This window comes from Centroberyx affinis, unplaced genomic scaffold (genome assembly GCF_046629955.1).
Source record: "Centroberyx affinis isolate AG114_WGS23_722 - 3 ecotype Tasmania unplaced genomic scaffold, CSIRO-AGI_Caff_v1 ptg004263l_1, whole genome shotgun sequence".
NCBI classification, from domain to species: domain Eukaryota; kingdom Metazoa; phylum Chordata; class Actinopteri; order Beryciformes; family Berycidae; genus Centroberyx; species Centroberyx affinis.
Genome location: NW_027281991.1, coordinates 149,289 through 221,377, shown reverse-complemented (window position 1 = coordinate 221,377; position 72,089 = coordinate 149,289). Strand labels below are relative to the sequence as shown.

At 40.9% G+C, this 72,089-nt stretch overlaps 2 protein-coding genes across 3 annotated transcripts in view; both read left to right on the top strand.

Annotated features, from left to right (window-relative positions):
- Positions 1 to 8,965, top strand: part of commd2 (COMM domain containing 2) — a 23,103-nt gene extending 14,138 nt beyond the window's left edge. Inside the window, exons 3-6 of the mRNA XM_071543193.1 lie at positions 1,400 to 1,482; positions 1,803 to 1,877; positions 2,732 to 2,830; positions 6,295 to 8,965. Of these exons, the coding sequence (XP_071399294.1) occupies positions 1,400 to 1,482; positions 1,803 to 1,877; positions 2,732 to 2,830; positions 6,295 to 6,504 (467 nt within the window). The 3' untranslated portion in view covers positions 6,505 to 8,965. The remainder of the gene's footprint in view (positions 1 to 1,399; positions 1,483 to 1,802; positions 1,878 to 2,731; positions 2,831 to 6,294) is intronic.
- Positions 8,966 to 20,239: 11,274 nt separating this feature from the next.
- On the top strand, positions 20,240 to 64,625 carry wwtr1 (WW domain containing transcription regulator 1). Of its 2 annotated transcripts, XM_071543201.1 has the most exons (8): positions 20,240 to 20,908; positions 46,594 to 46,772; positions 48,055 to 48,156; positions 53,602 to 53,802; positions 54,454 to 54,548; positions 54,927 to 55,054; positions 60,459 to 60,574; positions 60,659 to 64,625. In XM_071543201.1, the coding sequence occupies exons 1-8, from the start codon at positions 20,505 to 20,507 to the stop codon at positions 60,844 to 60,846; spliced, it is 1,413 nt and encodes a 470-aa protein (XP_071399302.1). In that variant the 5' UTR covers positions 20,240 to 20,504; the 3' UTR covers positions 60,847 to 64,625. The 2 variants fall into 2 exon arrangements, with proteins under 2 accessions (XP_071399302.1, XP_071399303.1); XM_071543202.1 differs by lacking the exon at positions 48,055 to 48,156.
- The last annotated feature ends 7,464 nt before the right edge of the window (positions 64,626 to 72,089 follow it).

Below are 72,089 nucleotides of genomic sequence, written 5' to 3'. Positions count from 1 at the left end.
CTCCTAGCAGCTGCTTCCACAATGGAGGTTTTGAACAGGGTCCATTGGGACTCCACATCCCCAACCTCTCCCGGGACACAGGAAAAGCTCTTTTGGTGGTGGGAGTTGAAATACAACCAGGCAGGATCCTCAGCTAAACGTTCCCGGTGGCGACTCTTCTCATCCCTGGCACCACAATGGTGGAACGAGCTCCCCCCTTCCGTCAGAATGGCCGAATTATTGCCCATCTTTTGGCGAAGACACATCTCTTCAGGTTACACCTGGACCCCTCTTGAACTAACCTATCTTCTTCTCCTTCTTAAAAAATAACAAACAAAAAAACAAACAAATTCAACGAATGCTACTTATTCCTATTAAAAGGCTTAGCTGATGAAGACTGTGATGTACAGTTGGTTTCACTACTTTTGGCAAAATGCACTTATAAGTCGCTTTGGACAAAAGCGTCTGCTAAATGACATAATGTAATGTTCCCAACGCATCCACACTACCTCTTTGGGCTTCATAAGTCAGTTTAGCAGCTGACCCCGCCATCTGATCCAACTCACCACCAGGTAGTGATCGGTTGACAGTTCTGTACCTCTCTTCACCCAAGTGCCTCAGGTACAATGAAATTACTCCAAACTCTATCATCGACCTCTGGCCAAGGACACTTTGGTATCATGTACACTTATGAGCCATCCTATGTTATGGCCAGTCCATGACTTGCACAGAAGTCCAACAACAAAGCACCACTTGGGTTCAGAGCAGGCATGCCGTTCCTCCCAATCACACCCCTCCAGGCGTCCCCATTGTTGCCCACATGGGTGTTGAAGTCCCCTAGTAGAACTATGAGTCTGTAGATGGGGCCTTTTCCAATACCCCACCCACACCCTCCAAGAAGGTCGGGTACTCTGAGCTATTGTTAGGCACGTATGTGCCTAACAATCAAAGTCCTCCCCACTGCAACTCAAACCCCTCATTCACCGTGGTAAGCTCCAACTGTGTGTCTCACCAACCTGGCCCAACCCCAGACACCCCTCCTCTCCCCTGCTCTTCACGCCCACTGTCTTGCATTTTTAGCCCCGCCACAGCAGGGGCTCTATGGATGGCATTGTCGGTCGGTCGGTGGCTCGCTCTGTTCACCAATTTATGGGTCACGTGGCCCACAGGGAGTTAGACTGCAGACTCTCAAGTGGGAGACCCGAGTTTGAGTCCTGGCAGAGATGCCTCCACAAAATTCAACATCGCGGGGCTGTTAGACTCTTAGTCTTGTTTTAAATTACGCAGTAGGCGGACAGAAGCTCACACTGGGTGCAAAATTACTCTTTAAAAAATACACATAGCCTACTACCTAGTAAATATTATGTGGTGGGAATACACAACTACCAGCAAATTTAAGTGAATGCAACGCTGTATGCAGGGAAGCTGAGTTTTCCTGTGGAGACGGTGCAGCATGGAGTCGAGGGCCTGATGTTCCTAATGACAGAGAGCTCCAAACTCATGGTAATCAAACGCACTCTAACCCTGGGTCTCTCTCCTTCTCTCTCTCTCTCTCTCTACTCAATGCTTTGTGCCAGTGCTTTGCATACAGAGATATGCTGGATGTTTCACGATGCTAAATATCATATTGTTCAAATCTAATTTCTCTTGTTTCATTGTTTGTGAAAGACATAGGTAACAGATAAAATAATATTGATACTGATTAGATTGGAGGGATAGGCAAAGTGATGATTACGAAGTCACTATTAAAATATTGCAGATGTCAGCTGTTCCCAGTGTCACGGTGTATGTGTCTGTGTGTGCGCGTGCGTGTGTGTCTGTAGGTCTCAGAAGTAGATTTCCAGGACTCTGTGTTGGTTTTGGGTTTCAGTGAAGAGCTCAACGAGGTCCTCTTACAGGTGACTTTTAAGCTGTTTTTTGTGAGGGGAATGTTTGAGCACATTACAAATATTTTTTACATGTAGTCAGATGTTAAATACATTAACATTAATGATGTAACACTGTCAGTCACTTCATTTGGGAGGTGACCATTAGTTGGTAGCTGTGGTGAGAAAGAGAACAGAGCTGTATGAGAACTGAATGACGCAAACTTCTCCAAACTAAACTACTGATATTGTAGCTGAAATGCAAAATAATTACACTTGTTAATCTGATACTGTTTTTTGTAGTCACCATGATTCATTTCTCTTAATGGAATATGAATGCAAAAAAATAAGATCTAGACTGATAAAAGCTCTGTTATTGGATGTTTCATTAGTTTTGCAGCAAAATGCCAGTAAATAAAATAAATAAACCTCTATTGGTGACCAAGGAACTGCAGCATCGACAGGTCTCTGGCACAGTTGGGAGTATTGAAACTCTAGTGGTAGTGGGGGTGAGGGGGTTTGTTCCAAAACCAAGAGCATGGGATGGAAAGTGAGTTTTTAGAGACAGAAATTGTCGCAGCTGACCAAATGATCGTTGAGTCATTCGTATTGATCAACAACCCTATCGACCTCCCACAGAAATATTATGTTCATTTTGTGATATAGGACAATAGAAATCTTACTGTATCTTTACAATCATTTTCTAACAAAATGTGACAGTAATTAAAACAACTGCTGTTTGTAGTATAAACATTATCATGCATGGGAAATAAACGCTTGACTGAACAGGTGACTAAACAAAAACATTATTTTACCAATTTGTAGCTCATTTCACCTTACTGAGCCAATGTCCATTCCAACTGAGTCTGTCAGGGTTGTTGTTGCAGCTCTACCTGCAGCACCGCAGCCAGATCCGTAGCATCCTGAGCCTGCTGCCCCCCCACCCACCTGCCTACCACAACTTGGAATGGAGACTGGACGTGCAGGTGTGTGTACTGGAATTTAAATTCTAGAACCTTAAGAACTATGGTGCCACTGCTATGGGATAAAATGGACTTTTACAATATTCTAGACATGCTTCTAAGTTTTCTGATATGTTTTTTGTGTTTAATCATCCACTGTTAATTTTGTAGTTTTAAATTTACCCATCCATAAGGCATTGTCTCATCTGCAGGGCATGAAATTAAGCTTGCCTGCTCGTCCCAGGCGAGTGATTTTAGAGGCATGTGGAAAAGGGAGCACTAGCCCAGTTGGCGAGTGAGATTGGAGGTGATGGCATCATACACAGGCAGGCAGCTATTTAACTCACTGACAGAAATAGCTAACTAACGTAACCAACACCACCAGTAGCACTACAAATGAACCTCATCCAAAAATCAAATGTACTATCACCGCCACCACCTCTGGAAAAGAAACTGTCCTCCAAAAATGACAAAGAAAAAAAGACTAAGGATGTTTGTGGAGAGCCTGAAGATCGGTATAGGGACTTGAACTCTATATTACACAGTAGGCGGACAGAAGCTCACACTGGGTGAACTCTACTCTCTCTCCCCGAGAGTACGGGAAACCTATGAGTACCGGCTCACCGGCTGGACAAGTGCCCTGGCATTACGCCGTGGTTTCTCTCTGTTAAATAATTTGTATTTGCCCTATACATAATGACACATCATTTTCAGCCCAATTTTTGTACAGCTACACTGTCACACATTATTATATATCTATACAGTATATAACACATTATATATGCTCATCATATAATAATGATATACATATCATTATTACATATTATAATTTATTATACATTGACATAATTTCATTGTTTAAATCCTATATCATACATGTTCTGATCAATATTAAACATCTTAACTGTTAATGGTTTTTATTTTTATTTTATTTTTTACATTTAAACACATAAATAATAAATCTTAATTGCTTTAAGTCATAAATACAAAGACCAATTATTGTTACAAGAATATTTTATTGAATTAATAATAGTTAATAAATTAATAACAGCACAAAAACTGTGGAGAAAATAGGAGCTCAGGGTGTCCGCGGGGTCTTAAAAAGTATTAAAAGGTGATAAATCAATAGTGAAAATTAAGGCCCTTAAAAAGTATTAAAAAGTCTTAATCGCCATTTTATGAGGTATTAAATTTTGTAGCAATTTTTTCAATGTGAATAGCCTATTTGTCCAAAGAGTTTGTGTGCTAAAAGTTTGAGTGAATTTATTTATTTTGCTCCTCACAACTACTACAACAAACTACAACCGAAAACAGTAATGCATAACCCGGAAGTTAAGAGACGCCCTCTTGTGCACCGGGCAGCCTATCTGAATTCTGCTGTATTGATACAGTGGTCGATAGAAGTTATCGCAAACTAAGACTGTTTAGTTTTGCAATCTCAAACTCAATGTATAGTAAATGTAAGTTAAAGGTGTGTTGCTGATGTAACCGGTTATAGCTCTTACAAGGTATTGAATTTAACTTCAGGATTCCTGCATATACCCTGGAGCTCAAAGTGGCTACTATAGCAATAAAGGAAAAAAAGAGACCTTTGCATATGAAGTAAAATTTTATTGAAGTCCACCAGTAAGTGGTACATAAGGTACAGAGCTAAATGATATAGTTTCAGGGTCACAAAGCATGCAGCACCTTTCAACCTAAATAGGTTTTCTTTGTTTTGGTTAAAACATGCTGCATGCTTTGTGTACCTGAAACTATGACTTCACTCTGTATTTACTTGTACCACTTACTGGTGGACTTCAATAAAATGTAACTTCATATGCAAAGGTCTCTTTTTTTCTTTATTAAATTAATAACAACAGCAGTTTGTTAAATAAACATAATAGAAAGAGTGTGGTATCATCCCTCTGTCCTCTTTCCTTGTCTCTCTCTGCCTCCCTGGCTTCCTTCCTCTTCGGGTACTCCTCTAGCATGTCAGTATTCCTCTTGGCCTTTGTTGGTCTTGGAACCACACCAGCACACTCTCCCTCACTCTCAGCTTCATCACACAGCTCCCCTTCTGACACTGCCTCAATCCCCTGCTCTTCCTCACCCTGCCGTCCAGATTGTTGTTGGTGCTATTCAAATGCACCTACTTAGTTAGCAAGTACGATGTGCGTTGTTAATTGTAAGCAAAATGTCAGTGGAGAATTGTCTATATAGATGATTAAACTGAGTGATTTAAACAGCTGTAAATAAAGGCTGGATTCTATGCCATAAACTAATCGCTGACAATTACCCTGAAGTAGTAGTAGTACAGGGGCAACACTTCATTTATATTGCATTGTAACAGCACTTTCACGTACAATCGGCCGGGCATCCCTTACTTGATTGCTCTTGAGTACAAGCCCTGATGAATGTTCTCTCCACAATAGGCTGAAAGATGTCAGCATGGTTTTAACCAAACGAAAAATGGCTACAATACAAATAAGTATTAGTATTAGTAAAATTAAGAATTGAGGTGATTCTTTTTGGCTGGACTGCAACAGCGGGGCCAGCCCTATAAACGCGAATGTCTGTCACTCACTGACTGACTGACTGACTGACTGACTGAGTGATGAAGTTACACCATTGGTCGGCCGTGGCACGTGGCACACCCATACACGGTCCAGCCATATACTAGGTTTTGACCTAGTCTTGTTGAGGTGAGTCTTTTTACTGCTGGACTCCCAATCTAGCAATCTCTTCTTTCAGACAATTGATAGATAAGAGGTAAGTTAAGAAGACTAATACAAAATATACCTCCTGAATGAAGTGGACTGGTCTAAGAAAGACATCACATCCATATATTTCCACTTCTTCTGCTTGCCACCTGCCTGGCCACTCTTTACCTCCCCCTCCCCCCTCTTCTTTCTCACATATGTGTCCCCCAAATTCTTCCACAACTTCTTCTCCTCTTCAACTATAAGATAGCTGTGCTATAGCTGTTAAACCCACAACACCACCTGATAAGCAAGCACCGCCTGATATAGCAACATAGTTGCTGTTGAAAAGGGTAACAAAAAGGGTTACATGTGGAGTAACACATTTATTGTCTGATTGACTGGCGTTACAGATGTATTTGGATGATAAACGTCCACAAGGGAACAAACTAATTGTGCAGAATTGCTGCAGGACTTACTTATGAGAGTTCAAATTGTTCATATGCATAGATTCCCAAACTAAAGAGTTCAGAATTTCACATTGAATTTTGTGACGCTGTAACAGAGAACGTATGTTTTTCTCATGTTTCCTGACTCGCTAACTAAATATATTAGTTTTTATATTGATATTCATATTGATATCCAGTGATCTTAAGTTTGGGATTTTGTCAACTTAGATAGTAAAAGCAGACCAAGCTTCTTAATATTATGACATTAACTTGTTTTCTGTCTTTTTCATATTTGTCCTCTTTGTTTCTGTCTCTATTACTTCTCTTTATTTCTTTTTCCCTCATTCCTTCCTGCCAGGTGGCGACTCGTTCCATCCGTCAGCAGGTAGTTCCCATGGTGACGATGAGGTTGCTCTTGGCAACAGGTGGTGGTATCCATGGTAACCATAGTGCCAGGGTTGTCCAGACAGACCCCTCCACCCTCCTGCACCTCATCACTACGTTGGAGGCCGCCCTCGCCGCCATGAAAACCAACCATGCCCGTCGCATCCTGCGCAACATCAAATAGCCTCCCCTCGTCTCTTCCTGCACAACATGAAATAGCCTCTCCACCTCTCTTCCTGCACAACATCAAATAGCCTCTCCACCTGCATAACGTGAAATAGCCTCTCCACCTGCACAATATCAAATAGCCTCCCCACCTCTTCCTGTGCAACACCAAATAGCCTCTCCACCTCTTTTCCTGCACAACATCAAATACTGTCCCCACATCCTCTAGTGCAATGTTGAATATTTTCTTTTGGCTTAATCCCTGGGTAACGTCAAACAGGGTTTTCTTCATCAGAGCATTGACAAATCAGCTTCTCCTAAAGGTAATTTCCCCTGGTTCATGGTATGTACCTCATATGGTATTGACTATGTTAATGTGTGCATCGTTTGTAAAGCACAGGCTCCCTGGAAGATTTAGCACTGTGAAGAAAAGAGCGAACAGGAAATATCAATATTGTGATAGTTTGTCTAACCAATGATGTAAAGAGACAGGAGGGCTCCGACTCCATGGCATTATAGCACATCTGTGTTAAAATTTAACTGAACAGAGGTTTACTTGCATGGTAATAATGATGCTGTCCTTTTTAAGCAAAGCTGGAGATAGACAACTTCTCCATAGCTGTTTTCAGTGAAAACTATTTGACATTCATTGATGCTATGTTTGTATGCTACACTTAACACATACTGACTGACTTTATGTCATGTTTCAGTGGAACTTAAGTAACAAAGCAAGCAGGCCAGGTGGAGGCACCAGAAGGCACGCCAGTGCTACTACTACTGCTCTTGTATCCACTGACAAGTGAAAAAGGCCAACGTCAGTGCATTTAAGTTACTGTAGGGCCACAGTCTTATTTCATAGCCTGACCTAATTTTTATCTATGGCAGTGGACACAGCCAGAGGACCAGCTGAAAGTTCTGCACTGAAACAGGAACTGAATTTTATTGCCTTTAATACTTAATTAATTTACTATTTCATTGCTTTAATGTCAACTCTGTCTTAATATCACAGACAGTTCCTCTCTGGTGTAAACCAGGAGTTGTTCAGCTTTACCCCCTGGTATCCAGGTAAAACATACTAGTGCTCTAGTTATGTGGGGACCCAAACTGAGTAAATTTAGTCTCTTGCCCTAGGACTCAAGCTCATTAAGACATACTTGCCACCGATTCTTGTTACGTGGGAACCTAGACTGAGTGAATTAATTCAGTTTGGGTCCCAAAATACAAAAGAATTTGAAGAGCAAGTGCAGTAAATGTGCCATTATTATGAAGAAATAACATCATGAACTTGAAGGCATAGAATAGGTATTCCCATTCAAATCAACATTGTGGGTTGATTGTTGGTCTGGTACGCTGAAGATGGGTGATACAGGCAGTGTTGGGGTTGTTACTGGAAAAAAGTAACATATTACACATTGCTTGTTACTTTTCTTAAAAGTAATGGATTACTTATTATTCCCAAGAAAAGGAATTTGTTACAGTACTTTTGAGTTGCACCCTAAGGGGGTGATCACACCGAGAACCACCAAAACCATTGTTTTCCTATGGTAAGTGCGTCGCGTTTTTCTGGCGTTTTTTAGGTGCGCATAAAAATTCAAATAATCTCAACTTTTCAGCGCAAGGCGCAGAGTCAGGCAGCCAATCAAATCAAGCAGAAGGCGGGCTTTTCTTCCTGATTTGATGCGGTTTGATGTGGTGGGAACAGTGGGACAGAGGAAAACACAGATGAAAAGATGATATTAGCGGTCTTTAACCCGGTTGCACACGCAGCCCTGCTCTACAGGCGCACCAAGCTGTTTTGCCCGACGCGGTCTGCCTAGGCGTTTTTGAAGTGGATGCGCCTGTAGCAACGCTTCTCGTGTGATCACCCCTTAAAACAATTGTGCCACTTGCATTAATTGGGCCAATAAATATTGTAGACCTAAGCCCACATTACTAATAATAAATTAATTAATAAATTAATAATGACACACAAAATCGTTCTTTTAAAGTTTTTAATAAAGATAACCTACAGCATTAAATTCCGACTTTGAGTTGTATTTACCACTTTTTTGGCTTGTTCATGTGCATTCTACTGGTAATTCCAATATTTCCGACATGACTTGAAGGTAGGATAAGTAATGACCTAACTGTTAGATCAGTAACTGTAATGTGATAACTGAAATTGGAACAGTAATGTGATTACAGTAACGCATCACTTTGTAACACGTTACCCCCAACACTGGTTAAATGGTGTTTGACCATGATGTCATGGAAATGAGTATTGGTTTGGTGCATAAAACTTGGGAAGCTGATTTATTGCCATGGTGTACTGAAGCATCTTAGGTGTTACCAGAAGAGATTGAACTGTCCTTTCTATCCATTCTAGTTCTGTGAATGGCAGTGATGCTCCATCCTAATGCATACTAACTGGGAAGGGGAGGAATGGGAGGGAGGGATGGAATCAGTATGATTTTGTATTCTACTTTTGTAGAATATTTCCACATGAGAAAATGAATGAGTGAATGTTGCCTATAAATGTAATAAATGCATGGAAGAATTAATCTGGATTTTTTTTTCTCACCTCACCTCTTCAGTAAGTCAGACATTTTTGTGTCTCCAACAGAATGAGCTAAATACATGGAAGGAACCACCCAAAAGATCACTGCAAAATGGCTGTAAATGGGAGCTAAGACACTGTCACTTCCTCATTTCATTGCAGCTGGCTAGAGAAGGGAACCTAAAGACCATATGTTGTGCATGTGAGTGACTGACACAGGTGTTTCCTCTGTCATCTTCTTTCTTAGCTGCTTCCTGTTGCCAGCTGCTTTTGTCTGAAGTCACCTCCTGTGAGACAGGTATAACTTTATTGGTTGTCCTAGCTGCAAAGTCATCAGGGCCTTCAGAGTAAAACACAATGGTAGTACAGAAAAACACTAGGATTACATTACTGGTCATGTTCAGAGACATCAGCAGTGCAAGGTTTGGGGTTAAGTGGCTAGCTCAAGCGCATACATACCCTCCTTTTGATGCCGGGGATTGAACCAGTAACATACAGTATGGGTGGTTTTTAGCCTTGCTACATCAAGACCAATTTTAACCAGCCTCACAAAAACTACAGAGAGTAATAACAGGAATAAGTATTATCATTACAGTCTGAAGTGTTGGTACGTTAATGACCTAATGCCAATGCCGATGCTTTAACATGAGACATTTTTGTCCTCAGCTGACTGCACTGGTGTCATGCCAGCCAGAATAAAAAAAATAGAACTTCCTGTAGTAATAAAAAATATTATGCAACTTTTTTGGGGGGGTAATACAAAGTACCAAAGTGAAAATTAAGAATATATTTAAGGCTGAATTTATACTAATGTCAAACGTCCAAAATCTCTGCATATAATCATGTTGGTCTATGCAAGATGCCATACATGTAGGGCTGCCAAAAATAACAACAGCTCAATCACAAAACATATACACCACTTTGGCAGATACCTAATTTGTTTTTTGTTTTTTTGTTAAGATTTATTTTAGGCATGTGTGTGAGAGAAACAGGAAGGTATGGGAGAGAGAGAGGGGAGGACATGTAGTAAATGACCGCGGGCCGGATTCGAACCCGAGCCGCTGCGGGAAGTGCGCACGGATGGCTCTAGGAGGGTCTCTACCAGGGACTTGCTAGCCACTCTGTCTACATAGCACACAAACAGCTGCTGTGTGCGCCTCACCTTGGTTGTGTGTTCCACATAACATGCCAATGCGCACGGCATAACTGATGCAACTACTCCTCCCTCTCCTCTCCATGAGGAGGGGGATAGAAAGCATCCAGTTGAATTGTCCTTGACAGGAAAGAATTATTCATGTTCTTAGGTGCGAAGGACTGATTCTGTCTGAGTGTGGCACCACTCATGTCCCCACTTATCATCAGACAACGTGGGTGGACTGACAGGGCGCAACAGTCACTCACTCTCTTAGCCGAAGTCAGAACAAGCAGCAAAGCTGTCTTAAATGGTAGCTTTAGAGAAACCTGCCGAATCTGTTCAAAATGCTCCTTAGAAAGAGCCTCGAAGACCAATGGCAGCTCCCACTAGGGGGCAATGGAACGTATCTCAGGGCACTTCCTCCTAGCCCCTTCCAGCAAACGTTTCAAGAGAGAGTGGCCAAAAACCGACCTCTCTCAAATCCTCATGAGAGGAAGAGATTGCCGACGCATACATTTTAATAGTAGAATGCGCCAATCCCCTCTCCAGCAGGTGCTGGAGAAAAGAGCAAACAGATCCAATTGAGCAATTTAAAGGATCAGTGTTCTGCTCTCCACACCACTTCGGGAAGCCCGACCATTTAGCCTTGTAGCTATCATGGTGGACTGATCCCCGCACCCTGGATGGTCTGTACCACATTGGCAGCCAATCCAGTGTGCATCAGTCCCCCTTGAGAGGCTGATCCATACTGGACATGGTGTCATATATCGCTCCGTGCACCTGAGACAGTGCTCCCCAAAAACTTAGGAACTGCCCAGGGTGGGTCCACCACCAGCTGCATAATTTCTGCATACAACGGCGCTGTTGAGCGGTCTGGGGCTACCAGAAGAACTGACAGCCTCTCCAACCTCGTGTGAAGTGCTGCAGGACCAGCATGACCACGGTCAGTTCCAGTAGGTTGATGTGACGGTTTTTCCCTGAAGGCTGCACCTACTGCCTGCCCCAGGCAGGTCCCCCTGGGACCTGGTCCCCATGGCCCCTTCTTTCGAATGGGCCATGAAAATCAGGTCTTCTAGGTAAAAGAAGACCTGTAATCCCTGTCTGCGCAAAGGTTCCGGCGCAACAGGGAGCCAGAGAGTAGCCGAACGGTAGCCCGTTGTACTCATAGCTGTCATCTCGAATACAGCTGCCGTTCCAGCCAGGAAGGAGGCCGCTCTGCCGCCGAAGACCCTCGGCTCACAGTGATGTAATTTGAAACTTGCGTGCTCCCACTGTGTAGATTGCAACCTGCTTCTCAGAGAAATCAAGGCCACCTGGGAGACAAAGCGGCGGGCATCAATCTCTGTCAGGCCGGCTGGCTAAACATCAAGGCAGATATCTCTTCGCCTCTCCTGGAGGAACTGTCGTCTCGAACACAGCCACTGGCTGAGCCGGGAAGGAAGATGTGCTAACCCCTGGCACACCGAGCCCGGGTCTCCATGGCTGAGTGAGGCGGCACTCTGTGACAGAGCGCCATCCTGATGCTTCCCCACCGTTTAATGAAAACAGGGTGGTTTATGTTACCGAGACCAGACACACCCTACAGATCCAGGTTGTTGGCCATGGACTGAGCTGCCAAGTGGAAAAAATTCTAATAAACAATTCCACCATCTCCTATCCTCCAGCTATGGGGGAGTAGGGGGAGTGGCTCCAGTGACGTTCGTAACATTGGGAGAACCCAGCACTGCCGGCACCTCGCCATAGACAGTAATCTGCAGTTAATGTAGTCCGATGGATCGCTGATGCCGTAGCGGTGTGGTTGGGACCGGGGCGCTCGAAGCAAGTCTCGTGCAGGTCCACCACGGCGATCAGGCCGGGCAGGTCGACAGTACTTCATGATTGCTGAATCTGACAACATCATCCTTGGCAGAGTTGTTCTGTAGATTATATGGAATCAGTCTCCACAAATGCTCTGTGACACCAGGCAGCATTATATCGCCATTAGGAATAATTGTGCCACAGCTATAGTTTAAAACAAATGTTTTTAGATAGTAGTAAGACTTTTATGGTGTTTTTTCTCATCAATTTGTTTTTGGATTTTTAGCCTCACATTTACTATACACTGAAATGCCAAATGCTTTTATTTTGAAGGCAAAATGGTCAAATTCTGGCTATCCCTGATTGAAGGTTGAAGGTTAATTATGCAAATGACCTGCTGTAGTGATTAGTTGGTATCAAAACCTGCAGCCTGTTGGACCTCCATGGACAATGATGGAGAACTAACCTGTCTGGATTTTTGTTTCAATAATTCTGTTCAATTGCTGCTGAATGTACAGTAATGTAATTTATTCCTATAATATCTTCAGTATTTCTATTTTTGTTGTATTTTGCAGAGAGGGAGAGAGAGGATGAGGAGCTAGGGAGGTGAGAGTGTGGAGGGAGGTAGACATGGGTTCCTCGTTGTGTGTGTGAGGCAGGGTAGACTGGGTATCATATGTCTGTATGTCAGCTGAGCTTTTGGTGGAGTCAGTTGGCACAGACAGATGGAGATAGAGTGTGTGATAGATGATACTACTAGTAGTACTGTTATTACTACCACTACTACTGTAATGGTTTGCTGATACAATTTGGTTGCTGAACTGCTGAGCAGGCCATTCTAAGCCAGCAGTGTCAGCTGTCACATTAGCCTGTTGCTGATTATTTTCGTGCTACCTGTCTGATGGTCCTGTAGATTTATGACAGCCTAGCCTGATGACGCCTATAGTCAATTCAAGTTTATTTATATGTCCCTTCATCACAAGCATGTCCCAAAGGACTTTGCAGAGAACAAGCCTATCTAGATTTTCAACAATCAATCACAAAACAAAAATATAGTCACAAGTGGCAGTTGACAGGTCCAAGCACAGTATGCTAATTTGTCCAAAGAAACCTAAGACATGATTAGTGTACCATACTATTGAGCTTGCAGAGAATAGTGCCCTCATGTGACTAACTAAGCGTCTTGAGACTTGGCAGGTCTCCTATCCTTGGCAATAAGGCTGACTTGGACACAGTGATATTCATTTCTTACAAAGATAAGCACCTTTATATACTCCTACAATGAAATATAACTCATTTGGATGTAAATTCTCAACCATTCCGTGTTCACTCTGCAACTGTCTGCAAAACTAGATCACTATTTAAAATTATTTCAGTGATTTCATGAATAGTGAAAGTGTGCATAATGGCAGAATTGTGTCATGAAATCATAGCTAATTTTAATGTATGAACTTTGCAACTTTTAAGTCTACTCTCAACTCCCAAGGTACAATGGAAGTGAATAACACCAATGTAATTGGCCTATTCATGAAGTAATTGATGATGTGGATGGATGGAAAGGAGAAATTATTGGTTATTCTTGTTAAAATTGTTTGAATAGCAGTAATATATGAAGGCACTTCTACAGTCCTTGTAAAAGGCATTGTACTTCCTACACAGTATGGACCTGCTGGCTTTCCCAGTGTTCTGGTGGACCCTGGTCTTCAAAGTTAGTGTTGTTAAAGGAACTGTTGTACCGTCCCATCTCAAACCTGCCTTTTTTAGCAAAGGTCCTGGAAAAAAGGCTGTCACCCTCCAGCTACATGAGCATCCCACCAGACCACTCCCACCAGTTCTATGAAACCTTCCAGTCTGGTTTCAGACCTTCCCACAGTACTGAAACTGCTCTGGTGAGGGTTGTAAATTACCTCCTAATGACCGCAGACTCCGGCTCCCCCAGCTTACTAATTTTGCTGGACTTAAGTGCAGCCTTCGACACGGTGCACCATGGCATCCTGTGTCAGTGCCTCCTGGAGTTGGGAATCACAGGCACTGCCCTCGACTTCTTCCATTCCTACCTCACAGGAAGACAGGAATATGTTGTCCTTGGCAATTTCACCTCCAGCATCAGCTGTGTTATCTCTAGCGTCCCCCAGGGGTCAGTCCTGGGGCCCTTGCTCTTTTTAATCTATATGCTGCCCCTGGGAAATACTAAGGAGCCACAACATCAAATTCCACTCCTACGCAGACACACAAACCTCCCCTGACAAACACTTGCACTATCCTGGGCTACCAAATGCCTGGACGACATCCATCACTGGATGAGCAACAGCTCCCTGCAGCTAAATGGCAGCAAGTCAGAAGCCATTCTCATTGGTAACCCCCATCAGACAAAAAGGCCGGTATCACCCACATTACCATCAATGGTCACCCCATCCCTCTCTCCTCACTTGGCACAAACCTGGGTGTCAAGCTGGACTCATCACTGTCCTTTGATGCACACATTAAATCTGTCTGTCAAACCTCATTCTTCCACCTGAGGAACATCTCAAGATTAAGACCCTCCCTGAACAAACGTGATGCAGAAAAACTGGTCCATGCCTTCATCGGCCCCCGCATTGACTACTGCAATTCTCTGCTTGCAGGCCTAACAACCAAAACTATCCAGAGGGTTCAATACGTCCAAAACAGTGCCGCCCGGGTTCTCACCAAAACATGGAAATCACAGCACATCACCCCAGTCCTCCACTCCCTTCAGTGGCTCCCAATAAACCAACATAATCTTCAAGTTACTCCTGCCGGTGTTCAAGGCCATAAATTGCACCGACCAAGTCCAACCTACCTTCAGGAGCTCCTCACCCCTCAATCCTCACCCTGGACACTCAGGTCTGGCAGCTCAAACCTCCTTGCTGTGCCACAGACAAAGCTGACAAGCATGGGAGATTGTGTCTTTTTATCGCTGGGGCCACGCTTGTGGAATCAGCAAGGCCTCAGACCCACTCACTGTTTTTAAATCAAATCTTCAGTCTCTACTTTCCCCTAGGGTCCTGGTTCATATGTGCTTTTCCTTTTAAACTTGGGTCTCTAGTTTTAGTCTCTAATTTTATTCATCTTATTTCAACCCTTATCTTGGTTTATGCCTGTGATCGCATGGTTTTTGTGTTATTGATCAGTTTTAACGTTGTATTATGATTGCTCTTTCAGTGAAGCACCCTGAGATTTTGTTGTATTTTAAAGTGTGCTATATAAATAAAATTCATTATTATTATTATTATAGAAGTGGTGCGGCAGTACGGGTGAGAGAGCAGGCAAAAGAAAAAAAAGAGAGAGGCAGGCTAAGTGTGTTAGTTAGCGAGTGCTTTAGCTAGCGTTAGCAGCAGCACGGCAACAGTATGGAGGATGACAACGCAAGGACATTGGCCTCGGTGCCGCCCCAGCTAACTCCAGTTGCACCCCCAAACGCCACCTTCACGATCCAACCACCTGAGGCATTCAACTTTTCAAGACTGCAGGAGTGGGAAAAGTGGATCAGGAGATTTGAAAGATTTCAACTGGCTAGCAACCTAGACGTCAGCTCACAGGCTAAACACTTTGGTCTTCTGCATGGGCGACGAAGCTGATGACATATTAAGCAAGCTCTGTCGGACGCAGACAGACAACTATATAATACAGTAAAGGACTCTTGACAGATACTTCGTACCCAGCAAAACTTTATATACAAAAGGGCCAGATTTTATCTAAGAGTGCAACAAGCTAATGAGTCAGTGGATTTGTTCATTACTGCACTGTATCACCTCGTAGTAGGGCTGAGAGACACTGTTCTATCAGAAAGGAGGCAGCTGGACAAAGACTTGACACTGGAGAAGGCTGTTAACATGGCATGGCAGTCGGAACTCGTGAAGAAGCAGCAAACAGACCTTAGACGTGAGACTAAAAACAGTGATGTTGACGCTGTCTCTGTGAAAGCAAGGAAACCAAAACTGTTTAACCCAAAACCTAAAAGTCAGTTAAAACATGTTTCTACAACACAACAGTCTCAGTCTGGACACAGGCAATGTCAGATGTGGAAAGTTCCCCACCCATGGGAAATGGCAGTGCCCTGCCAGTGAAGTGACATGTCATGCATGCAGAAAAAAGGGTCACCTCAGTAAAGTGTGCATGTCAGTCAAAGCAGCACATGCTGTGGACGCAGGACATAATAATAACACACCATTTTTTCTCGGCACAGGTGCAGATATCACTGTCATCCCAGAACACACATACAAAGACATTGCTGAAGGCCACTGCACACTAGCTAAATTGGACAGACCATTGTTTGGCCCAGGAGGCAATCCACTTCACGTACTAGGCAGGTATCAAGAGTCACTGTGTAAGGGAGAACACTCTATACAAAAAAATGTATACGTAGTTAGAGACTTACACACTGCCTTAATAAGTAGGCCCGCCAGTGTCAAACTCAAGCTGGTATCCAGAACGGATAGTATTGACAAAGCAACATTGGAAGAGTCATACCCAAAGCTGTGTCACAGGCTCTGTCTGCTGCAGCAACCGTACTCCATCAAACTCAAGCCAGGCGCTATTCCTTTAGCCCTCGCAACACCAAGAAGGGTCCCGATTCCCTTGCTAAACAAGGTCAAGGAGGAGCTAGGGCGTATGGAGATATGGCAACTATTATTTTAATAGACTACCCTTTGGGATCGCTTCTGCCCCAGAATATTTTCAGCGGAGAATGTCGGAGGTTCTACATACGTAATAGAACTAAGAGAACAGCTAAAAGCGGACAGTGCTCTGCGGTCATGACTCTGTGCCAAGAGGGTTGGCCAGACCAGAACCAGCTGAAAGGAGTAACAAAAACCTACTGGCCAGATAGAGCAGTTCTTAGTGTTCACGGCAGGTTACTCAGAGGCACTAGACTAGTAATCCCCTCAGCCATGCAAATCAGTCCTAGAAAAACTGCACAAAGGGCACCAGGGCATAATAAAATGTAAGGAGCGGGCTAGAGAATCAGTCTGGTGGCCAGGAATGAGTAGTCAGCTAAGCCAACTCATACTTCACTGCAGAACAAGCATTAAGGAACGAGCCAATCCAGTAGAGAGATAAAGTATTTGTAGTGGGGGCAAGTTTCATTATACGAAGAATTTGTATAATGAAACTTCAGCCATGCAAATCAGTCCTAGAAAAACTGCACAAAGGGCACCAGGGCATAATAAAATGTAAGGAGCGGGCTAGAGAATCAGTCTGGTGGCCAGGAATGAGTAGTCAGCTAAGCGAACTCATACTTCACTGCAGAACAAGCATTAAGGAACGAGCCAATCCAGTAGAGAGATAAAGTATTTGTAGTGGGGGCAAGTTTCATTATACGAAGAATTTGTGAGATTTAAACATTTACTTTTTACGTTTTTTCTTTGAAAGAAAGGGAGATGTGGTGTATTGCAATTGGTGCAGTTGTGACAGTGCGCCACCAGATGGCACTGGGGATCGGTTATAGAGTTCCGGTGTTAACAGTATCAGAAAAAGACTTACCTAATGTTACCGGAGTTGTGTATATGCAAGATCTGTCAATAAAGCAGCCTTTGGTGACATCTCTACTGCCGTTGTGAACCTCTGTTAATAAAACGACAGTAAAAAAACGTAAAAAAGAACAGCGAGGCGAAACAGCAAGCAGACAAGGTACGTTCCAAAACAAGAGAATCTGGGGTTGGCTTTCACCCACTGGCGAGTATTGAAGGAGAGGATGGGATGAAGAGTGACGGTGCTGGTGCTGGTGCTGGTGCTGGTTAGCTTAGCTATCAGCTTTTCTACTACAAAGAAGCTACACTAACAACTGCCAGCTCACAACATGCACTAGCTCTGACCAGAACTCCAGTTACTCTGTATTAAGAGTTCGGGACTGCTACCGTAGCCAGCGTGGCTTTTACATATAAAATGATTCAGCAGTGGTTTTGGTTGCAGGCGTATACACCCACTACCAAAAGGTTGACTCCAGAAACATCCCAAACATTCAGAAATAAGAAAATAAATGCAGAAGGCAGGGTCTCTGCAGACACAGATGCTGTCACAGACTACCAATAAGTAATGATTGAGTAGGATCATTTTTGGATGAGTTTATGCTATTTCAAGGAGGAAAATTCTGCTCAGTATGCCTTTAATTTAATTCAATTTAATTAATTTTAACTTTTGTGTTTACTCTAAACTCCCCTTTGGAGCCTACAAATGGCTATTTTAGAGATATTTTGACAAACCCTGTTTGGACTCATTGTTAGCAGCAAGAGTCTAGCCGGAGCTCACCATTTCAACCGACAACTGACTTGGGAGCAAATATTCTCTGCGGGTCCAAGTAGGCTACTACAGGTATGTAAGAAACAAATTATAGATCCAAAATCAGCGAACATATCCTTTAATGTCTTTTGCCACTGTTATCATGGAATCTCCTTGAACAAAGGTGAAAAAACGTTATAATTACTAACCTAATTTTGTCAAAATGGTAGCCTGCAATATACTTTAAAAGCGGACAGTGCTCTGTGGTCATGACTCTGTGCCAAGAGGGTTGGCCAGACCAGAACCAGCTGAAAGGAATTCTTAGTGTTCACGGCGGGTTACTAGAGCCACTAGACTAGTAATCCCCTCAACCATGCGCAACTCAAACAAACAAAATGGTAGCCTGCAATATACTGTAATTCTCTGCTCACTATTTTACATCTATCTACTGCATATTAGTCAAAAATTATTTATTTTTTCTCTGAGATAACCTGGATGATATGTCTTAATGAAAATCTAGTTGGATGTCAAGTTTTGCATATTTATTGCCGCAGTTTATAAAATCATGCACACATGAAACATTCTGTGCCATAACTTTTATTGTTCAACATTTTAGACATATTTTCATTGAACTTGCTTCCTTTTTTGGATATGGAATAGAACTGTTTTTTTCCCTCCATATTATTATTTGATGCAAAATTAAATATAGGCATGTTTCAAATGGTTAGGGTTATATTCTAACACTATATTTTAATATATATATTCTATTTAAATATATCTATAATGTATTGTTGAATATATTTTGGATCTCGTGTTCTACTATAGACAAAGAAAACACATTTAGACAAGGTGAAAAATGTATTCATGCTAATTTATATTCAAATATATAGGCCTATCAATTATATAAACTGCAATTATATTGTCAATATATGAAAAGTGCATTTGGTAAATCCAACTCTCTACCTGCAACAAAGTTTTTAAAGGTGTGCAAATATCCTGGCCACTAATATCTTTAATATAGCCTATTTATTGGTCTAAATCCACAATATTTCTTTTCATTATTAATCAATGTTGGTCATTGAAGCATAGAAGTATACATTATTAAATACTTGTAATTAAAAAGCAAGTGAACTCAAAAATTGAAAAATTCAATATTGATAGAACATATAGAAAATTATATTTTTGTTGCGTAAGGACTAGCCCACTAATTAATAAGATGTGAAAATGCCTTGATTGTCCAGAACAATAGAGGGTCAGACAGGCAGATCTCTCTCTCTCGGGTTTCACTGGATTATTCACACCCACACTATAGGACGAAGCAGGCACTAATACTAGCCTGATAAATTCCGTTCTTGCGTGTGGAGAAAAAGCCACGCCAAACTCTATTCAGAACATCTGACAATTTATTATTTCCCTATTTATCGACAAACGTAGGCTACATAGCTGGAAGAACATCAAGACCCTATCTAAATCGATAGAAGCCACTCTTCAATTCGGCATCCATCCAGCGTTTGCCGATAAGTAGGCTGTCATATTTTAGAGTTTGGCGTAACGTCCTGTTGTACTGGCATTATAGCTCACGCAGTCTAAAAAAACAGACAAACGGTTTTTCAGTACAAAGACATCAGAGGAATATTGTGTTTGAACGTTTGGATTATGGCTTCAACAGAACTAGGCTATATCAACAGTTAATAAGTAGCCTAGTTTTGTGTATGGCTCTATTTTGTTGTTCAGCGGACTCAGCCACCGAAATCATTCCCAAACGGGCCGAGTGCAGCAGCTGAGATTTACCAATGTAACACAAACCTCCTCCTCCTCTTTTCAGCAGTTTTACCATTGACCTACTTAATATTTCAGTACAAATGCGGCTTTACTAACGAGTTGTTGTTGTAACACCACGTATAACTTTTATGCAAGTACTTTTATAATCGCTAAAGTTTCCTTGTTGCTCCCTCCCCTTCCCGACGCTGTTGAATATTTATGAAGCGCCGCCCGGCTGTCCCGTCCCAACTTTCTAGTTTACTAATTCTGCATTGAGCCGACGGTCGGCTGGGAAAAACGTAAGGTAAACTCGTTGTGGCTAAGGGAAAACACCGCCAATAACATCTGTCGTGTGGCGATAATTCCAGAGTTTTGTTGAACTTGTGTGGAGCTATTTCAGGCTGAAACGGACGTCGGAGGGAGAACAAAAGTTTTTTTCCCCAACAGGAGCGTCGGAGAGATTTGGGAGGGCAGTACTGACAGTCAGGAGGCCGCAATCTAAACTTTTCCCGAAACTTTCTGCCGTAATTTTTCACATTATTCCATAAACAAGATGAACTCCAATCAGCAGCCTATGCCGGGGCAACAAGTAGTGCTCGTAGCCCAAGACTCAGACACGGACCTGGAAGCCCTTTTCAACTCGGTCATGAACCCAAAACCTTCCTCTTGGAGGAAGAAACTGCTCCCGGAGTCTTTCTTCAAAGAGCCAGACTCAGGCTCTCACTCCCGTCAGAGCAGTACCGACAGTACCTCCCATCCTCCCCGGCTCCAGGTTTCCCACACCCGCTCCCACTCTTCGCCGGCCTCGCTGCAGCTGGGCCCGGTGGGCAGCCCCAGCCCCGGTTCTCAGAACCACCAGCATCAGCGGCACCAATCCTTCGATGTGGCCGAGGAACTGCCGCTGCCACCCGGCTGGGAGATGGCCTACACCAGCAACGGACAGAAGTACTTTCTCAAGTAAGTAAGTGTGTGTGTGTGTGTGTGTGTGTGTGTGTGTGCGCACGCGCGCGCTAGACGCCCATTTGATCAGATTTATATATTATATATATTTTATATATATATTTTTAAATTTAGTATTGAATTGTAGAACTGTCTACACTATAGACTACTTTTTAAAATGAGTGATAAAGTGAAACCTGGTATTGCAATAGGCATTCTTATACATTCTCTAGTTGGGATAATTTCTAGTCAATTATATTATAGTGAAGCTATTCCTCATTTTGCTGGGGATCCCTGGAAACCCCTCCAGGAACCCTAGAACCTCATCAATGACCTTTGGAACCCCCTTAAGGACCCATGGTGCCCCCCTGACCCAATTTTGAGAACCACTGCTATAATGGTTTGATCTAATTTCTGTGCTCACTTTCATCATTGATGCTTTATCAGGGTGGCTCTTTAATCAGAACAAAAAAAGACGAACAGAAAACCAGTCACATTAGAGACAGATATAAAGATACAAATGTTACAACCTGTATTGCCACCTTAATCTCTGTGTGTGTGTGTGTGTGAGAGAGAGAGATCCTCTATTTATTCTGTGTTATAAATATATCAGATTTTCACAGTTAAAAGTTTATCATCATACTGGGAAAAAAATGTTTAATTGTTGTAGTTTTGATTGTCATCACTAAGCCTCATAGAATCAAAACCACAACATATATAGTTCTGGTGGTGCTTGAAAAATCTTTTAGCTACCACTGGGACAGCATGCAGACTGGGGAAGATTTCACAAGTCTGTAGGGTACACTGGGGCAAGTAGGCTTCCAGCCTTATGGGTTTTCTTAATGCCAACACCGATATTTTGCATCAAAGCTGTTGCTTTTCAATATACATTTGGCCATTTTTATTACAAAAAAAATCCAAGTATCCAGTGTTTCAGAATTGTATCCTTGTCAGGGTGGAAAAGCCTCTGAAGCAGGACCATGGGGTACTAAAACTCTCCACTGTAACTAAGGATGTCCTGATCTATTTTTTTGTCTTAGTACCAATCCGGTTTAATAAATAAACAGTATCTGCGTGTACAGAGTACCGATCCAATATTTTTTATTTTTTTTTTAATAATTGAACCATGTTCAATAGTCAAATTGTTTATGCAAATTGGTAATGCTAGATGTGATTTCAAACAAAACTGAAATGTTTCAATATAAAATAAAAAAATATTGCTTATTTGCCTGCTGTCCTTTAGTCAGCAGCCCTACCTGCAAGTGGCCATTAGCAGGGTCCAAGTCAATGGGCCAGACAAACACAGGTGCCTGAGATATCACAATTTGCAAAATTGCCAGTTTGTCCTCACAGCAACATTATAGAGCATGACCAAATGTGATCTGACACATTTCAGAACCCATTCGCAAATATGTATGGGAAGTTTGATTACTCTAGACTTGAATGTTTAGATTTGTGCATCTTCGCTGTCAAATTAATTTGTGTGCCTTGGCCAAATGTATGTAGGGAGTTGAAATATGCTGTGTGCAAAATGTGGTTGAGATTGAGTCAACTTTCCAGGAGTATTAAAAATGTGTTACTGTAAGGTTGGCCTGATGGTGGCGCTATGGAGCACAACCATATGTGGCTGGTCTGACAGTCTGAGGTGCATCTCAAACATTTATGCTAAGTTTGGTTGTTTAAGCATATAAAAATTATGCTTAATTTCCTGTTTGCAAACCTTTGCAGTCAACACTTTTTAATTTAAAAAGTCAGTTTAACAGCAGTAATCTAGTCCAAATATGCTGTGTGCAAAAGGTTGTGGAGATTGGATCAACTTTGTAGTAGAAGTAGCTAAAAGGGTTTTGCATACAGTTAAGAATGGCATGAAACTATCAAGGCAGAAATGAAACTAGTATTTGCAATGGATTCATGCTGAAAGAGTGAGAGTGAAAGAATCTGAGGAAAATAAATTATGCTAGGCTATATGGTATTGGCCAATATCTGAAGTTGTTTGTTATAGTGCCACTATCTGGCTGACCAGGGTATTTTTTTTACTCTTAGCATGAAGCATTTAGGAATTATGCCTCTCTTCCCATTTGTGCATCACAGCCAAATGGTCACAAGTATCAAACTTCTGTGAAATTGGCATGATCTAGGCTAGGCAGTTCAAATGCTCTGTGTAAAATTTGATGGTGACTGAATCAACTTTGTAGGAGAAATAAAGAACAAGTTAAACTACGCAAGTCTAGCTTAGCCGGACCGTGAACGCAGCCTGTGGGCAACATTGTCAGGAACTGAAACATGACACAAGCCATGACTTTTTGTCCATAAATGGTACTGGACCCTCTTTTCATGTCTAGAAGATACTTACTCCCTATTGAAAGTCAATGAGACGTAGGGCAACATTTCCAGGCTCTTGGGCAATGCCCTGTGTGCTAAAACAGGTGCTGTGGCATAAAATGTGGCATGGAAAATGGATTGCTCTGAATCTACACATACAGTATAGATGACGTACACAAAGGGATTTACGCACATGTGCGTTTCAACAATGGGGAAGTGTTTCCCACAGGTTGACAATTTACTTGTGGCAGTGGTTGTTGGCATTGAGTACAATACTACTGGTCTACTAGTCTGTGCATTGCCATTGACAAACATGACATGATGCGCACATTAGATGCATTAAAGATCGATTTAGATCAGTTTCTATACATTGACCAACTTTTGATTTTTTTGGTGGCCATGCCAATGTATGCTATATATGGAAAGTCGGGCATGTGCATTTCAAAAATGGCAGTCAGTCAGTTAAGGACAAATACTATTATTGGTCGGCCCTGCTTGGCAATCTGGCACAATATGTCCTATTGCAAGGTTGGCCTGATGGAGGCGCTATGGAGCACAACCAAATGCAGTATGATGCCCTGCCCATCCCAAAAATGGATGTGAAGCGTGCATCTAGCATCATCTATCTTGTTCTAGCATCAAGTGTTTAGGAGTTGTGCTTATCTTCCTGGTTGTCCTCGCCATCAACTTTGTGTGTCATGACCAAACAGTGTGGCTTTTCATAATGCTGTGTGATAGGATAGCGGAAAAAAAAAAACGAAAACTAGATTATGTACCTTTTTTGGAAGAAAATGAGGGTGTGCTTGGTGACAAAGCAATGTCTGTGTGTGAGAGAAAGATAATTTTTTTTTTACCAAATTATTGCTTAAAAGCCCAACAATTTAGATCAAGTTAATGTCACTATAATCTTGACATCAAATTGAGTCGATGAAGCCTTTACAACTTCTTAGCTTGAAGACTCTGGTCCAAAACAGGGATGTAATGGTGTGTTTACAAACAGGCTATGGTAAAGGCTATGGTTAGATTTATCAAACATGGCTGACAGCCTGTGATGCATTACATGGGAGGGAGAAATCAATAGTTTCAGCAGTCTGTCCTCTCACGTCAATAATGGTGGAACAGATAGTCGCCCTAAAGGCCAAAGGCTCTGACGCAAATGAAGACGCAAATATAATGAAGTTTGAAGTGGTTTGAAGCATGGTGACAGCCCACAGCGTATCTGCCCCTTTCTAACCAACTGTTCTGCTTGAATTTCTCCAGACCAACCGCTTGTTTGACACGGAAGTCTGGCTACGCCAGATTAATGTCACTAAAAACTCATTCTAAGGTGGCAGCCACACTGATCCATAATATGCAGAAAAAGGGACAGAATTATCCACATATAGATTTCTGTCCGTTGGGCAGTGTTGGAACGTCAACATGGTGGGCAAGGCAGAAGTACAGTAACGATCATAATGGTGCTACTTCATAGAAAAAAGAGGAAACAGACTATACAGTATGAAGTAAATAAGAAACTGACCTGGAAAACCTACAATCATCTCAATGTTATACCTAACTTTCTTCTTTTTATCTTTGTTTTGGTACCATAGTCCCTGTGTTCACTGCTATTTTTCCAAAACAAACCTAGGAATGCCTCTAATTGACTAAATGGATGGTGACACATCCGTCCATCCAGAAGAAGTTAAATTAATCTGACGGACATGGACGCGTCAGCCCTGTGTGACAGCTCTCATTGAAAATTAATTGAAATAAACTGAGACAGACACAACGGATCAGTGTGGCCGCCACCTATGGTTAACTTGGGCTCAAATGATGCACAGCAAAAAACAAACGGAATGAACAGAGGGTAAAAATAATATAAGTATTAAGTGAATCACTTTCATGAATACTTCCAAGTTGTTGCTTTGAACCATCAAGTTGGTCCAGTGAATATTCCCACATCACATGAACGCAACATAAGCTCCAGTTACATCCACAGGCAGGTAGTTGAGGGAGGGAGAGAGAAAGAAGTAGAAGAAATAAACAGACACGTCAAATATTCTCAATTGTGTACCAATGACTGTTGCCAATATCATTTGTAAACAACCTCTCCGTCCCTCCCCAACCCGCCGCGAGTCAGTTGACCGTATACTACACCATGGCAAAATTAAACGACAAGTAAATGAGGAGGAAGCAGTGGGAAGACCTGATGGAGTCTGATTGGGGTTCCGACATTGAAATGGATTTGGATGATGAGCTGGCACGGGATGGCACAGTGGCACAGACTCATCACTCAAAATGACAATCACTGGTTGAAATGAAAGTTGTCTTTGGCTTTGCAACTTGGACATATTGACACACATCCATCCAGGGAAGAAGTGACAGTCCAGGCAAGGAATACAGACAGACAGAGAGGGAGAGAGCCGTGTTTCCGGCAAACATTTGTGAGGTAACGTCAGCACCTGCTGGTCTGCTCTGCTCACTACATTCCTCCCCTGTCAAGTAAATATAGGCACAAAAATAGCAATAATAATTAAATATCTCAAAAACTGTGCGAGGGATTGTGTAATAGCAACTTGCTCTGCAATGACCTGACTTTTCTGATGTATATAAGTCTAAGTAGCATACCCACTTGATGCCCTTATGGATGCCCACAGTGCTGTAGGCATCCATAAGGTCCAGCACTTGGACCTTAATAATAAGCCATATTCATACATGTGTAGGATCTGATCAAAATGTTTCATTAGTATCAGTTCAGTTTATGGGCGTCTCATAGACAACCAGTGCAGTATTGATTAATTCTACAGTAGTATCTAAGTACAACTATGTAATCAATCATATCCATCATATCAGAGGTGGATGACACTGACTGGACCAGGGCCCCGTTTCACGTACGTGGTTTAAATAATCCAGGATAACTGGACGCGTGCCGTATCAAATTATTTTATCAATTGAGCTCAGGCTTTGTCCGTTTCACAAACGTGGATTAGGATTTGATTAGTCAATCCCGCATTAAATCATCTCGGATAACTGCGTGCACCCGCTATGCTACAAAGAGGAGATGAATCGCACACCAAAAACAGGATCACACTCCTTATATGGACACGAGGCCTTTGCAGGATGACGTAACATCTTGAAATTGACCAAAGCAACACCTTTTTTTAATTGTCATAAGTATATATGTTCATACTATCCAGCTAATTTAAGCTTAAACCTGAGTTTTTGCATGTTTGGGCTTAAGGCTCTGTTGCCCTGGTAACAAGTCTGGCTAAACTGTGAACTCGCTTTGTGAAACGGAAAATCCCGGGCTTATGCCAAATTGTCAACAAACTTATCCGGTTAACTGAGTTAGCCACGTACATGAAACGGGGCCCTGATCCCATTCTTAATAAAAGGACAATATTAACCCAATAAATGGGTGTCATCCTTAGGGTAATGGCAAGTGGAATCACATACAGTATACTCTGATACACAAGGCTAGACAAATATATTGGCATATTAATCTTGGTTTTTACATTATTTTAAGGGATTTTGTTTTTTATTGTACTAATTGCACCGTGATTGGATGTCATTTGGGTGACAATATTGTAAAAATAAATGTTTGTACGGATCCATACCTGTATACTGCACAGCTATATTTTCAGTCACAAACCTATGCTGATAAGCTAGATGGCATCCTTTTCCATGGTCCTCCCATCAGCTCTGACAATTAAGCCTGTTTAATGTCCACACTGCTCTCTTCTCCTTGTTTTTAATGGACAGGATGTGTTGCTGACATGCTGAATATTTTTTACACTCTTTTAGTAGGAGTTTCATAGTGTTGACTAGTGACTGGTGCTTGCTGAAGCATCTGCTGAGCACTGCCTTCGGCCCTGTGGTGTAACCTGATCTAGGCTCAACAACAATAGCGATGGGAGGTGTGTGTGTGTGTGTGTCTGTGTGTTTTGTCTTTGTTTTCAGCCGTCAGCTAAAACTATAATAGCCTGCCTCACCCCCCCCCCCCCCTTTCGCCACACACACGTGCGCATACAGAGCTGCAGACTAACTTTTTCCACTGGTAGCACTGGTGCCAGTAATATTTTTATTTGGTGACACAAATATGGCAGACAAGCATATGTACTTGGAGGGAGGGAAATACACACAGTGTAAATAACATTATTAGGTGTTAAAATAAAAAATAAAAAACGCATCATATCGAGCTTATGTGACTAAATAACTAAATGTGTAGAACATAGTACTTTACAATCAAATTCTAACTATTAGATCCTGAAAACAAAAAATAAAGCAATCAGTGGAGGCCAGTGAATGAGCATGATGCCACTACTCATACATTTGTTTAAACAATAGTATAGTTAAATTCATAATCAACCAAGCTGTTGTGTAAGTAGTAAACATGAATTTATTATTTATGTACCTTTAATTGTAATTACACATTAATTGTAACATTCTATACACATTATTATTTATGCTCTCAACCTTAATTATAATTCTTCATGAATCTTAAGAGTGTTATCTCACTGTTTTATTGCTTGTTGGCATTTTGATTTGTATTAATAACTAAGATTAGTTTGTTTAGACCTCATCTTCTTTTGTATACGTATTTTCAATCGGAAGGAGAGCAGGAGCGAGCTGTTGCAAAGTAGAGAGGAATGCAGTGGGACAGGAGTGGCAGTATACATCAGTGTTGCGATGTGACTGTGGGAAGTTGTTTACATGAGTCTGTACTTGTATACTTGCATGAGTCAGATAGGGGGCCCCCTAACAGAAGTGTGCTCAGGGCCCCAGCAAGGCTAGTATTGTCACTCAATACAAGTGTTTGGGGGCAATGACTGTAGATTTATCTCCTCGCAACACCTACATACTCCAGCATGCTCTACTATAAGCAGTAATGATTTGGTCAAGCTGGACAACAGGGATCCGATTTTACCGTTATCATCTGTTGTTCACCAGGTTGATAACTCATCACTCCTGGTTGTAGGCTTTTCAGTGGTTACTCTTAGCTTGTATATTTGTCAGTGGAATATACATAATGAGGACTTTCTAAGATCACTCAAGAATGTTTATCAGCAAAAATAAGCCTAAAAAGTGCAGCATGCCTGCAGGCACTATTCAAACTCTTTTGCGCTTGTGTAGTATGGCAAATGGTGCACTGGGACATGGAGTGGTCCATGCCAGAGCACATAGACAAACAAGTCTGCACTATGCATAATAGTAGGTAATACGCTACTGGCCACACTGATAACTAGATGTAACCTACACATGGAAAAATTATATGAGTAATGTAACAAATTACTGCTCCCAGGGAACAATAAGTAAAATAGTAATGTTACTTTTTATATTTTTTTTATTTTATTTTTTTAATTTTTCTTATATTTTTTTATAGGAGTGACAAGTAATGATTAATATATACATTTTTTTGAGTAATGAGCCTGACACTGAACACATTACATTAACATATTCAGCACACACAGTGTTAAAATGCTCTGCTGTTGAAGTTAATGACCTAATGATATAATTATAGAGCTGATATGATCATTCTGCGCCGTCACTGACTTATGTTTCCATTTTTTAAATAGGGGAGTAAGCCAGGTGTCTTAACCAGGTTTCTCATAATCAGAATATGAGCTTACCAGGATATTCTAACCCATTTATGACATTTACATGTGTCGACCCAAAACCAGTTACTGGAGTAACCAGGTTAAGAAGGCAATTTTCTGTGTGTTAAGAAGGAAATTCTCTGTGCGTGTAAACACATAGGATTTCCTCTGGTAGTATCTAACATGTTCTATCATATGGCAAAATGTCACATTGATCTGATGCCAAAATAACAAAGCTCCTCAAGATCTGGCCAAAAAAAGACATCATTGTGTTTTTTCCAGGAAGGCAGCTATAACTTATCAGCAGAGACCAGCTCATGCCACACTACCTATAAACATATCTCAACCATGTCTGAATCCTTAAGTAAATGGTGTAGGTGTGTGTTGCAGGGTCTGTCTGTGTTTGATCTCAGATAAACTGTCGGACCGAAACTTCACACACACACACTTCACACACACATTTATTTTGGTTAATATGAAATAATCTTTATTGGCGTAAATTGAAGAGGATGATATTGCCAAATTATTTCGGTGCATCACAAAGCAAACAGTTCTTGTTGAGTGTTTTGAGCGGAATGCTGGTATTTTCCATAGCCTGAATACACAAACACATACACACACATGCACAGACACATGCACAGATGGCAAGGAGGACAGGAAATTGAACTCATGGTTCCTGTTTGGTAGTGAAGGCTTCAGGGCTCTGGGACAATAACAGTAGATTACTTCCCAGAGACTGTGTGTGTGTGTGTGTGTCCATCTGTGCAGAGTTGAGAAATGGTGAACATGGTCAGTAATTTTGAAACTGTTTCTTCATTAGGGGTCCAAGCATGTAGTGCTGGAACCCTATTGTTTCTTTCTTTTCTTTCTTTCTTTCTTTCTTTCTGTCTTTCTGTCTTCCTTCTTTCTTTCTTTCTTTCTTTCTTTCTTTCTTTCTTTCTTTCTTTCTTTCACAGAAAAACGTCTCTCAATAACGCCCTTAATGAATACTGATGCATGTAAATGTGCTTGTCATTCCATTCTCTGTGTGAGAAAATGACAAAGACGGAAAAGAGAAATTTCCCCGGTGGCCTCAGGTCGAGCATCACCAAGGGAATAAAGTTTGAGTGGCAACATGTCACAGCAGCAGTTAATGCTGCCAGGACCCTTTATATAGCTAAAACTAAAAATATATATGAAGATATAAAGGTTGAGCCCAAGAAGCTCATTGCGGTGGTAAAGAGCTGGCTGTACGCCCGGCACCATCTCCAATGCGCCTTGGCCGTGCGCCACAAAACCATAACGCATCATTAATTTATAATCATATGACAATAAGTCCAATTGCTTAACACCTTGAATTTGTTGCAAATATTTGGAACAAATTGGGGCTCTGCTAAAAGACTGTAATGCACTTACTTCAGACTAATTCACACCATATGAGCCTATAATGAAATGTAGACGCTTTTTGGACAAACGATAGGTGACACTATTTAGTTGTGGGTGTTCTTTTGACACTTATTAGATTATATGATGATATTATTAGAGAGATTTCCAATTTGCTGTAGAGTAGGCCTGGAAATGAAGGCCATTTTTACTTTATTTCACTACGTTGCCATTGAAGTCGCCATTCCCCATTGTCTCCAAAATGTGCGCAATCATGGGTCAGCTTATGTAGCGGTACGCACATTCTCACTACAAGTGTTTTTTTTTTTTTTATAATATGTGTGAAGTAGCACCTACCATCTAACTTGAAGAGTACGCAGAAATGCATACAAAATCATCATCAAAGCCATCTCCACATTTACATACATTGCGGGAAAGCATTGCTATCGGATTTCTATCTGGCTAATGGAGATGCACTGATGTGGGCAGGTATAAATGGAATGTGGATAAATCATATCTGGATACTATCCAGATAAGGGACACATGAAATGACAAGTGTAAATGGGGCCTCTGTCTTTTCAAAGTGTGCTTAGACCCTGCAATCGTCGCTTGTGGCTATATTTATTATAATATTAGTTCCTAATTTTTAGAAGAGAAACCCATCAGTGCCAAAACAGAAAATGGAAAATGCGATGGGATTTCTAGTTCCTCCATTCCTCTTCCACTGAAACCACCCCAAACCTTCTGCAGATTCACAGTAAATTCACAGTAAGTTTACAGTAATCAGATTCACACTGTAGGCATTGGTTGCATGGGTCATTGTTGGATCATTTGGCTAAAAAACTACAGCTTTCAAAATCATCTCGCTATCATCTTATCAGAAACAGAGTAACAAAATATAGCTGCTAGCAGCAATGAACAGATTACTACAGTGGGACATTCTAAAAGGCTTAATGTGAAAACGGCTGAACGAGGCAATATTTAACATTGATGAAAAAATTAGATTTTTTTTCCCCAGGTATACAGAAACATAAGAACTAGCAATGGTGAAAAGAAAATGAAAAGTTACATCAATTTGATGTTTTTATAAATTGATATAGTAAAAAAAATGCCCAAAACAGGGGGCTTCCTTTTCACTTCCATCAAAAGGAAAACACTGGGTATAAACCAGAATACTTGTAATAATAAAGTGGTAAATTGCCCTAAAACCATTAAATATGACAGCTTAATGTGGCTTAATGACCTAAAATCAAAATAGAAAATTAGTAGTAGTAGGTAGTGAATAATTGGAATAAGAATTCTCTCTTATTTATTTCAGATTTTTCCTCATCAGATTTAGGTAAATAAACCACATTAAGCCACATTAAGCTCATTCATTTCCATTCATTTTCAACTGGGGATCTTGTCATAGTTTTTTGACCATGTTATTGATTTACCTTTAACTTGAAATTTTCACCACAGTATCTCCTTGTTTTGTACTCCTTGTTTTTGCTTGACCGGATACCCTGTAAAACTTGTCTTTTACAGGGTATCTGCGGGTCATTAAAAAGTATGAAAAAGCATTAAATCAATTTTGCAAAAAATAAGGCCTTAAATGTCATTAAAAAGTTTTAAATATGATTCCGAGGGGTCTTAAATATCTTCTTTATTGTTGCTCTTTCCGTGACCACACCTGGCTAATATGCATAAAGGTGTGTCTTGGCAGAAATACATTTGATTTAAAAAAAATCTAGTGCATTTTCAGCAGCGGCTACTGGATTACTTCAGTGCACATAAATATCTGTCAAGGAATATGCTAACAAACAACCTCAGAGTGGCATTAAAAGGTCTTAAAAGTGGCATTAAAAAGGTCTTAAAAAGCATTAAATTCAGTTTGCTGATACCTGCAGATACCCTGTTTTAAGACCACTAAATATCTCTAAAATGCACCAGCTTTTCAAGCCATGCACTCATAAAGTCATATTGTGAGAAACGCAACAGTGGTGTTAGTCCCTCACTAGTTCAGTTGGTATGTCAGCTGCCTTTAACAACACCAACTTTGAAGACCAGGGTCAACCAGAACACTGGGAAAGCCAGCAGGTCCATACTGTGTAGGAAGTACAATGCCATTTACAAGGACTGTAGAAGTGCCTTCATATATTACTGCTATTCAAACAATTTTAACAAGAAATTTTACATTTTAGCCAATAACTTCTCCTTTCCATCCATCTACATCATCAATTACTTCATGAATAGGCTGCTCATAGAGCAAGCAACTGTACGACTATAAAGAAATACTGACATCTGGCTCAAACCAAAACTTAGAACATATAATCAAATTAAAAACATGTATAGTCCAGAACCTTATGTTACTTTACCCTTGGAAAAATCCAGAATATCTGTGTGCCCAGTTGAGAACTGGTACCCTCCCTCTGGCAATTGAGTTGGGCAGGTTCAATTCTATTGATGAGGAGGAGAGACTTTGTACTGTAGGTGAACTTGGTGTTGTCGAAGATAAATTTCAAATTTTGTTTCATTGTACGTTATATGAGGAACTAAGACTGCTTTTATTTGAGAAAATGCAAAACAAGAAGCCTGAGTTGTTCTGGTTAGGAGATGAGGTTAAGTTGGAATGGTTATTCAGAGAGGAAGTTTTTATAGTGGCCAGTTTTATTGGGAAAACATGGAAACTGAGAATGGAGAAGCTGTTTATTTAAATGTATGACTTTGATTTGTGTGTTTTGATTATTTGTTTCTGGTTCTTGTTTGTTTGGTGGAACACACCTCTGTCTTGTAAGCCCACACGGGCTGGGCACCATGTGGTGCACGACACATAAATAAAAATCTATCTGTCTATCTATCTATCTATCTATCTATCTATCTATCTATGTGCGTATCTGTCTTTGTCCCCTGACATGGACGAATACATCAATCATCAGTGATATCTGTGATGATTGATGAGAATGTACACTTGTCAAATTTACAGAAGTTTCACATCTCTATGACTAATGGTGAGCCTTAGACTTTGAGGGCTTATTATAGTGCCCCCTATGGGTCAATCAGTACCATTCTTTGTGTCCAGGTTATGAGTCAACTAATCTTGCATAGCCATACCTCTGTCTCAAAGTCACAGAGGTCTGGAGAATTACTCCTCAGATAATGAGACCTTGCAGAGCCAGAGGCAGCCATTCGAGTTTGAAAACACACACCTAGGAAATGGCACCTCTGGTTTGTCTTAACAGCGAGCAATAAAAATGGATGGAAACTTTGGAGCCTTGCTTCTTTCTTTTCGGAAGTATGCTCTTGACATCAAATTGAATCGATGAAGCCTTTACAGCTTCTTAGCTTGAAGACTTTGCTCCAAAAGGAAGATAAGGAAACCGGGGAACTTGAATTGAATAGTCTACTAGGCAAAGCAAAGGCAAGGCAAGGCAAACTTTATTTATATAGCACTTTATAACATTTCATACACAAGCCAAATCCAATGTGCTTCACGTAAAACAGAAAAAATACATAAAAATCCTCCTAAGCCAACTTGCTCAGGGCCACACACCACAACTATTTAAAATGACGTAAAAAAAAAGAAAGAAAGATAGAAAGAAATGAAGAAAGATTGAGATGAAATGAAGAAAGATTGAGATAAAATAGGTAAAACATAAATAAAGAAATGAAAGAAAGAAATAATAATAAAGATAATAACACCTGTTACATCTACATACAGATGATTTAGCAGAAGGCCACAGAGAAAAGGAATGTTTTGAGCCAACTTTTAAAAGAGTTGACAGTGGGAGCACATCTCAGTGCTTCTGGAAGTTTATTCCAGTAATTGGGAGCATAATTACTAAAAGCAGCTTCACCTGATTTAGTTTTCACCCTGGGAACAACTAACAGACCGGTCCCAGATGACCTCAGAGGTCTGGGTGGCTCATATCCTAAGAGCAGGTCAGAAATGTATTTTGGAGCTAAGCCATTTAGACATCATAGACAAGCAGCAGAATTTTAAAATCAATTCTATGGCACACTGGAAGCCAATGCAGTGATCTAAGAACTGGTGTAATGTGTTCTGTTTTCTTAGTCTTAGTCAGAACTCTGGCAGCAGCATTCTGAATGAGCTGTAACCGCCCCAGAGTTTTTTTGGGGAGACCAGAGAAAAGAGCACTGCAGTAGTCTAATCTACTGGTAATGAAAGCGTGTATCAGCTTTTCTAAATCAGGTTTTGACATAAGACCCCGTACTTTGGTTATATTTTTAAGATGATAAAAGGCTGATTTTGTAATGGTATTTATATGTTTGTTAAAATTGAGATCGGCATCCATAATAACACCAAGATTCCTAGCTTAGTCTTTACTCTTGAGAGACAGGGAGTCAAGGTGAGCCCTAATTAGGAATGTCACAATACCAGAAATTTGGTAGTCGATACCAATACCATTGAAATTCCATGATTCTCGATACCCAATTCGATACCACGGTAAAAAATAAATAAATAAATCCCATGTACTTCAACAAACACTCCTTTATCTATGAAAACTTTGAACATTACAAAAAGCAACAACAATGGCATGTAACATTCAAGTAATGAATAACAAGAAACAACTATTAACATTAAATAAACAAAACATTTTTTTAAACAAAAAAATGAATGGAAAAAAGCCTTAATATATAAAACACTGACTGACTGACTTTGCCTAGTTTGTTCCTGTCTCTCCTGCTCGACATTCTCCTCTGGCTGATACTGTGAAAAGAAAATTAGGAGATTTCAGGTATAACTCAAAGAAAACAGCAGAGGCTGCTGCACACACAATGTACTAACACACACACACACACACACACACACACACACACACACACAGAGAGAGAGAGAGAGAGAGACACACACAGTCTTTGAGGATAAGAGTGTGTGGCAGGTATGGCAAGCAGTCATTTAAATTGACTAACATGGTGACAGATCATTAGTGTGGAAATATGTATTAAAAAAATTAACGTTATATTTTGATGACAGACTGAACGGTAATGACTGTTGCCTACTGTGAGTTATCGCTACGTTAGCCTAACAAGATAACGTTAGCCTTAGCGTTTAGCCATTGTAAACGTCTACAACAGATGCCAGCTGTCGCAAACAAAAATAATGGTAACATTTCAGGATAAGAACATTTTGACAATATGTTGAAACTCACTCACTTTGAATTCTTTGTATAAATCTGGATGCCTGTCTTTGATAAGTTTGAAGTGTTTCCTCCTTTCGTCTGAAAAGTTCGGTGGCACCGTTTGTAAACTGGTTTTTACGAATCTATAACTACTAACACTTGAAGGGCCTCTGTTGTCTCGTCTCCGCCATCTTCTTTCTGTTTGTCTTTGTTTGTGTCGCGTCATGTCACTCCTTCTTTTTTTTGTTTTTCTTGCATCCTCCTGTTCTTTGCTTTGCCTCCCCCACTCATACTTTAGTCAGTTAAAACTTCAACACTTGTTTATTTTGAATTTAAGGGGGGTTTATTTGTCCGACTGTCGGGAGCTCTCAGTCTAGCCAGCCATCTTGCTTGGTTGCCTACCGGAACAGCAAAATACATTTCTAAATGTGAACTATTGCTTCTCTACCACGGAGCACCTATTTTGTAATTGTATTCACAGTTCACTGTTGTGTACTAACGGGAAAATGTTTTTAAATGATATAATTGGGTACTGTGTGATCCCTTGTCTTCATCTGTGCCCTGTTGCCTGGTGTGAGCACCTTTCTCATGGTCAGCAAGGCCAGTTTTTGAGTCTGAACTGCCTTCGGTAGGCAATATTTGATATGTTTGGTAGTCTGACCTAGGCTTTAGACACATCGACACATGGAGATGCTGGCCACTCTGGCAAGAAGAAAAATGAAATTGTGGTAAATGGGAGCACATTATCATAGCTTCTCTGTCAGATATGTCAAGAAGGAGGTAGCCAGGACACATACTGGTCTCTTGTCATGTGAGGACGAGAGTTGATTGAGAATTGATCACATTTTATCAATGCTGATTTATTAACGCTTCCTCCTTAATGATTCCATTCCTTAACAATTCCCTAATTGGTACCTTTCTTATATAATACCTTTGACCTTTGGCATCTCAATTCTAATTCTAAGCCTGTAACGGAATTGTTTGAAATTCTGCTACAAATCCCTAATTGGCATTAATGAAAAAAATATCATTAGCTGTTCATACCATATGGTTTTATTATTGTGTCACAATAAAACACCATACAGCTGTACAGTGTGTGTGGACTGTGAGATTGTAATGTGATGTGAAGCTCCAGAGTGTGTTCAGTCTCCTTGTAGCTGAAGCTCCTAGTTTAGTTTGTGTCTTTATAGATCTTTATCCGTATAGATCTCTTCTTTCTCATATTGTCTTGGCTAGTTTGTCTCTTTATGAAAGTATAGATCTCTTTCTCCTGACATTGTCTAGTCTAGTTTGTCTCTTTGTGGAAGTGTAGACCTCTTTTAGAAGTTGTGTAGTCTCTTTTTTTTATGGGGGAGGGGGACATTTTTGTCTACATTTCACAGTAGACAGTGGAGAGAGACAGTGAGAGAAACTGAGTAAATGTAGAGTCTCCTCTTGGTAGCAGGCTCATTAAAACATATGAGCACTGTGTAGTTTTACAAATAGTGCTGTAGTTTGTAGGAGAGATCCCATTTTCACCTCTAGAATACCTTTCCTTCACTTTCCTTCTGTTGCTCTATTCATGACTGTGGAATGTTTATGTGAGCAGCAGTTATGTGGGCGTATTGTCCACCATTGGTGTGTGTGTGTGTGTCGTGGTTCCTAGCCTGTCATGTGTGATGCATGATCTATTCTGTAGTCCCATTGGCCATTTGATCTGTCCTCCTATTGGCCATTTGACAGTTTGACTGACTGCTTTGTCTGGCTCACACAGAGAGGAATGTGGTGTGTGTGTGTGTCACACATAACAATGCATTCCTCAAGTTAAAATCTTTTTAGATGTGAATGTGTAAAGTGAGTGATAAGACTTGGGCCCAGTCACAGAGCTGTGTTGTAATGGTGTGAGCCCAATCTGCTTAGTGCTGAGTTTTCATTCAACATCTTGGAAGCAGTGAGCATTCCACTCTCAATACTTCTTGCTAGGAAATTAAATTCTGGCAGTTAAAGGTGTTTAGAGCTTCATTTCTGTTTTTTGGCTCATAAAATAGTTAAAGTGGCTGGTAAATTATGTAATCAGATGCCTTGTTTGGTTGATGAGTTAGTTTCCAGCCTTTCTTGTTGAGCTTACTGTAAATAGTGGTAATAGGCATACAACAATATCTGACACACAATAAATCTTGATATTTAAAAGTCAAAGTAAGCATCATGGACCTTTTAAAAATGTACTTTTGATATAATTTGTAAAAAAATAATCTGTTTTTTTTTCAACTAAATGAGAAATTACTGTTGCAGTTTAATCAAAGTAGACTCACTGCTGCTAGACTGAGAGCTCTAATGGCATTTTCCACATTACCTTGACTACAGAGCTATGCCACTCACATTCCTGGACCACCCTACACACACACATTCTCAAGAGTGTTGGTAATATTTGAAGGTTGTGTAGATCAAGTTGGCCTTCATAGTGTGTGAGACACAGAGACGGAGATGCACTATAAATGCAATAATTTCTGAGGCAACTATATAATAGTCTCATATATGGGTGGGCGATATGACAATCTTAGATTGGTGAAAATTTCTCCGTGATCTGCCATTACAGAGAGTTGTATCATGCTACATTCTATCACAATCCAAGTATAGTTTCGCTGACACCACTCACACACACTGACTGCTTCCAAACTTTGCTTTCACAGTTTTTTTATATTGTATTTATTCTTCTCTTTATGCAGCCATAGCTAACTTTATCAAGTAGGTTTGCCAGACACCCGGTTTTCGACCGGACTGTCATTCAAAATCATTCTGTCAATAATAATCCACTAACTCTAGCCCTGCTGATTTTTCCCTATCATTGGTGGGTATTTGTTGCTTCAACAAGCTAAAAGTGTTCTGATAGGCTGATGACTAGAGCAGGGGTAATCTGCTGTGTAAGTGCAAAGTTTTGAATGAGTTTTATCGGGCCTACGTTATGGAGAAGCGTGCGTCTGTCTGTCTGTCCGTCCATCTGTCCGTCCATCTGTCTCGTTTGCTCCGGGATTTCCCCCTGCGTTGTCGGATATTAAGGGACTAGTTTGGGTCTCTGTGTCTGTGTTTTTTGCTTAGTTGCTTACAGTCTATGCTGCAGAGGCCAGGAGGCAATATGATGTTTAACATGCTTGTGCAGTGTAAGCTCACTCCCCTCAATAAAAAAGCGCAAATCATGACTGCGATCGACACCTGTCAATCAAAAATGTGTTGTTTGATCTCAGACAACTTTAAAATATTGTTTTTATGTTAAAATTATATTTTAACATAAAAACAATATTTAAAAAAAAAAGATTGAAAATTCCTTTTTTCCCCCGTGGTATCGAAAATGGTATCGCATATCGATATTAGAACTTTTAGAAATTCTAGTATCGTGACAACCAGTGTTGGGCAAGTTACTGAAAATTAGTAATTAGTTACAGTTACTTCTCTCAAAAAGTAATTGAATTACTTTACCAATTACTGTATAATAAAAGTAATTAGTTACTAGGGAAAATAACTTTTGCGTTACTTTTAAATGTCTCCGTTTCGGTGTACGCCGGTAACAATTACAAGTGGACCCTATCCTACAGTCCCTGCTGTGGGAAGCACTGTGATCAGACCTCTCTGGATTAGACAAGCAAGTAGAGAAAACCGGCATCAGCCGTACCAATTAATTTCCAAATACTTTGGGATTCAACACATTAACATTGCTTCCCATGGTCAGAAAAAATTGCCAGATTTGTCGCTAGTCACTTTTGAGAAATAAAGTCACCAGGGAGGTTGGTAGTCTTTTGATTCACTTGCGCCACCGTAAAGTCGGATGATCATAAACCGGATAATCCAATAAATGAGTAACGAGCCCATTTAAATTTCAGTAATTGTAATTGCGCTATTTAATTTGAAAAAGTTATTAGTTACATCACTACTTTTGTCAGTAACTAGTAATGTAATTAGTTACATTACTAGTTACTGACAAAAGTAGTGGAATTACACATTGCTGACAACCCTACTCCAGTTATCAGTTTAATCTTTAAAACTGATTTTTATTTAGATTATTTTGAATTCTGGCCTTTATAGGAAAGAAAAGTCAACATGCCAATTGTGACCCTGGTGACTGCATTTGTAAAACTTTGGAAACATTCACTTTTGATCATAATGTGAAACAACCAATAGTCCACCTACTTCTCAGCTGGCTCAATGAATTCATGACTTGCCATTGGCACCAAAGGTTGTAAGATTGCAAATATTTGCAAATACGTAACTTCTGATATTCCACTTCTTCTACAATTTTTCATATTCTTCTTCTTGCTTCTTTCTCCTAACTCTTTCTTCATTTGTTAATTGTTGTGTTGCTTGGCTTTGTCAATTTGAATTAAATACCAAGAAGTATATTGTTGAAATGAAATCAATGAATCAAATGAAAGCAAAAATGTACATCATATTCATAAAATGTGTTAAAACGCAATATTAAGAAGACACCATAAGGTAAAATGAAGTAGAGTAAAACAATATAAAAGTAAGTCTGTAAAGTAAGTCTAAGAACTAGTGTAATTACAGAATACCATAGAAATATGGAACGCTCATCTACCATTATCTGTTTTCTATCATTTTTTTAAAAATAAATTCCATTAGTTGTTTGATTCCCTCACATAAAGCTTAGAGGTAGAAAGTAATTCACTGTGTTAACATTAATACATATATAATTAAAACACAAATAATTTACAATGATGACTTTATTTTCCCTCCATTCGATAAATATATCTGAACAGAGAATTTAGTGCCCTATTCTTGGCAACTCTTGAGTATGTGTATGGTGGTGGTGGTGGTGGTGGTGGTGGTGGCGGGGGGGGGGTACGTTAGTAGAGTAGGCTGTGTGTGTTTGTGTGTGTGAGATGGCAGTGGTGGGGGGTGGGTGGGGTAGAAGCCGCAGCAGCTGTTGCCAGGATATCTAACTATAGCACTGTGACACATAGACACACACACCCACACACTAGCAGTTGTTGTAGCTGGTAAGAAGAGCAGCCACCCATAATGCTTTGCAGCAGCTGCTGTCGTGTGTGTGGTGAGCCGGGGTCCATGATGAGTCTTGATCAGTTCATTTTAAGGTTTTACTGCTTTGTCTGAGGACAATTTGAATTGAAATGGCCAATAGTCCTGCAGCAGCTTTGCAGCTTTGACACAAGCCCCATTCATTAAAGGAATAGTTCACCCAAAAATGAAAATTCATCATTATCTACTCACCCCCATGCCAGCTGAAACTCCGGTGAAGTTTGTTAGTCCATACAACAGTCCCTGAGCTCCATAGGGGAACAGCATAGAAGCATGCTCCAAAACAACTAAAGTGTATATTAATAATGAAGGGGTTGACATTCATCTGCTGCAGTGTTTTTAGGAGAACATGAGGCTGCAGGGTGTTAAAAGCTGAACTGAAGTCTACAAACAACAGTCTAGCATAGGCCCTAGGATTCTCAAGGTGTTTAGTCACTAAGTGCACTACACTGTTGGTTGCATCACCAGTGCCTCTCTGGTGTATGTATGCGAACTGGTAGGGATCTAGCTGTGGGCCTGCATCCAGCTGTAGTTTGCTTACCATGAGCTTCTCCATACACTTCATCACAACAGAGGTTAGAGCAATAGGTCTAAAATCATTATTCTCCTGTGGACAGGGTTTCTTAGGGACAGGTGTGATGATTGCCTTTTTCCATTGTGTTGGTACTAACCCGGAGATGGTATCCCAGTCTGTGCATAAAAAGCAACCTTTCAGTGTTTCCTGTCATCTGTCCATGCATTGATAGATTTAACTAGGGGTTTACTACTCTTTAGGGCTGTCTTGTATGTGGGGATCAGGTGAACAGTGTTGTGGTCAGAATTAGACAGGGGTGGTTTAGCTATGGCTGTGTATGCATGTTTTACATTACCATAGCACTTGTCTAAAGTCCTATTCTTCCTGGTGTCACATTTAATATACTGTTCAAAACCTGGCAATGCAGTGTTTAAGTTGCAATGATTAAGATCTCCCATGATGAAAATCGGGGCATTTGAGGTGCGCTGTAGTTCATGAACACAGTCTGCCACCTGTGACGCAGCCCTCGAGGCATTGCTATTGGGGGGTACATAAACAGAGCAGATGATGATATTACCAAACTCTCTTGGTATATATACGGCATGAGACTCACACATAACAGTTCTATATCAGGGTTACAGACTTTCTCCCGGACTGTGTGCTGTCTGCACCACTTGTCATTTATGTACAAGCAGAGCCCGCCCCCTTTGCTTTTCCCTGACAGCTCGCTTCTGTCAGAGCGAATGTCAGGGAGCAAAAAGACAGTCAGGGATCTCTGGGTGTAACCAAGTCTCAGTGAAAAGCATGATACAGGACTCACCGTACTGAAAGCATCCCCTTGTTAGGAGTCGGAGTTCGTCCATCTTATTTCTGAGCGACCTTGCGTTACTCAGGATCATAGATGGCAGGGGCGGTCGATTGCCTCCTCTCTGTAGCCACTATCGTACGCCTCCTCTCCGGCCTCTTTTCCGCAATCGCTGCTGACGTGAAGCTCTAATGTCCTCTGGCAAGTTTTTGATTAGCGTTCCGAAAGGATCTACTGCATCTCCGTAGTGGCGTAGAGACAGGAGCGCTTCCTTCGCGTAAGCTAGCGCCTGGTTCCTACTTGCCCAAGCCGGTATAGTTTTGCAGGTGGTGAAAAGTCTGCACAAGAGCATTAACGCCAACAACAAAGGTCCCGAAACACATGCCATCATTTAGTCCTTCGTCTTGATCATACGAATTGCACATAGGGCATACCGGTTGCTCACAAAAAGCCAAGCAAACACCAAACAGAATCAGAATCAGAAGATTCAAACAAACAAACGATTTTCTGTGGCAATGGGATTGTGCCAGTATTACACTATGCAAAAGTTGAAAATATAAATTCAGAATTGTTCAAAAAGCTGTTTCTGGTCATAATAATGCCTAATGACACAATGAAATATGATTGTGAAATCATACAGTGTTTGAATTCCACATTTAACTTCACGCCTGGTTAGATGAGGCGGTACAGTGGCGCGACAGTGTGCCTTTATGAATCGCTTAAGGGACATGCAAATGATCTGCAGAGGCTGTTAGCGCTGAAAGAGTGCAAGCGGTAGATTGAGGCGGTAATGCGTTTATGAATAGGTTGGGAATAGGGTTCTCCGCAAAAAGTGTCTGCAGCTCAGAAACCTGGGTTCTTATGCTCCCCCCACTAAGGCAGCCCATGCACGTTGCCCAGATGGTGGCGCTATAAAAACAAACCTGACGTTTTGGCCAATAACTTTTGAACCATGTGTTGTAGAGAGAAAATCATTGTGTCCATAGATACTTTCAATGTTTTTCCACCATTTTTAATTCTTTTGTAACTCCTCCTAGGCCGTTAATCCGATTCACACAAAACTTGGTGTGGACTATCTTGGGACTGTTCTCTTTAAATGCTGCATAAAGGTTATTGATAAGCCAAATGGTTTGTAGTTTATTGACCAATAAACAAGCATAGCATTTTAAGATGCTACAGGTCCGGGTCTGTTCTTGTTTCGCCGTGTCTGCCAGTTGTGTTGCGCCTGTCTATATTTTACCTATGGGTAAGTGAACACTTGTACAAGAGGCTCCATCTGCCATCAAGAGTGGTTCTTCTTGGCTTCCATGAGTATAGGGACAATGGAGGGAAAAGAGTTTCACAAGCTCAATGAACACCACAGTGGCACCACTCAGGAGCTCCCTTGGCATTGTAATGCTGAGCAGCCTTCTTTTCCACAGATAAGCTTCCTCATCAAGTTTGACCCAATGTCCCTGCACAGCTGTTGAAAGAAAGAAGTGCTATTTAGTATGCAAAAAACACCAAGAGGGACACACTGAAGATATGACCATCTATCAGTATCAATATCATCAACAGTACTTCGTAGTTCTCCACACACTGCTCTTGCAATGTACATAATTCTCTTATTAACTAATGTTTCGGTCCACATGGACCTTCGCCAGAGTATGGAAATTTTGGAAATGACAATGAATCCACTGTAAATAGTTTAGGCATCTCCCCTCCCCTGCACTCAACTGACAGCATTTATTTAATTAAAGGGTGAAGGCGACGAGGATGAAAAAATAAATAAATAAATAAATAAATAAATACAGAGCAGTACCGGTGATTACACCTGTTTTGGGTGCTTAAACAACTGGTCCGGTTCGGTTTTAAAGGTCCCATATTCTACCCTTTCCAGTGTTTTATTTTATGTCGTGAGGTCCATTCAAAGCTGTTTGTGTGGTGTCATGTACCAAAAACACTCTCAATCCATTTTTACACGTTCATTTTCCAGCATCTCTCTGAGCCTTACCAAGAACAGGCTGTGTCTGTTGCTGTGCCTTTAAAGCTCATTAATATTAACAACCCCTTTGTTCTGATTGGCTAACCTTTTCAAGAGTGAAACATGAGACACCACAGCCCAGCAGCTGCAGACAGAGAGAGGCAGGGAAAACTCTCTGGTAATAAACAATGACAACCGTACAACCGCTTTGAAAAAAACACTTTAAATTATTATATCAGAAATGATAATAAGTGTACCTTTGTGACACCACAAAATTACGGAAGTCCAAACGGCTTGTTTAGAGGCTCGGTTTTCTAATATGGATTGTGTGGATTTAGTTGGCAACCATGCATTTTAATACTTTCACAATGTTCAGATAGCACATCCAACACCTTCATAATCAAAGAGGCAAGGGAAATCCTGTTTTACACGATATGGGACCTTTAACACCAACGTTTGCCAGCTCGGCGGTGTTTAGACCTTCGGGCCAATCACAGTGCTTAAAAATGGAAAACTCCACCCAACCGGGAAGCCGGGCCAGCTTAATCACAATCGAAATCAGAAATCAGAAACAGAAGCCAAACACACAATCAAATGACAGGCACAGACTGTTTAATCTGAACCACAGAGCTGACAGGTTGTGTTGTCAAAATGTCGAGAAAGAAGAAACTAGACATTCTGTCTTATTTTCAGCCTAATGTGAGTGATAAAGCAATGTGTTCAAGTGAATTTAACAGACATGTCATTGTCATTTTCACATGATCCATCTTTTAACTGAAATTACTGTAGTGTAAAGTTTGCTACTGGAGATTGAACATCATAGACATCAGTGACTTCTGAATACATGCACTGCTCTATTCTAACAGAACAGTTTTGAGGGAAGTGGCAGAAAATATTGATACCTACGATATCGGATACGGTATGATCACCTTCAAACAAGGAAATGCTAATTCACATGCGAAACAGGTGAATTGTATTTTTTTAAAGGTAATGTTGTTCATTCTATTAGTATCTTGGCAAGGACAACAGGAGATTGAGGGAATCAGAGTCAGGAAGAGAGCACAGAGCATCCAGACACTACACCGCCCATGGCTTCACTACAGCCTTTTCTGATTGTTTTTTTTTTATGTTTGCAGTTGTTAGTGCTCAGTGTGATGGGAATCTTCCATCAATAATAATTATATAAAACAATTCCATTCCATTATAATGTAGAGGTATGTTATAAGATTAACAACAATTTAACAACTGTATAGTAATAGGCTAGCAATGGCTTTGCAACTGTGATTGCTAATCTATGTGTGAGAAAAAATGTTTTTTTGCTGGTGAATATTGCAGTAACTAGACTGAGCTAGCAGAGCTGTGTTTTGCATGAAAGGTTTGGAATTTATCAAGTTTGGCCAATGCTAATGAGCCATGTAGAGTGAACCTTGCTTAACCAATGTCTCAACCAATGTCTGTATCACAATGTGTTTTTGTAACCGTAATGTCTAATCTATGATGACAAAAATTATATATTTTATTAATAAAGATGCCCTCCTAAAATGGGGTGGTGGCAGCAGGTAAAAGTGACTATGTAATTCAACATGTTACAATTAACAATAAAATAAAGCTGTCTTATTAGGAGTGGATGGCTGTGGTGAAAAATTAAAATCAAATTTAAGTAGAACATACTTATGGCAGCGAGCCCCCAGAAAATTTTGACTGCACCCCCAGTCAAAGCAGGCTAAATCTGGCCCTGGCTCTGGATTATAACCCCTAAGTGAACTTTATACTTAGTAATGAACTTTTAATGAAAATGACATCTCGTAAACTGATGCATATTTGGGGTTGAAAAGGATCTCCGTGGAGGTGTTGTGTACCTGTCCAAGAATCTCAACTTTGCGTCAAGTCTACGTGGAGTCGCGCTGCTCCAACATATCGTATTCCTCCAGCTGCATTGCTATAGTCACGTCCATGTTTGTTTTACTGGTGATTGTCGCCATGTCTGCTTCCTGTTCCTCTCTTCTATGTTTAGTTTTGTTGCAATATGATTTTTTTTAAAAACATTGCCACCCTGTGTACGGTAGTATGACGTGGACGTGCCAGTCTGTTCTTGGAGTCACATGATAATTAGACACACAAAAACAATTAGACAATTACAATGTAAATAGTACGTTGGTTGTAAGTTTCAATAACAGTTTTTATAGGAACAGATAGCTGCCAGTGTCCCTAAAATAAATAAATATAGCCCATAAAGTTGTCAAATAGGCAATATGTGCTATAGCCTTTTGCTGCTGTTTTGTTCCAATCTACTTTCCTGAACAGTAATCTTTCAAGCATGGATCATTAGTGACTGGGGTAACATTTCAATGGCATTGCACATCACTATTGCATTGTCAACCGGGCGAAAAGCAATAGACTGGGATAAATAAATACTCCTGTATTCCTCACATTGTCATGCATTGCATATATATTGATATTTTTAGTATTCTCCACCTTTTCATAATGCACACATTTCACATTGTCTTTCAGTCTCAGTAAGTTCTGGTGCTACTGATACTATTGCTGCTATTTTGCACATTCTGTTAATGCTAGAATCTATATTTCATTTTGCCCATTTTTCATTAATATATTTTAGCTTAATATGTACTAGTGTTGGAATTGTTGGTTGAGTATGTTTATATAACCCTCATTTGCTATATACTAATTTATATTTGATTCTTTTATGTAACCCATTACTATTTGCTGCTGCAACGTCCAGATTCCCCACAGCGATCATTAAAGTTTCATCTAATTTAATAGAATTGAATCTCATCTCGTCTCAATCCTCCCCACTGACAATGTTACCTCCTAAACTTCTCTGATAGCCATGTATTAGTAGGTAACTATGCTTTAATTGAATGAGCAGGTGTTCCTAATATTTAGTATACTCTGTGTACATATGTGTCCTTTCTCTTCTAGGTGCTTTGAGTGATGGAAGTGTAGTCTGTACTGCAATAACAAAGAATCTCTCTCTCCCTCCCCTATCCAGTCATATAGAGAAGATAACAACATGGGTCGACCCCAGGAAGTCCATGGCGCCCAGCATGACATCGATGTCCCTACGCCACAATGCCCAGAACAACGCTACCCCACTCTCACAAACACACTCCCATACACAGCCACACACCCAGGCGCAGCGCTGCATGGCCCCATCTCAGCCCAACCTGGGTGAGTACATTTACACACACACACACACACACTTAACTTTCTCCACAATCTCTCTCACGCATCAAAGCAGTCATGTGTATTTGTTTAGTGACAATTCAGTAGCAGACCTGATGTTCATTTTGCATGTGATATTTCAAAAGCAGACATGATGAACATCAACCCATAGTCACTCTCTTGCTTTTAAAATTCATATCCATGCACACACATTAACAACAGTAAAGACATTAGTAGGTGGATCATTGAATATATATGTGTTTCTGTGGTGATATGATGGAAAAATGTTCATCTGTGCCACAGATGAACTCCCATCCATTAACATGGGTGCCGAAAGGATATGCTAGGTTATGCTGTGTGTTCATTCTACTTCTGGTCTGAACAAGGCCTAATCTTAATTCTAATCGTAACCCTAAACCAAACTCGTAATCCTAAACTATCCTTAACCCTTACCCTAACCTAAACCTCTCTAAGTGGATTTCTCCCCTTGCCGGCAAGAAAATCCCCAAAGTCTCACTTCTGTTTCTCTCAGGTGGTTTTGTGTGTGTATTTATGGCCTTTTTGCTTCACCATTGTAACTCCATCCTTGTGTCTAAGACGTAAGTCTTATTATGGGATGCCAGCTGTCTTGAATGAACATGAATACTTTCCTATCACTCTCCAATGAGGTAAAATGTTATTACAGTAATCTTACAGTGAAGTCGACCCAGAGATCAGAAATTCAACATGCTAGACTTGTGTGGAATGGACAATGTTGGTGACCCTCTTTTTTTTTTTTTTTTTTTTGTACTAATACATAGACTCTGATATAATTATCGTGGGAGTGCCTATGTACAAAGCAAGCTCAGATGTTAGAGGAAAAAGGTGGTAGCAGGTGTGTCATTTGGGTTGTCAAATGGGTTTCTCCCATCACAGAAGATCGGTTGAATTAAGCCCTCCAGAACACACCTCCAGAAGAACCAAGAGGGAAAGTTCTGATCCATCACCCTTCACACCCAATCAATACTGATCAGAACAAGACGTATCTACACTACCTTGTATCCACACTTACACCTAGTTCACAACAATATCCAATAATTTCTAACGTTGCTTATGTTGTGTCAACAACAGTAGGCTAAAGGGACTTCATAGTATTGGTTCTTCTTGGTATGACTGGCAGAGTGGTTGTCTCACTTGTTGACTCTTTTCCTGACTAACAGCTCGGGCGGCTCGCAGTAAAATAGAAGCACTTTGGTTATAAATGTCTGGTTGTCTGTCTGGTTGACTGGTCATCTGACTGCCTGTCCAGGGGATTTGCCAGCTGGTTGGGAGCAGGCGGTCAGCCCTCAGGGAGAGACCTACTACATTGACCACAAAACACACTCCACCTCTTGGCTCCACCCAAAACTCTGTAAGTAACCAATCCCAGAGCATTAGAAGTTGAATAAAACCTTTGTTTTGTTCAGCCTACGCCCATACAATTCTATGCCCAACATTCTCTATATTCTTCCCTAATCTGACAGAACTCATCGTTCGCTATCAAGCTTAACAAATTCAGCTTAATTGTGCCATGGAAATATGTGTCAAGCATTATTTTGTGAAGAAATTCCTTGGGGTGGGTACAGTTGAATATACAGTGGATATCAAAAGTCTATACATCCTTTGTAGTTATTATTGCTGTGATGCCTTAAATGAAAATGCATAGAATGAGACTTTTGTCACTTGCATTTAAATATAGGAATCGGTAAAATCAAAGTTTAAAAACGTACTAATTTCTAACTATGTATTTAAATAGAAAACTGAAACACATTGGTTGTGCAAATGTGCGCATCCTTCAATTAATAATTAGTAAGAACCTTTTGCTTTTATAACAGTCATAATTGTTTTGATATGTCTCTACCACATCTGAATTTAGGAATTTTTTCTTTTCTTTACAGAAAAGCCCACCGATTTTCTATAGGATTGTGGTCTGAACTCTGAGCTCCTGTCCATTTCCATAGACCGATACTGCCACCACCATGGGGTGGTGCAGTTACTGCACCACCGCCGTTAAGAATTTGATCAATTAAGCATTATATTAACTGATTAATCGACAATGTAGGCTATGTGCTATTTCTCATTTTTTGCTGAAATCATTTACCACCACGGGCGCAATTTAACTTTCACCGCTTAAAGCTACACTAAGCGATTTTTTTTTGACCACTAGAGTGTGACAGAAACTGCAACATATTTTTAAACACACACAGCAAAGCTACTAGGAGACGGAAGCCCCTAAGGGCACACCGTGCATAAAGGCTAATGGCTAAAATAAATCTACCTACAGAGAAATATCGCTGGTTACCAGTCTCGCTTTGCCAGATTTTTCTCCCGCTGAAAGTTATGTCCCACAATGACAAGTGAAGAGGTAGGTAGCAAGTTTACCTGTTGAAAACATTTACTCGCTGGCTTCATCGATTCCGCCATTACTCAGGCCGACTTGGTCCATGTGTGTGGCTTATTTACAGTATGGTGTCTCTGTAAATAATATTCCACTAATTCTAGCCCTGCCAATATTTCCCTATCATGGCTGTGCATTTGTGGTTTTTACAAGCTAAAAGCATTTTTATTGGCTCATGACTAGAGCAGGTGTAATCTCCACCAATCACAAGTGACCATTTCACACCATGGGGGTGTGAAATGTGACTGTAGTTGTGTAAATGTAATCTGTGTTTAAACTCTGTCATCAAATATGTCCAAAATATGTGCTTGGGTCACACACATCTAATAGTAACATCAGGTACCTGGAGTGTTTTGAGGGAATATACATATTTTACCTTTTGACAAACGAATAAGTAATTTAGAAAAATGTCAGCCTGGGATTCAGCTTTGTAGAAGACACTCGCAGCTCAATAAGATCACCAAGAATCACATATTTGATCACACTTTTTTCTTCTTTTTTGTGATTTTCTATTCTCACTGTATTTTGTAGGCTAAGTAACGTTTGTTCATCATTCAAGATCAAAGTAATCCAGCGCACACCGGGATTGTTCAAATCAACTTTTTTAGTTTAATTCATATAAAATATTGGGGCGCCCCAATATTTTATATGAATTAAACTAATTCTGATTACTTTGATCTTGAATGTTGTACTGTTCCTGCTCTAGCTGCACCCTGGATGAGTAGCACGGCTGTGCACAAGGGCACCCATAGTTTTTCATACTAACGTTTGTTCATCTTAGTTTGTTTATGGACTTTATTGACAGTGCTCACTGTGCTCACTTAATCCTCAGCATGAGGATGAGTGTATAGACCGACTGTTATCTAAGGTTATCAATGAATTCAATATGGAATGTAATAATGAACAGGCATATAATGTATATATTGTTGGTGAATGATACTGATAAAACTGAATTACATTTAGGTTACCCAGGTTTGAGCTCTATACATGCACATTCACGGACACACAAATGTGCAAGTGCACACAATGTCCGGTTTTACCAAGATGTAAATCTGGCCGTCCTACTTGGATGGGAACCACATCATGTTTTTCCTGAATTATTCCAGGAGCATGGAGAAGTGCAGACTTTTCAAATGATGCACAGTCTAACCCTAACCACAAAAAGGTACTTGTCTATATATGGGATCTATAAATGTAGTCAGCACAGCCCAATTTGTTTTGAACTTGCATGTGCCAAGTTGGTTCTACTATTATAGCTACTGGGATTGTCAGCATTGGATAGAATTTTGTGGCTTTTTAAAGGCCACAAAATCACAATGGTGTGCAAATCGTGGACCAGTATATTTTATTTGTTTTTGTACTGCTTGGGCAGCAAGGACTGGCACTGCAAGAGAAGAGGTTCATTGTTTTTGTCCATTTTTTCATCCTCTTTACCTAAATTGGTGTTTTTTGTAAGCATCTGTTAATAGGTTTGCATATTTGCAGTCTCCATATCACATATTATGTATTCTGAGAAGAGTAATAAAATGTTATGTATTATGTCTTAAGTCCAAAAAGGGTGATCTTGCAGTTGTGCGGGAGACGCACCCCACACACCGATAATATCAGAGGTTATGTTGTGGCTGGGTCGGGTCTTTATTTCCTTCATGCGGCACAAAAAAAAGCAGAGGCATTGTTAATTTAGTGAAACAATACCTACAGTTGAGTGCATTAGAGAGTCTGGAGATAGTACTGGGATGTACAGTATCTATCTGTGCTAGCAGAAATTCAGGGTCTCACTGTGATATTAGCCTCTGTATAAATGTTAATAACTAAGCTAAACATACCTGTGGAGAAGTGTCACTGGTTACCAGTCTGGCTTTGCCAGAACTTTCTTTCACTGAATGTTACATGTCCCACAATGACAAGTGAAGAGGTATGTAGCAAGTTTACAAGTTTAACAAGTTTACTTGCTCAAGGGGCTTAAGCCCCTTTCTCTAAGATCTTTTTGCCCTAAGACCCTATTTCAATTTCTGCTGGCCAAGTAAGCAACACTTATTTGGCTGTTACTTTCCCCCCTAACCTTCGTGACTTCATCCATGTGAACTGAAGGCGGGCATGGATAGGTGGATTCTGTCAAGGCTAATATCCTAAAAATGAACTGTGCCCCTAAATTTCACTACTTGCTACAAGCTCTTGCAATTGTAAGTCCTCATAGGTATTTCAAGTAGTTAGATATAGCTATGTAAGACTTTTTTTTTTTTTTTTTTTTTTGGTGCTCAATGCTCGGCCGCCCAGTGGACCAGGGCAGACTTGGCATTCCAAACCTACTATTACAACACTGTTGGTACAACAGTAATTAATTAAACCAGTCTCATAAAATCAGCCATAAATTTGGAATTTTAATTGATGATTAAAATTTTAAAATATTATTGGCAAATTAAACGAATTAGGATGGTATATTCAGTTAGGGTTACTAAATTTGTCCTATCAATTTAATTAACTATTGAAGGTCTGTGAATTCTTGAATAGCAGAGGATGACTTCAATCAGTAAGTGAACAGCAATAATGAAGCTACTGTGCAACAATGAATGAAGTTTATTATATATATATAGAGAAAGTATAACAGCCAAAACACAGTAAAAAGTCACAATAATAATCCTAATTCTAAAATAAAACAGGCAGCATGTGTGTAAATATACTTTGTCTCTCCCACATGACAAAACGACACAGCAAGCTCTGTAATTGGGGGACTTTGATGGTGCAATTCTCTCTGGGATGAGTAGTTCATTCACCCCCTAACACCCACATGTACACAGCCTTTTAGCTTAGCCTTTTTTTTTTCCATCTATGATAGTTTTTTGAGGCAGCTGATATTCGTTTGAACTAATGGGTCATTGTGTAGCGATTCAGGTCATTCAATGTTTGGAACACTCCTAATGGCGTGTCATGTGTATGCGAAAAATGAAAAATTTATGGGTTTTTTGCTTCTGGAACTGAGAAATAGTCGCGCCCATGTCTTCACGTCTCAACTGAGAATATTAACCTTGTTGTTGCTGAAGACATCCCATTTACTGGGTGACCTGTAGCCACTTAGGGGCCTCCCTGCACTTATATCAGACTGGATTCACACAGATATTACGCTGCTTAAAAAGCTTCTTGTCCAAGATTGGAAATTGGTTGACCCCAGTTAGCATATGGCTCTCACAACTGGGTACTGTTGCAGGTTATGAAAAACTCTTCAGCTTCATGAACTGTATGAAAGATTTATGCTAAAATATGTGTTAATCTTATCACAGTATTAATAATAATATCTTAATATAAAAATTAGTAATGATGCATACTGTCAGCTTGTTAGGTAGATAACCTAGTGACCAGTATCTGGTCAGCTCACTATCCCCGTCTTTTTGTTAACACATCTGATTTGCATAATAGCTAATGTTTCATAGCTAGCAGAGTTGTAAGTCTAGAGACTGGTCTCGTTCTCGAGACCAGATCTCGGTCTTGGTCTTGGACCTATTTTGTCTTGGTCTTGTCTTGGTCATGACCTTAAGTCTTGAGGTCGAGACCAATTTTTATTCTTTAATGAAGAATAATAACTTAAAATTATGAATAAAATGGTGAATATAATGATTATTATCATTAGTATTATTTTGCAAAAAGGATGACTGACTGCTTCAGCTCGGTCACCTGACCTCTACCTGCTGCATGCTGCGACTTGATCACTGCACTGTTTACTGTCGGGAAGGCGGTATCCATAGCAGCCAGCAATGTCTGCATCCTCTGTGGGAATCCAGTTTGGATTTACTAACCGTAAGGAGTTTGTGAACGCTGTGAAAAAAATCACTCAGCTGTGTGCAAATTTTACCTGGTGTTACATTTACAATTGTAAAGTGCGAGCGGCCTCTGTCTTGATCTTGGTCTCGCACTCTTTCATTCTCGGTCTTGTCTTGGTCTTGACCATAAAAAGTCTCGGTCTTATCTTGGTCTTGGTTGGTATGGGTCTTGGTCTTGTCTTGGTCTTGACTGAGACAGTCTTGACTACAACACTGATAGCTAGGACCTAGTAGTGGCTAGTAGTTGCACTACTACACCACTTAGTTGCACCACTACTATCTTTTTCAGATATTTCTCTTTTTCTATCCTGGTTGTTATATTCACAGTACTCCCATGATGTCACATGTGTTTCCTACCAGTATGGTGCTTTACCATACTGCTCATTGGCTGTGGCTGTCATTTGATTATAATCACCTGTTCCTACCAAGGTGCCACTGATGTCAGTCCACAGCACACTGTTTTCAGACACTGTGATAACACCCAGTCCATTTTATTCATTGCTATTTCAGTTCTTTGCTATAATCAGCCATCCTTTGTTCCAAATGAGAGAAAATTAATTTTTCAGTTTTTTTCCCCCCTCTTTTCCCTTCTCTCTCTTTCTAGTGATGCAGCAACAGCATCGACAGCATCAACAACAGCACCATCACCAACAACAGCAGATGCAGGCCCAACAGGTCCCAGCTCAGACCCTGGGCTCCCCTAGCACTCTAGCTCAGCAGCACAGCTCTGCCGGGGGCATGATGGTTGTGGGAGGGCCCCTAGGTGCTGGGGCTAGTGGAGTTACTGGGGTTAGCAGTGTTCAAGGTAATTCAATTGAATCAAAGCCTTGTATCTGCAAAGGTTGTGACAGAGGGGTGTGGAACTTCAGTGGTTGTTTTTATTTCCTAAACTAAAGTTTGTTAGTAAGCATTATGAGCCAAAAAGTTTCATTGATCATTGTATTTGAAGCATTTGAGGAATTTGGGGCCTCTGATTTTATTTGCCCAACCAATGTAGGTAAATGAGTGGCTCTGAATGGGAGAAGGTGCTGTCTCAAATTGCTTTCATGCAGAAGGTATATAACAAACAGCTTCTGCTACTCTACTGCAAAACATTGGTATAATAACACAATAAAACATGACCGTTAGTACTTTTTGGATGGACTAAACAGAATCCCAGTTCCTTTAACAGACAAGTGTCTTAAAAACTATTCTTTCAACATGCTGTCTAAAGAGGAAGAAGAGGAGGGTCAGCAAAGGTTGTATTAAGGTACAATAGATGACTTCAAGTGTGAGTCTACGTGACCCTTCCATGGTTTCAGCTCCTAGTTGGCATTAGCACAGACAGCAACAAGAGATGTCTGCAGCCCTCCTTGTGTATTTTTATGTGGAGTTACCTGTAGTGTGTTTAGCAGGGTTAGTGTTAGCCAGCAGCAGCAGCAGATGTATCTAACCCCTCCTTGGTTTCTGTTCTCAGGTGTTGGTGTTACCCAACAGCAAAAGATGAGACTCCAAAGGATCCAGATGGAGAGAGAGAGGATCCAGAGACGACAGGAAGAGCTCATGAGACAGGTGACTGTCTCACACACACACACACACACACACACACACACACACACACACACACACACACAATAACATTATTCACAGGAACACGCAGATGCAGCATGCTCAACCAGGTGTTTTTTGCAACTGTAGCACCAGTTGACCATTTGGGATAAGAAAATTGAACTTGAAACAAATATACACCAATCTGCACATACATCGATACACATGTGGACAATGCAAAAACACAATTGCATTTGTACACTCACATATCGACTGGAGTGTCTGTTATTATTCTCCTGTTGGTGGATAATTTAGAATTTTGTTGAATGGTAAACCTGCTGATTTTTTGTATTCTTCTTTTTGGCTCTCCTCTCCTCTGCTGTCATCCTCTGTTCTCCTCAGGAGGTGGCACTATGTGGTCAGATCCCTATGGAAGCAGACAGTTTAGCCTCATCACTACCCCCTGCTGGGGCCAGTCAGAACAACAGCAACAACATGGCCACCAGTGGCTCAGACCCCTTCCTCAACAGGTAACTAAGGGCACAGCATACCTGTCGTGTTTGGAGTGATTGAATCTAACTCTGGAGTGTTTATCCCCTGGGTGCTGTTTACTTGGGCAGGTGAGAATGGCCTAACCAAACTCTGGTGCAGACCAACCAACCGCTCCCTGGTCTGCGTGATAGTTGGTCTCAAACTGCTTCCAGTTGTTTTAAGTGATTGTTTTAAGTGAGAAAACCATTTGGACTTAACGCTGTGTGTTGTGGGTTTACTGTATAGTGATTTGTTGTTGTCAGGAACAGTGTACAGACAGCTTTCTTTGCTGATATCGGCGGCAGATGATCTTTTTTGGAACATATGCATCAGTACATTATTTACCCATTTGGACCAAACCAATTGTAATATCTTCCTTCCCATGAGCTGATGAATAAATCTCTACCCATTTGCTCTCAGTTGCTGCTGAAAGACACTTGAGCACTTAGGTATGCTGCCAGATGTATCACCCTTGGAACAGATTAATTTGAGACCAGGTTTGCATATTCTGTTCAATACAATTATGAATTAATCCAACCAAAGGCAGGAAACCGGCAGCAAGGAAAACAAATCCAGAGAGAGACATGACAGAGAACAGTAGACAGACACAGGAAAACACTTGTTCAAAGGTTGTGTTCTAAATAAGAGAAGAATTCAGTGATTCATCAAGCATTTGAATTAAGCTATTTTGTCTGTTAAAAAACAAGGGTATATCTTTGACAGGCCGAGAGCGCGTGTTTTGAACTCAATTCAATGCATTGTCACACGGTTATCAATTAAACTACATAATTCCACTAACGTTACTTAAATACCACAAGGTAATGATGCTACCTACCGTTAACGTTTGTAGGGCAGCAGATTACAAGTTATCTGGTTACTGTTAGTGATGGCGGGTCAGGTTTTTTTCAGCCCGCGACCGGTCCTTCTCTCGTAAAGGGGGGGGGGGGGGGTCGAATAGTTCCCAGTGAATATCGAATAGTATTTTTGCTTGAAATGCCCATCCCTAGTACAGAGGTCATTAAAACAGCTTACCAAATCATTTAGATGGCAGAACTGAGCCTTCACTTAGCAGCAGACATTTAAAATGCAAGAGCATAACAGATGCAGACATTTTGTAACAGCAGCTTGAAAAATAGAATGAAAAATTCTATATTTATAGTCTGAGATGAAAACATCCTCAATATTAACATTATTCAGATTGAAGCCAGTAGTGAAAACGGTTTGCCAGTCCCGCTTTGCCAGATTTTTCTCCCGCTGAAGGTTACATGTCACAATGATAAGTGAAGAGGTAGGTAGCAAGTTTACTAGTTGAAAACGTTTACTTGCTCGCTTCATCCATTCCGCCATAACAACACGGGGGAGGGGGGGGGGGATCTTCGAAGAATGGTTGAATAGTTCCCAGTGAATATCGAATAGTATTTTTGCTTGAAATGCCCATCCCTAGAACCAACTCTGCTTAAAGGAATAGCGCCCAAAAATGAAAATTCAGCCATTATCTACTCACCCCCATGCGAGGTGAAAGTCAGGTGAAGTTTGTTAGTACATAAAACAGTGCCTGAGGTTGATAGCACAAACCCGTAGCAGCCTTGTCGAAAACAACTGAAGTTCTAGGGGACCTATCTTCAGAGTTCAAAAAATTACAAAAAATAACCATAAAAGGACTATCCAGCTCGTGCAGCATAATCCAACTCTCCTGAAGCCAAACGATCGCGAAGTGACTTGAAAAGACCGACATTTACACCATTATGTAGCTGAAATCGTCACTACAGCCGTTGTTTTGAAAAAAATCATGTTTGCCCCCTCCCGGCCTTGCTCATACACACTCAGCTTGAAGAGAATGATGAGAACTAGATGCTTAACTCTAGCTTGAATTACCAGAAAACAAGACTTCCGGTTTTAGCCTTCAAAATAAAAGCACAAGATTTGAAACATGTAGAAATACAGTTTTAAACCAATTACTTTGTATTTAATCATCAAATTCAGTAAGTGAGCCCTCACATTGATGTTCGATGTCATAATAATATTAAAAAATGCCATAATATGTCAATTTTTAACTATAAACGCTGCATACACTGTGCAGAATACATACAGAACAGAGACTAAAGTGGACATCCAACATTAATATGGGTGCTCACTGGGTTCTACTCTTTTTATTAGCACTATTATTAAATGAAACAGCTCCTAAGTGCTTGTGTGCTACCTATTCTTTTACTATTGACATTTCTGCCTCCCTCTCACTCTTCAGGCCTGAATCTTGGCCGTGTCCATCATGCTAAAAAAGACGTAGTGCACAGGCTACTATTCCAAAGCAAAGATGTCATTGTTTTTTATTTTTACTGTGCTATTTTATGGTTCCGTTTGTTGTGAACAGGTGGTGTAAATGGTACTTAAACAGTCTTATTCATTGTAAATGTACATTAAATACAAATGTGCAATACAGCCTGCTTTTGAAGCTTAGCTTGTAAGTTTTAAAATTTAATTTTACAGACAATACAACAAGCCATCACTATGCCGCTGGATTTCAGCACAGTAGCACAGCTGAAAAGTTTGCAGGTAGCATGAGTCGGAACCGTTTAAAGGGGTGTGTGGGGTTTTATATGGACTGGGAAGTCTCAGGAAAAAGAGAAGAATAACAGGGAGGGAAAACTGGTATTAGCAATAGACTGACTGTCTGATCTTCAGCGGAAACACCATACTTTAACATTTTATCCAGTGTAATTGTCAACAAGACTAGGTCAAAACCTAGTATATGGCTGGACCGTGTATGGATGTGCCGCATGCCACGGCCGACCAACGGTGTAACTAACTCCGCTGTAGACTGCTAATACAGAATAATAGTCCATACATCCATACTGATCTCCGTTCCAGCGCGTCCCGTCTCCTGTCTCCGCCGCTGTCGTCTCCACCGCGCCCACGGCCCGCATCGCGCCTCCCGATCCAAGCGCCAGGCGCTCTAGTACCCATCAGTGCCGAAAACGCTGTTCGCCAGACACCCAATGACGTACCGTCGTCGGGACCCCCGCCGAAATCTCGGCTGGATCACGGGGAGCAAATCGGCGGCAGCTAGCGGCACTGGCCGGAACCGTGGCCCCGGGAAACTTCAGGAAGGTCGGAAATAAGCACTCGGCGTGATGACACCTCCATGCTTGTTTGTGTCTCTCTCTCAGCCGACAGAACAGAGGGCTGTCAGGTGGACTGAACTCGCGCATATGCATCGAAATAAACAGTGATATGATATAATTGTATAGATTCTACTTCAGCTTCAGCTTACATGCATGATATTGGTCAGCCTGCTTACTGTGTGGGAGAAACGGGCTCCTGATCTCAGCGGAGAAACTAGACGGCGGAGAAAACGAAACTTACATTTCTGGCTCTGTGATCCTATGATGTGCCACGTGCCACGGCCGACCAATGGTGTAACTTGATCACTCACTCACTCAGTCAGTCAGTCAGTCAGCCAGTGAGTGACAGACATTCGCGTTTGTAGGGCTGGCCCCACTGTTGCGGTTAGTTAGCCTTAAACCTGCAATAAGCAATTTCAGACCCTGTAACCAATCCTGAAACTAACGTGTGCTACGTGGAGATTTCCATGAGAGGTAATCATATAAACAAATAGCCACACACGTGGGCCAGCTGTGTTGTTATGGCAGAATGGATGAAGCGAGCAAGTAAACGTTTTCAGCTAGTAAACTTGCTACCTACCTCTTCACTTATCATTGTGACATGTAACCTTCAGCGGGAGAAAAATCTGGCAAAGCGGGACTGGCAAACCGTTTGTTTTCACTACTGGCTTCAATCTGAATAATGTTAATATTGAGGATGTTTTCATCTCAGACTATAAATATGGAATTTCTCATTCTATTTTTCAAGCTGCTGTTACAAAATGTCTGCATCTGTTATGCTCTTGCATTTTAAATGTCTGCTGCTAAGTGAAGGCTCAGTTCTGCCATCTAAATGATTTGGTAAGCTGTTTTAATGACCTCTGTACTAGGGATGGGCATTTCAAGCAAAAATACTATTCGATATTCACTGGGAACTATTCAACCATTCTTCGAAGATCCCCCCCCCCCTTTACGAGAGAAGGACCGGTCGCGGGTTGAAAAAAACCTGATCCGCGCATCACTAACATACAGTGACCAGACGTCCCGGTTTCAAGATGGGTGTCCCGAGTCCCGACAAATATCTGTAAAACACTAAAATGTCCCGGTTTTCAACATTGACTACCAAATTGTCCCGGTTTTCACCATAATTAAAATAATAATAATGATAGTATTATACTTGTTTTCAGCGCTTACATAGACGTTTATCATGTTCTGCCCCACTCATTATTACCAAACCCAATCAAAAACATATGCGCCACATAAACTATGTTTTGGTGGATTTTTGGAGACAAAACATCTTTTCGTTTGCTGAGGCGCTGTCCATGGTGTTGAAAGGTGCAGTCACTAGGTGTGTATAAGCAGGGGTTAAAGTGGGCCAAAACGATCCGGAACGGCATTCCGGCACCTTCGATTAATAAGTAAATAAATCTGATTGGCAGTTTCATACATAATAATGTCAAGCGAGTTCACAGGGCTGCCAACTCTCACGCATTGACCATGAGACTCACGCAATTGACATTTATCACACGCTCTCACGCCACAAGTCCATTTTCTCACGCAGCGAAAAACAAATTCATAAACAGCGCGGCGCGAAGACAGAGCAGCACAGTGCAGCAGAGAGTTATTCAGACCATCTGAATAGCGAGAAATATACACAAATCTGTTATATTGTAATTTATTCCCATGCATGCTGCTCAGAGTAATCTCAGTCAGCGGCTCTTCTGCGTATCTCCCTCTCCTCTCGCACCGTGCGCACTAGGCAGGAGTGAGAGTGAGTTGCTATGGTTACGGGGATGCTCTGTGTGTCTGTCGCTCTGAAACTTTCTCGCGATTCCCAATAGTTGGTTTTTAGGTTAGTATGCCTATGCAAAATCATGAATGTAAGCACCTCAATGCTGAAATCTAGTAATATAACATAATTTTACATTTTTGGTTAATATTATACAGGGTTGCTGTTTCTTGACTTAATCCAAGACGAGGTGGTGTAGAAATGCAGGAAATTTGTTTTAAAGAGTAACTAAACCTCAAAACCACTTTTTTCAGCTGAAAACTACTGTATTTGGGTATTTAGTAGTGTTGTTGATCAACCCTAACACACACTGCCTCAATAATAAAGAAGTCAATAGTAGACTCTTTGCTAACATCTCTTTTTAATTTTTCTGTCTCTACCTCCCATCCCACCCCCTTCTCTCTCTCTCTCTCTCTCTCTCTCTCTCTCTCTCTCTCTCTCTCTCTCTCTCTCTCTCTCTCTCTCTCTCTCTCTCTCTCTCTCTCTCTCTCTCTCTCTCCCAAACACACACAGTACTCATTTCCACCACTCCAGAGAACAGAGCACTGACAGTGGATTGGGTTTAGGTTGTTACAGTGTTCCAACCACACCTGAAGACTTCCTCAATAACATGGAGGAGATGGATACAGGTATACACATGCATATGATAGCACACAGTGACAGTGTTTACAGTGGTTGAAAGTTAGTATTTAACCCTTCTGCTCTTTCTTCAGCTGACTCCCAGGCGCAGGGCGGTCTGAGCATGCCCGGTGGACAATCCAGCCGCTTCCCTGATTTCCTGGATTCACTCCCAGGAACCAATGTTGACCTGGGAACTCTGGAGGGATCTGACCTCATACCCATCCTCAATGATGTGGAGTCAGTTCTCAGCAAGACCGAACCTTTCCTCACCTGGTTATAGACACACACACACAAACTGTAGATCAGGTCAGAAATAAACACGCCAAATGTCCTCTACACAGATGCATAAAGATTATCATATCCACATGCATACACATGTGGATCTAACAAGGAACTGACATACACGCAGGCACACACAGATGCACACACACACACACACACACACACACACACACACCTACCTGCAGCATTGAGAAGGGAGGACTCTTTTATGCTGCCTTTCTGGTCTCATCACTCATTAGTTGTATGTTGTACTAGTTGCAGAGGATGTCTGAAGGGTGTGGAGTCAGGTTAGGTCTGGACAGGCATGACACTAGGATAGCACTGGATAGACAGAGTTAAGCAATGATAGCAATGATATTCAGTGGCAGCCATGTTAGTGTCACAATTCAACTCCATGGCTATGGTTATTTCTTGTGTGTTGTTATGGTGATGATGATGTTATGGAGGACATTGTTACACTAATGGTTCTTAGTTAGGGCCAACAAAGTAGAGCTCATAGCACAACCTGGAAAAGCTCTCTCAGTCTTGGGTCTGTTGTGAAACAAAAGCCAGACACAGCTGGTTTCATAGTTATTATCAGTAGATTGGGCCCTTCCTGGGGTTCCATGGTGATCGGGTTTATTGCTCCTGCTGCCTCAGCCGCTGGGGGGCATACCCACCATGCTCCTAAGAGGCATCAAAAAGCAATTATTAGCAATTAAACAAATTTGGCTCCACGTAGTGGATTTTAGTGTAAAACTGGGGAAAACCTCCCACAACTGCCCTGTTAAAACTGAACAAATAGTGCTTGCATACACTCAGCCAAAGGGGAATAGCCGTACCATGTTTTAACTAGCTTTGTGGGCTTACCAGGTGTTAGAGCAGATATTGAGGTTTAGCAGGCCTTAGCAGGCCAACACTAAACCTTAACATGTAATAACTTGTCAGATCAAAGCATTTCTTCCTCTGAGGTTTTTGTACCAAATATGTATTTCCTGTTAACTTTTATTGAGACTATATATCCGCTAAAGCTTTAAACCGTTGACCCTGTATTATTGATTATAAACGCAATGAATTTTGATTAGGGTGCAGTAACTGTGTGAACAAGCCATTTTATTGTTGTTGAAACTCTACTTAAGTGTTTTATACTCTTTTATACTCATTGCTACAATATTCTGTATTATTATGTAATTGTAAAATTCAAGAATTTAAGGCTATATGGTTTATTACAATCTTCTGTGGCCTTCTAGGTTTCCCAAATGCAACCTAGCACCGACTTGCATATTTTTCAATGAAACAGCATTTTTGTCCAAATGATTTTCAGTGGAGATGCATCTCCACAGAATACAGAATACTTGCCTTGATTTTCTATGGAACAGATTTTTCCTTTTGCCATTGGTTTTCAACTGAACAGCATCTCTATCCCACAAGGTTTCAAAGGTGCATAAATAGTAGAGATAGCTTTGGGGACCACAAGGCCTGTTCCCTATACTGTAATCTGAAGTCTAGAGAGGTTGCATATACCACTTTAGGATTTGCTTTACTAGAGGTATTTTTTTATTTATCAGGACATAGTATTCTTCTTGTGTTAGTATCATTTACAGATAGTTTTAATGGAAATGTGGAGTTTATCAGTCACATAATCAGAAAGCGAGTGTTGGCATTGAAGACTAGTAGAAGACCAGGGCTAAATTCTGCTTAGCCAGCGGAGACTCTGAAAGGCACTGCGTAGGGGAAATATAACATTTTCACCAAGCTGCTATGACTTTTAGCAAAGTATGTGAGCTTTTCCGCCTGATCTCCTGAAATTTTGTGAAATGAGCACGATGACAAAGACATGCAAGTACATGCTCCATGCATGAAAAATGAGAGAAATACATTTCCCCACCACGAAAGGATTACATGAAGGAGGCACGACTAGAAACAGGTAGTAGTCTGACATTGATTCGATTCCCAACTCATACCAAAAACAGTTCTGCTGTGAGTCAAGTTTTAATTTTTAGCTAAAGTTTGTCTTATTAAACCATGACCAAATCCTTTCCCTAACCTTAACCAAATTGTTTTTATTGCCTAAACCTAACCATAACCCCAACCCAACCTTAACCAAAGTTGTTTTACTTGCCTAAACCTTTTGGTGATGAAGTGGTAAAAATGGAGTGTCCAATTTGTGCTACTGTCACATAATCCAATTTGTGGTGGAGGAACATAATCTTCACATAATTTGTGTCTACAACCCTGTAGTCTGTGTTTCAGACTGCTCATTTCACGAAAGAGACCAGGTTGGAGCTTTCTAAAGTTTGGTGAGACTTGTGTTCCCAGTGCCATGAGCTGTTATCTGTGCAAATATAAAAAAAAGAAGACATGTACATGCAACAAGCAGGGCTGATCCCTACTGATTGGAATTCACCACAGGGTGGGTGGGTGCTTTATGATTATGGTTTTGTTTAGCCTGTTTAGCCATAGGTTTACTGTGCATCCACACCACAAGCAACTTAAGAAACCAGCTGACGGACGTCAGTTAATTTTTTGTGACCACAAACATGTCAACCTTTGTTATCAATGGTCACCCCCTTTTTTTTTGTGTGTTGACAAGAAAACATTTGCTGCAGGTGAGTATTTGATTGACATTATCCATCAGCAGCAAATCATTTACTTGTCTTGCTATATGTCTCACCTGTTGATTCAAAGTGATTGACACTACAGCTAGGAATCAGCTATCTGATATCAGCCAATGGACAGTAGCATGGTGGTTGCCAACTGTGCAGAGTTTGTCTTGTGGTTATTTATTGCATGTTACTGCTATAATTATGTATTCCCCATAGGTCAGAGGTGTGGGTAGACCGAGTTTGTCATTTGTCATTGTTCATGTTCTTTTTAACTGCAGGGTTCAATTCACTTTCAGGTATTTCAGTAATTGGATTTGATTCAGACTTTTGGCATAAAGCAGGTGATATGAGGGATGAGGAGAATGGGAGGTAATTGGTACTTAACTCTTGTTACTCTGCTTAATTGGAGAGAGAGTATGGAGACGAACAAGGAGAAGGGACATGATTTAATACCTGCAGTGTTTGATCCTTTTTTAGAATCATACAGTGGACTTCATTGGAGGAGCTCTGTGTATGGGTGCAGGGATTGGTGGGTAGATTTGTAGTACTGAGTGTTTAGGTTGTCTACTGATGCTGGAGAAAGCTAGAGAGGGAGGAGTGGGGAAGAATAGTGTGTTCATATTTGATCACTAGGGCTCGAGGTGGGGCTGCAGTTCAACAAATTAATTCAATTGAAAGGCAAAATCAATGTTCCAAGCAAGCTGTGTGGAATGCCTCCATCCAAAGGTTCTGGCTGTTTAAGTATTAGACTGGTTTTAATGTGTTCCAGGCTGACACAATGCCATCTACTATCCATGCCCATGTTTCCCTGTAGCAGGTGTGGCCTTGTTATGGTTTTTAGGGCTGTCCTCACATGACAGTAGTATGTCATAAAAAGTCTTGGTCCTAGAGTGAGCGACTACATTTTTCATGTAGGGACCCAAACTGAGTAAAAGTGCCAATTTGTTTGATGATTCTGGGTCCCAAGGTGAGATACTTCTGTGTGTGTGAATGATAGAGAAACAGGTTTGCCATTCTGAATTGGATTGTGTTGGGTCATGACCCAGCATTTAAAACTCCTGCTCTCCAGTACTATTGCTTTGTGTTAAGCCAGCTTGCCCTATATAACTATATTACAAGTTATGTTATGATTTGTGAAAGCTTTGAACAGAAAGATGGAAACCTGTTTAAAAAACAATAAACTAGTTATGAAACCCAAAGATGTTGACCTTCTGTGTTGTTTCCTCATCGCTTCACCATCCCCCACTCACTTCTTGTCCTCTCTTATTTCCAATCTCTTCTCCTTCTTGGCTTCTGCTCTCTGAAGGACAGCAGTGAGTGAGTGTGAGAAGGGTTATCAGCATTCTAGCAAGTTTGTAATTATCCTAATGGTACGCATCTCTTCTTAATAGAAAAAATAAAGTATATGTACAGCTGTTGCCGTAGACTCTAAAGGCCTGGATCTGCTTCCTCAGAACTGCTTCTGTAAAAGCCCTGAAAAAGGGGGGGTATAGTGTGAAGAATTCACAGAGACAGGCTCTCTTCAAGTCATTTGTGCAATGAAGGATTTCCAATAATAAACAAATACAAAAGCAATTTATATTCAAAATAAACTAAATATACTTCATATGTACATCTCCAGAATAAAAATTAACCTGCTTTCAAACAAAATGCACTTATAGGTGAAACAGTTGTTCCATAGTGCAGTAAATCATCAGGTATATTCCCATTTAAACATTAGTAACAATACTTACAGCGACCGCCGTTCTAACACTTGACAGACAAAGTAGCTGCATGCACATTGCTAGGTTAGTTAGCTAGGTTCCAATCTCGGAACCCATCGTCTATCCATCTGACGACGATTAGACTCTGGGGGCGACGGCCAATATTTCAGGGTTTCCGGTGTAGCCAGCGGACATCCGGGCCAAGACTTCCTCTTCCGTGCGCTGGTCATTGTTTACAGTCCGATTAGCAACTTGAGACGCGAGAATGGAGTTGGAGTTGAGAGACGACGTCTCATATGCAGATATCTGTTTATAGAGATTAGCCGAAATGTCGTCTGGACCTAAAAAACTCGTGAAACAATCCGGTCGTAGACGTCGTCTCTCAACTCCAACTCCATTCTCGGGTCTCAAGTTGCTAATCGGACTGTAAACAATGACCGAATCTTCATTTTTTTCCAACGTGCTTTACCCAAGAATATTATTGATCGGAGAGGAGTCTCTGGAATTTAGTTTTGTTCAATCTGTACCCATCCTGTATCCAAGTCATTTTTAATCCAATGCACCAATATCTGTAGTTGGGCTGCCCAATAGTAGTTTTTAAGATTTAGCAGGCCAAGACCACCCTTGTGTTTTGGTAAAAGGAGTGTTTTGAGCCTAACTCTAGGTCTTTTCTTCTGCCAGATATATTTCGATAAGAGTTTATCTAACATCTTGAAAGTAGTAGCAGGTACTGGTATGGGCAAAGACTGAAAGAGAGAGAGAAATCTGGGTAGTGCATTCATTCGAATTGATTCTATTCTTCCCAATAAAGAGAGAGGTAAAATTTCCCATCTAACAATGTCTGATTTGATTTGTAAGATCAGCTTATCATAGTTTGCTTGATATAACCGATTTATCCCGGGAGAATAATTCCTAAATACCTAAATCCCTCTCTAGCCCAGTGGAAGGGTGCTATACTATTCAGATGAGGAGGCCAGGTTCCCACTATCATCATAGCTTCTGATTTAGTCTCATTTATCTTATAGCCCGACAACAATAATTTCTTAGACCATTCATTATGATTGGAATTGAGTCTGAGGGGTTTGTAATGTAGAGTAAGATGTCATCTGTGAATAACAAAATCGTATGTGTAATACCCTTTTGGTCATCTATTCCCTGTATCTGGGGGTTTGATCTAATCATCTCCGCTAGCGGCTCTATGCTAATCGCAAGTAGTGATGGAGACAAGACGTCCCCTTGATGTGTCCCTCTCTGTATCTCAAAAAATTTAGAGCAGTGGCCATTGACCCTGACTCTAGATTTAGGATATTTATATATCATCCAATCAATAAATGTGTTGTTAAATCCCATACATTTCACTGTTAATTCCATTAAAGAAAAATGGGAGTTGGAAGCTAATGTGATAATAGAGGATGAAGAATGGGAGGAAAGTTACTTAAGTAGCCATAAGATCACAAATAGTGCAACCCATTCTCATTCCCAACTCGTCCTATGTTGACTCTTTGTCAAATCCCTTGGCGTCGCACGGGTGTTCCATAGACTCCATGGTAAAGCCTCTCGCGGTAGTAATAGACGCCTGCAACTTTCTCTCCTGGACCACGGAACACACAGTCTGGCGTACATTTTCTGCCCAAATAAGGCATTCTGGTTTGATGCATTTCTTTGCTTGAGCTCTTTGGTGATAATATTAGTTTAAAAAAATTGGTTGTAGATCAATTTCGAGGCCAAATGAAAAAAACTAATCGCTTACATTTACCATTTGATGTCACCTGCTAGATAAACAGAAATAAATTTGGCTCATAACCTATATAACAAGTTATTTCAGTGGTATCTCAATAAACTCCATAAAATATAGCACTTTATAACGTCTGTATCATTACATCTACTTTACAATAAGCAATTTAAATAGAAGAACCAGTCGGGAGTTAACATTTCTAAACGTTGCATAATCCGTTTCGTCATTGAACATACCTCATTCTGCCCATGAAACAGAGCTGATGAAATCGCAGCAAAATAGCACCAACAAAAGTATATTTTTGTAATTTTTTTGATTATATCCTCTTATAACATCAACCTGTTGGTTCAGAACAGTTGTATTGCATCTTTTTTAAAACTGAGCAGTTTGCCGCAAGTTTCCACCCGGAAAAACGTTTGGCACTTCCTATGAGCACTTCACAATAAAAGCCCTGCTCCGTCGGTTTTGTTGTTGTTTTTCTTGTTGTTTTTCTTTTTTTTTCTTTTTTTTTCTTTGATTATATCCTCTTATAACATCAACCTGTTGGTTCAGATTGTATTGCATCTTTCTAATATTGAGCAGTTTGCCAGTAAACAGCAAACTACAGTTTGCACTTCCTATGAGCACTTCACAATAAAAGACTTGCTCCGTGGGTTTTGTTGTTTTGTTGTTTCTTCCATAGTTGACGTTATAAACATGGAATTGACATTGTTACTGGGTATTTGAGGGTGGAAAAGAACCAATCTTTTGTCAGATTTCAGCCATCTTAATGGGAAGCAGGTGAATTTCAGAAAATATTGCATTTCAACCCAACTCAGTGCTGCCTAGCCATCAGGAACCCCACTCCCATGAAAGTACAGCTCAATAGCTTTCTAGAGAAGTTGACCCCATGTCTCTAGCCCCTTGTGTTGCTGTATAATAAGCCCTCAAAAGTAGCCCGGGTCATTATAGCGACGCCAAGGGATTTGACAAAGAGTCAACATAGGACGAGTTGGGAATGAGAACGGGTTGATTATTTAGTCAACTCAGCCAATCAGCAGTCATGTAACACTATTATGTAGTCAACTCAGCCAATCAGAAGTCATGTAACACTAGCATGTAGTCAGCTCAGCCAATCAGCAGTCATGTGACACTAGACTGTAGTCAGCTCAGCCAATCAGAAGTCATGTAACACTAGCATGTAGTCAACTCAGCCAATCAGAAGTCATGTAACACTAGCATGTAGTCAGCTCAGCCAATCAACAGTCATGTGACACTAGACTGTAGTCAGCTCAGCCAATCAGCAGTCATGTAACACTCAAATGTAGTCATCTCAGCCAATCAGTCATGTAACACTAGACTGTAGTCATCTCAGCCAATCAGCAGCCATGTAACACTCAAATGTAGTCAGCTCAACCAATCAGCAGTCATGTAACACTCCCCTTTAGTCAGCTCAGCCAATCAGCAGTCATGTAACACTCAAATGTAGTCAGCTCAGCCAATCAGCAGCCATGTAACACCTGTCTGTAGTCAGGTCATCCAATCAGCAGTTATGTAACACTAGACTTTAGTCAGCTCAGCCAATCAGCATCCATGTAACACTCAAATGTAGTCAGCTCAGCCAATCAGAAGTCATGTAACACTAGACTGTAGTCAGCTCAGCAAATCAGAAGTCATGTAACACTAGACTGTAGTCAGCTCAGCCAATCAGCATCCATGTAACACTAGCATGTAGTCAGCTCAGCCAATCAGCATCCATGTAACACTCAAATGTAGTCAGCTCAGCCAATCAGAAGTCATGTAACACTAGCTTGTCGTCAGCTCAGCCAATCAGCAGTCATGTAACACTATTATGTATTCAACTCAGCCAATCAGAAGTCATGTAACACTCAAATGTAGTCAGCTCAGCCAATCAGCAGTCATGTAACACTAGACTGTAGTCAGCTCAGGCAATCAGCATCCATGTAACACTCAAATGTAGTCAGCTCAGCAAATCAGAAGTCATGTAACACTAGACTGTAGTCAGCTCAGCCAATCAGCAGTCATGTAACACTATTATGTATTCAACTCAGCCAATCAGATGTGATGTAACACTTAAATGTAGTCAGCTCAGCCAATCAAAAGTCATGTATCACTAGACTGTAGTCAGCTCAGCCAATCAGCATCCATGTAACACTCAAATATAGTCAGCTCAGCCAATCAGAAGTCATGTAACACTAGACTGTAGTCATCTCAGCCAATCAGCAGTCATGTAACACTATTATGTATTCAACTCAGCCAATCAGAAGTCATGTAGCACTCAAATGTAGTCAGCTCAGCCAATCAGAAGTCATGTAACACTAGACTGTAGTCAGCTCAGCCAATCAGAAGCCATGTAACACTCAAATGTAGTCATCTCACCAAGACAGGTGTTACATGTCTTCCGATTGTCTGAGCTGACTACAGTCTAGTTTTACATGACTGCTGATTGGCTGAGATGACTACATTTGAGTGTTATATGAGTGCTGATTGGCTGAGCTGACTACATGCTAGTGTTACATGGATTCTGATTGGCTGAGCTGACTACATTTGAGTGTTACATGACTTCTGATTGGCTGAGCTGACTGCAGTATAGTGTTACATGACTGCTGATTGGCTGAGCTGACTACATGCTGGTGTTACATGGATTCTGGCTTTCACCTTATTTGGGCCTCCCCGGGCCCAGTAATGTGTGGCGGTGCCATTCTCACTGTTCATCAGTGCAAATGGCCTGGGGAAGCTGGAAACGCCTTTTGGGCCAGCTGTAAGCAGTTTAGCACCTTTCAACTTCCCCAGCACCGGCAAACGCTCTGAAAGGGCCCAAAACACTGTTCGGCCCGCCAAACTGGCAGAGAACGCAGGAAACGGCGTTCGAGCCCGCCGGCAGCCTGTATTCAGCCTGTTTGTGAGCCAGGAGCGCTTTCAGCTTATCAGTGCCTCCCCGGGCCCAGTAATGTGTGGCGGTGCCATTCGCCACACATTACTGTGTTTAACAGTATGCGTTAAAATGTGTTACACTGCGTTACTGTGTGTACAGAGTGTCAGCGTGTGTTACAGTGTGTTGCTGTGTGTGCAGTATGCGTTACAATGTGTTACACTGCGTTACTGTGTGTACAGAGTGTCAGTGTGGGTTACAGTGTGTTACACTGCGTTACTGTGTGTACAGTGTGTCAGTGTGTGTTGCATTGTGTTACACTGCATTACTGTGTGTACAGTGTGATAGTGTGTGTTGCAGTGTGTCACACCGTGTTACTGTGTGTACAGTGTGTCAGTGTTTGTTACAGTGTGTTATACTGTGTTACTGTGTGTACAGTGTGTCAGTGTGTGTTACAGTGTGTTACAGTGTGTTGCTGTGTGTGCAGTATGCGTTACAATGTATTGCACTTCGTTACTGTGTGTACAGAGTGTCAGTGTGTGTTAGAGTGTTACACTGTGTTATGGTGTACAGTGTGACAGTGTGTGTTGCAGTGTGTTACATTGCGTTACACTGCATTACTTTGTGTACAGTGTGTCAGTGTGTGTTACAGTGTGTTACACTGCGTTACTGTGTGTACAGTGTGTCAGTGTGTGTTACAGTGTGTTGCACTGTTAGACTGTGTTACTGTGTGTTACACTGTGTCACAGTGTGTTACAGTGTGTTACACTGCGTTACTGTGTGTATAGTGTGTCAGTTTGTGTTGCAGTGTGTTACACTGCGTTACTGTGTGTACAGTGTGTCAGTGTGTGTTACAGTGTGATACACTGTTACACTGTGTTACACTGTGTTATTGGGTGTTACATGTGTTACAGTGTGTTACACTGCGTTACTGTGTGTACAGTGTGTCAGTGTGTGTTACAGTGTTTTACACCGTGTTACACTGTGTTACTGTGTGTACAGTGTGTCAGGGTGTTACAGTGTGTTACAGTGTGTTACAGTGTGTTACACTGCGTTACTGTGTGTACAGTGTGTGTTACAGTGTGTTACACTGTTAGACTGTTACTGTGTGTTACAGTGTGTCACAGTGTGTTACACTGCGTTACTGTGTGTACAGTGTGTAAGTGTGTGTTACAGTGTGCTACACTGCGTTACAGTGTGTACAGTGTGTCAGTGTGTGTTACAGTGTGTTACACTGTTACACTGTGTTACACTGCGTTATTGTGTGTTACATGTGTTACAGTGAGTTACACTGCGTTACTGTGTGTACAGTGTGTCAGTGTGTGTTGCAGTGTGTTACAGTGTGTTACACTGCGTTACTTTGTGTCAGTGTGTCAGTGTGTGTTACAATGTGTTACAGTGTGTTACTGTGTGTACAGTGTGCCAGGGTGTGTTACAGTGTGTTACACTGCGTTACTGTGTGTACAGTGTGTCAATGTGTGTTACAGTGTGTTACAGTGTGTTACACTGCATTACTTTGTGTCAATGTGTCAGTGTGTGTTACAATGTGTTACACTGTGTTACTGTATGTACAGTGTCAGTGTGTGTTACAGTGTGTTACACTGTGTCACTGTGTGTACGGTGTGTCAGTGTGTGTTGCAGTGTGTTACACTGTGTTACTGTGTGTTACACTGTGTCAGTGTGTGTTACACTGTTACACTGCGTTACTGTGTGTCACAGTGTGGTTCAGTGTGTTACAGTGTATTACACTGCGTTTCTGTGTGTACAGTGTGTCAGTGTGTGTTGCAGTGTGTTACACCGTGTTACACTGTGTTACTGTGTGTACAGTGTCAGTGTGTGTTACAGTGTGTTACACTGTTACATTGCGTTACTGTGTGTACAGAGTGTCAGTGTGTGTTACAGTATGTTACACTGTGTTACTGTGTGTACAGTGTGTCAGTGTGTGTTACAGTGTGTTACAGTGTGTTACACTGCGTTACTGTGTACAGTGTCTGTTACAGTGTGTTACACTGCGTAACTGTGTGTACAGTGTGTCAATGTGTGTTACAGTGTGTTACAGTGAGTTACACTGCGTTACTGTGTGTACATTGTGTCAGTGTGTGTTGCAGTGTGTTGCACCGTGTTACACTGCGTTACTGTGTGTACAATGTGTCAGTGTGTGTTACAGTGTGTTACACTGTGTTACTGTGTGCACCGTGTGTCAGTGTGTGTTACAGTGTGTTACACTGCGTTACTGTGTGTACAGTGAGTCAGTGTGTGTTACAGTGTGTTACACTGCGTTACTGTGTGTAGAGTGTGTCAGTGTGTGTTACAGTTTGTTACACTGTTACACTGTTACACTGCGTT

What these genes read in the sequence shown, in the direction of transcription:
- wwtr1 (XM_071543201.1), top strand. Translation starts at nt 20,505, where the DNA reads ATGAACTCCAATCAGCAGCCTATGCCGGGGCAACAAGTAGTGCTCGTA. An exon ending in TGGGGTTAGCAGTGTTCAAG is followed by an intron (nt 53,803 to 54,453) that starts GTAATTCAATTG and finishes TTCTGTTCTCAG; the next exon opens with GTGTTGGTGTTACCCAACAG. An exon ending in AGGAAGAGCTCATGAGACAG is followed by an intron (nt 54,549 to 54,926) that starts GTGACTGTCTCA and finishes TGTTCTCCTCAG; the next exon opens with GAGGTGGCACTATGTGGTCA.